Source organism: Spinacia oleracea, chromosome 4 (assembly GCF_020520425.1).
Source record: "Spinacia oleracea cultivar Varoflay chromosome 4, BTI_SOV_V1, whole genome shotgun sequence".
Taxonomy (NCBI): Eukaryota; Viridiplantae; Streptophyta; class Magnoliopsida; order Caryophyllales; family Amaranthaceae; genus Spinacia; species Spinacia oleracea.
The window spans coordinates 65,407,759-65,479,847 of NC_079490.1; the positions used below are offsets into that span (position 1 = coordinate 65,407,759).

The 72,089-nt window shown below is 39.8% G+C and overlaps 2 long non-coding RNA genes across 6 annotated transcripts; one reads left to right on the forward strand and one right to left on the reverse strand.

Annotated features, from left to right (window-relative positions):
- Positions 1–5,371: 5,371 nt before the first annotated feature.
- Positions 5,372–11,876, reverse strand: LOC110777565 (uncharacterized). Of its 5 annotated transcripts, none has more exons than XR_008918595.1 (9): positions 11,505–11,876; positions 10,882–10,937; positions 10,614–10,676; positions 10,432–10,510; positions 8,908–9,165; positions 8,317–8,546; positions 6,876–7,596; positions 6,057–6,171; positions 5,372–5,597 (listed from the first exon to the last, which is right to left on the reverse strand). It is a non-coding gene; the product is annotated as an uncharacterized lncRNA (long non-coding RNA). The 5 variants fall into 5 exon arrangements; XR_008918596.1 differs by having other exon boundaries at positions 8,913–9,197; XR_008918594.1 differs by having other exon boundaries at positions 8,908–9,197.
- An 11,516-nt stretch (positions 11,877–23,392) lies between these two features.
- On the forward strand, positions 23,393–27,203 carry LOC110777578 (uncharacterized). Its single transcript, XR_008918514.1, has 6 exons — positions 23,393–23,743; positions 23,899–23,970; positions 25,213–25,280; positions 26,284–26,348; positions 26,735–26,793; positions 26,876–27,203. It is a non-coding gene; the product is annotated as an uncharacterized lncRNA (long non-coding RNA).
- Positions 27,204–72,089: the final 44,886 nt, after the last annotated feature.

The following is a 72,089-nucleotide window of genomic DNA, read 5'->3' on the forward strand; positions in this document are numbered from 1 at the left end:
AAAATTTAGACTATCATTTAGGGAAATTGTTGATTATACAAACAAAAACTCATCTAATTAGTGGTTAATTTTAAGAAAATCAACGTAATATTAGCTTTACTAAAAATAAATTTATAACTTAAGCAAATTAAAAATATTTCTGAAATTTTAAATTTTACCGAAATAAAAAATATTACTGAAATTACGAGAAATCGAATTAGTATATCTAAAAATAAATGTTGAAATTTAAAAAATTAGGAAACCCAAAAAAATTTTGAGCAATCTTTATATTTATGACAAATAATTATGCAAAGATATTTTTAAATGGATTGTTGAGATTTCCCTTTTTTAGCCTCGTCATTTGAAGTGTATAATGAACATGAATGTTTGAGTATCACATGCCACAATACGTTATTACTATACTTATAATATGTTTTGTGGTTTATTAAATGGGTTTTTCTAATCTATGCACCTAATCATTGTGTAAGTTAAGCAATTAAATATATTTTCTATAGCTAATTAAGGCTAGATTTTCAACCTTCTTATTTTTACTAATTTGTTCGCTAATTATACTACTACTCCCTCTGTATTTATTTAAGGGATACACTTTCCTTTTTCGACCGTATTTATTTAGGAGATACACTTTCCATTTTTAGCTAGTAACTTATCAACCCCACCATCTAATTAAATAATCTATCTACCCCACCCCACACACCCTAAAATGACATGGTCTCCACTTATTTTACTTATTAAAACTAGTGTGTGGCTCGGGCGTTGCCCCGGGTGTTGACTTTTATTCGGCATAATTTGTTGTAAATATGTGTCCGTGTAGATGGTGCCGTCATAGAATTATGGGGTTACACACAAGATTAGCGCTCGATTAACAACTTTCTCAAGCTGAAACTCCATGTTCTATTACCCCGAGTGCATGTAATATGTTCTATAATTATTCAACCGGCCACTTACACGTTATATTACATTCTATTACCCAGAGTTTTTTTTTTAGGCCTAATCTAGAAAAGTAATAACTGTACATTTATAAATTAAGTAATCATTCCCTTTTTTTGCATTCACTACTATTCAATTTGTTATTTATTGTAAAAAGAACATAAATGTTGGAAGTAGCGCTGATTTGTGTGATTCTTGAAATTGTTCGGGTTTGGACCTTGAGGAGCCTCTAGGGCGTTGACCTCGTTGACCTTGTGGGTTGCTTTAGCTTTCTTACCCTTCCACTTTTCAGCTTGTGGAGCCGGGGCTATTGGTGCTTTCATCAGGTCATCCTCTATATCGACCCAATGTCATAGGTTCTCTTGAAACTTTCCAAGCCTAGGTACTTCATGTGAGTGTTGTATTTCGGAAGAAGTCCAGCAATAAAGATCTTGACCAATTCTCTCTCGGAGGGTCGGGTCACCATTCGGCATGCCATTTCTCTCCACCGGTTGAGGTAAATAGTGAAGCCTTCCTGAGGCCCTTGCCTGAGAACCTCTAGCTCCCTTAGAGTAGTTTTAAGTTGAATATTGGGCTGATACTGATCCATGAATGCTCGAGCGACCGCTTCCCATGTATTGGTTTGATGCTCTTTGAGCGCGTAATACCATTTCTGGCAGACAGGTTCTAGAGACATAGGGAATACCACAGGGTATAGCTCGAGTTCGACCCCCTTAAGGCCATTGTAGCTCTGAAGTTCTTGAGATGATACTTGGGATTGTCAGTCGACTTGAATTTTGGAATGTCATTGGCAGAGAATTTGTCTGGTAGGTTTGCCTTTCCCTTAAGGTTGTCCTCCATTGAGGTATCGAAGTAGTTCTCTTGATTGGTAACCTTGTTGACCAGGCCTTCGATCTTCTTGGTTAGGTCATGGGTGGGTGCGACCTAATCCACAACACCCAAGCGGTTGCTCACATTCTGCAGACTGGTGCTGAGGTTGGCTACGGCGGCCATGAGCTGAGTGATTTCATCGACATTGGCCATTTGAACTGATTCTTGAAAGGGACTGGGAGTTTGATTTGTAGAGGGCGAACTGACTGCTCGTTCGATGCCGCCTATGAGTGAGGCTAGGGCTGATGAAGTTCTTTTCAACCTTTCTCCTCTTTGGAGAACCCACGGGATCCTTGGACTCCTAGTTAGGACACACCACATGATTTAGAACATTAGAACTTGGACTTCCCGACACATGATATGATATGCATGCAATGAATGAGACCTAGACTTGACTCTAAGTGCCACTCCGAAGATTCGGGATTTTGGATTTTGTATTTTTATTCGGGATTTGCAACCCGTTGGAAGTGTTTGAGAAATGCCTTAATTCTTTTGTAGAACTTGTCTCCTTGTACTAGAACTTGGAATATCGAAAAAGAGGAATATTTCGACCTATTGGAACTTGAACTATTTTAGGGGAATGTCAACCCATTGAGAATTTGGAAATTGGACTTGTATTAGGAGATTGAATTTTGTATTATTTTAAGGGAGTTTCAACCCGATCGAAAGGGAATTTTTTCAACCCGTCAATATTTTAGGGGAATTTCAACCCATTGGATTTTGCAATATTTTAGGGGAATTGCAACCCATTGGATTTCGAAGTATTTTAGGGGAGTTTCAACCAATTGGAGAATTGGACTTGTACTATTCCAAGGGATTTTCAACCCATTGGAAATTTTTTGACTTTTGGGGTTTGTATTATTTTAGGGGAATTTCAACCCATTGGAAGTATTTGGAATTTTGTATTCGGAAGACAAGGATTTTTTGTAGCTTGAAGATGAAATTTGAAATTTTGAATTTGATTCAAAGTTTGAACTTTGAAATGGACAAGACACACTTTTGTATAGAATATGAGGCTTTGAATTTGGTAAATCCCGGCATTACGCCGCCATGGAATTGAGACATTTGACTTTGGAAATTTGAGAAGTCCGGCATCATGCCGCCGTGGACTTGGACCTTTGAATTGTTTGAAAATGAGATTGAATGAGGAAAATTCGGCATTACGCCATCATGGATTTGGAATTGGAAAGTTTTGAATATAGGACTTGAGATTTGAAGGATTGAATTTAGAACTTCGAACTTGAGGTTTGAAATATGAAATGGAAAATTCGGCATTACGACGGCATGAGTTTGGAACTTGGAACTTTGAGTATAGGACTTGAAGCTTGAAAGATTGAATGTAGGAATTTGAGGTTTGAAAGATTGAGTTAAAAATTTGGCATTACGCCGGCATGAGTTTTGACATTTGAACTTGACGTTTTGAAATTGGGATTGGCAACTTGAGTTTGAGATTTGAAGACTTGAATGTTTGAACTAGAAAATCCGGCATGACACCGTTGGATTTGAGTTTTGTACTTGGAATTTGAAGTTTTGATTAGAAATTCCGGCATTATGACGCCGTTGGATTTGAGTTTTGAACTTGAAAATCGAAGTTTGGGCTAGAAAATCCGGCATTATGACGCCGTTGGATTTGAGTTTTGAACTTGAAAATCGAAGTATGGACTAGAAAATCCGGCATTATGACGCCGTTGGATTTGAGTTTTGAACTTGAAAATTGAAGTTTGGACTAGAAAATCCGGCATTATGACGCCGTTGGATTTGAACTTTATTTTTAAACTCGAAATTTGGATTGGAAAATCAGGCATTATGACGCCGTTGGATTTGAATTTTGAATTTGGCATTTGTGTGTGAGGCGTGTTTAAAGGTTTGGAATCAAATGGAGTAGCACTCCTAAAAGACCTTAAATCGGCGATTTTAGATGCATGAGGTTTGAATGATGCTCCTAGGGGTTTGGTTTCCTAGTTGAAGGCTAATTGGTTTTGGCAAAGCTAGAACTCGAGGTTAGTCATTTACGCGTGCAAAGACGCCCACACAATGCACAAGTAGCACGTTGACCCTAATCATGGATATGAATGCGACATGCAAAGTTCTCAACCTAAGGTGGTCTAAGTTTTGTATGATGCAAGTGGTCGGCTTTGGGTGTCAAAAGGTACTTGACTAAGAGACGGATCCAGCGACAACTTGCACATCCGCCTAAAGGACGTGTGTGTCGGCAGACGACCTCCATACTTGACATCGGGAATGTCAAGTAAATGCCAAGTTTCGGTGGGCGCGGAAATGGTCACACACTTTGGTCGGGAACCGTATGGAGAGTCACCATTTCGTTGGCCCTGGGGCTAGCCCGAATGTAGAACACATCCGTTTGGGCAAGGTAGAAATTCATTTTGCACAAATATGGTTTTCGAAAAATGCATGAAATGCCTAGAAATTGAAAATTGAAATCGTAGTTGAATGTTGTATTTGAAAAGCTCGTTTTTCGACATTCGTCCTCGAGGTTTGGGAGCGTCCTTCAAGATTCAAAAATAGACTAACTCCCACATGAAAACTTGAGCAAAAGTGGGCAACAGGCCACTGTGAGCCACTGTCCTGGATACAGGCAGTGGCGTTTGACGTAGGTGGCTGCGCCTGGCGCCAGTGCTGGCATCCAGTACTTAAGCAGATCAGTGGCTTGCTGCTCGAAGTCTGCTCTTATTTTCGAAGTTGAAATTAGAAATTCCCCAGCAGAGTCGCCAGAATTGTAGGGGGTATTTTCGTATTTCTCTTTTCCGTACGGGGCGGTTTTTAGAAACCTTTGTATTTTTGGATCTTGAAGGAGTCGCTTACCAAACATTATTTAGGGTCCCATTTAGAAAGACCAAAAGTGACTCGATTAGCATAAGGCATTGAATCTTAGAAACGGATGGGTGAGATCCGGGCACGGGAACAAGATTCTTATTCCGCGAGCTCTAGAATAAATTCAAGTACGTGGCACAACATTTTTGAAAATACCCTAGTTTAGACTACGTGGGTTTAAATTTAGAACAAATAGAATTTCTACATTGTATTGTAGTCACTTTGCTTTAAAGTTAATTTAAGGGAACCTAAGATCGGTTTGTCCAATAGAGGAAAAAACCTCAAGTGCGGGCTCATTTTAAGGGGTTTTGTGCGGGCTTTTACATGTGCAGCACATGGCCTGCCCGCACTTGATGTTTCTCAAGTGCTGCCAAAATATTGGCAGGACTTGATGTTTCAAGTGCTGCCAATTTGGAAAATGAGCCCGCACTTGACATATTTTGTGCTGCCAATTTTAGAACATAAGCCCGCACTTGATATATTTGGTGCTGCCAATTTTGAAAATGAGCCCGCACTTAACATATTTGGTGCTGCCAATATTGAAAATGAGCCCGCACTTGATATATTTGGTGCTGCCAAATTTGAAAATGAGCCCGCACTTGACATAGAAATGGGCAGCACAAGCATAAAAATGAGCCGCACTTGGCCTATAAATGAGCCGCACTTGATATAGATTTGTTGTATAACCGATTTCCCTGCTACATATTACAATTGGACCACGCCACTGATTAACCTCCATACATCATATAAAAATTATCCAATTATATAGATAATTAAATTGAATAGTATATAATTGTAAATATAAAAGTCGATTACATTACAATCATATGAAAAACTAGCATCCATAATTTAAGATTCAGTACAAGAAAATATCAAAGACAATCACTGGTAATGAAGTTTGCCAACATTTCTCGAACTTCATCTATCTCCTCAAAGGTGAAATGTCGCTCCCTCGGATTATTGAATACCTTAAAAAGATCGACCATCAAAAAATATATATACACTTTAGTTATATTATAAACATTGAATCGTACAATAAATTAAGAGTTAACTTGTTCATCACAAAGAAATAATGAACCGTATAATAATAAAATTGGTTAATTTCGGTCCCAACTTTCATCTAATAAACTTAAATAAATATTTTAAAGCCTGCCATGTTTAATAAACTTAGTTTTATGTTTCAAAGACACATTCTCAACCATTTTGGTGAAGTTATGCACATTTAAGCCTCGTTAGTTCATTATCGGTCACATTTTGACTAAAATGGCTAATTTCGGTCCCAACTATCAACTAATGAACTTAAATGAGTATTTTAAAGTCTTTCCATGTTTAATACACTTAGTTTTATGTTTGGTCCCAACTATCAACTAATGAACTTAAATATATGTTGATTGCTCAAGCTTTACCAAAAGAGTGAATATACTTACTTGCAGAGATCGAGGCGTGGCCAAGTTATCTTAGAGCAGCTATCAGGCCACGACAATGTGCACAACACAGACAATCGCATATCAAGCAACCTTACTGTGCGAGAACTGCTGAGTCCTGTCATGAGAGAGGTTAGTGGAAGAATATCAGAGACATTGAAGACAAATGGTATGATATCTTATGCTTTTTTATTTTATTACCAAGAATCAAACTAATTATAAATTCATTATCCTTAGCTTTAGGATGTTGATAGTCCATGATACGTTATGGTCAAGATTACTCCCAGACAAATAATAACTTTTTTCAAATAGTGCTTGACATAATAATACAATAATTGGTCTATTATCAGCACTCTAAACACATGATCTTGTCAACTATGGCAGTCAATATAATATGGAAGTACTATGTTACAACCAGGTCCATTTACAGTATTTTGTTTACCCGAGTACCAATAGAACCCATAGATCCAACAATAGATATAGGTTACAATTAAACATTAAGGGGTTTTAATCTACCAAAAAATATAAAAAAATCAGCAAAGAAATTCATCCAAACCCCGAATAATCAAGAACTCATACAGAAAAAACCACCAAAATTATCAATTGAGAATTGTAGGAAGGAGGAGGATGAATAAAAAGGGGAGAAATCCAAGGAAAATGGATAGATTACAGTGGCAAAAAAAAAAAAAAAAAAAAAAATCAAAAACTAAGAGAAATTAACAATAATTACACAAAAAAGCACTAAAATCGAACTTTTTCAATGCAAAGCAACATATCAGAAACACGAATCGCAAAAAATAACCGATAAGTCGAAGAAAAAACCTGAATTAGTTCCATCTGGAAGAAGGTAGAGCTCAGCGGCGGTGGGGGAAGGAGGCCGGAGCGACAGGCTGGGTTTTTGTCAAGGATGCAGGCAGGGTGGTGGGGTTTACAGGCTGCTTATTTCTGGTACGCTTGCTACAATGTTGCCTCAGTTCATACATTGGAAGTTGCTGGTTCGTTTGGATTGGGGTTGCAGTTAGAACTCTTGGTTGGTTCCTGGTCAAACCAGGTCAACTTCATTTGGCGAAGTTGATTACTCCAGTCTCACTCAGGTCTGTCCCAGACTGATAGCGGTTTCCATGCAGTGGTGGTTCTGTTACAGCTATTTGGTTTAGCAGCTGTACAGATTGTTGGTGATTCTGCTGCCGGTTCTGAATGTTGCCTCAGTTCTGAATGCTGCCGATTCTGAATTTTGCTTATTTCTGGTACGCCTTGCTACAATGATACCTCAGTTCACACATTAGACGTTGCTGGTTCTGTTGGATTGGGGTTGCAGTTAGAACTCTGGGTTGGTTCCTGGTCAAACCGGGTTAACTTCATTTGGCGAAGTTGATTACTCCAGTCTCACTCAGGTCTGCCCCAGACCGATAGCGGTTTCCATACAGTGGTGGTTCTGTTACTGCTATTTGGTTTAGCAGCTGTACAAATTGCTGGTGATTCTGCAGCTGTCTCTCAAGTGATCGAATGCTCTCATAGTTTCCACACCGAAGCCTCCTGTGAACTGATCATACAAGGAGGAAAAAGTTCATTAAAACATCATTACGTAACTTTGTAACAGATTTAAGAGCTTTATTTTCTGTAAAAACAACCATAATAGCTAGTAAACCATAATGAGCTTTCTTTTCTGTAAAAACAACATTGCCAACCTACATGAAACTATAGTTACATTCATCATTTCAACCTTGTATGATTTCAAGACAAAACCAGAAACAATACTCCAGAAATTTCATCTCAGGACATAAGAGGTAAGGTTGTGTATAAGTCTCTAGTCCAATCATACAGCACGTTATAAATATTAAGGGCATAGAATGACATAGCATCAGGATATGAATTGAAGCAAGCAAAAGAGAGAACAGAAAAGTGAGAAAAATAACAATTGGATTTTTTTGGATGGTTTTCTACTTTGACCTCTCGATACATGAAGACTGTGTGATTTCAAAATGAAAAACCTAATTACCTTAACATGCTTAATATTTTTGTAGCCCCATTTTGAAGTAGTCGGTTCTCAAATTATTATCCCTACTTATTGATTTTGATGCATAAGTCAATTTTGAACTCTGTATAAACCTGGCTACATTTCTCATTAGTTTTGTATATAGCTAGATCATTCATGACGCTAATTATAACGTGAAAAAAAGAAATATTTTACTGAACAATTCCAAGCAAAGAGAGGATGAGAATTTGAAAAGAATATATGACATCACATAGAGCTAGTACTTACTACATCGGCAAGCATGTCCAAGAAACGCCTAAATGAGTGATAGGCAAAGTGTTCTCTACTTTTTGCTCCTCCCTTGTCATTCTCTATCACTCCCGATCCCTGCAGGATATCCTCCCACAAACTTTCAGGAAGCTTTTTGCTATGGTCCTGATACTCTTGGCATGCTTCTGTAGAAATGGAGATAAGCCTATACTGGCCATTACTGCAAGATTTGCTCCTATGCCCCCCAACTATGTAATACAGAAAAGAAATATCTCAGCACCAAAAATACGGTACACTCCTTAGTAAAATATTAATGATAAATTCCACTAGTGCTTTTATGAACTACTATAACATAAGCAAGCTAATATTTATGAATGCCAGCGCAAAAATCTTTTGAACAACAGAGTTTGCAGAAATATGCTTCTGAATCACACTGCGGGATATAAGATTGCAAGGATTTAAAGGGTAGGCACAGAAAACCCTAGAAGTAGAACAATAAATTGACTAGATGAACTCAGTAGAAAAGAAAATCTGTACAACACAGCAGTGAAGATCAGACACAACTAACAAACAACATATCGGAAAAAGTCAACCAGAGTCAACTCTTACCAAACCTGAACAATCAGCAGCGAAGCAGAAAGGTCACTGCAACGCATCACTGTCCTCTACGCTAACTCAATAAGTCTAACTCTTTTTTCCTCGTTCTCCATAATCTGCATTCTGATCTGCACTGTTGCTCCTGCGTAGTGCTATGCTTACTGATCTGCAACTTTATTGCTTGTTTAGCTTGGCACTGTGTTGGTTGTTTTACTTGTTTCTATTGTCGATCATTGTATTTGTTATTTTGACCTGCTACTGATCAGTTAACTAGAGGCTAGAGGCTGTTAGACTTGAGTTGGCTAGAGGACAGTGGTGCGTGACAACGAACACAGTACCAAACAAAACAAGCCACAAAGTTGTAGAGAAGTAAGCAGCAACAACAGTCTCGATCAAAAATGCAGATCAATTAAAGTGCACATTACGGATAATGAAGAAGAAAGGAAAATAATAAGTTGATTTATTTTAAGAATGAAAATAGCCATAATATTCGAATATAATACTTGTTAAAGAAACTCTTATACAAAATTATATACTAAAGTTAACATATAAGGTCTATTCCGAAAGACTTTGAACTACGTAACTGATCAAATACTCTGACCAAAGAATAATACCTAAGAGTTGCGGGGACCGGAGTGGAACTCTGTATCGTAAATTTGGGCTGAATGGCTGAACCTCGATTTCCTTCAAAGGAGAACCAGAGGTAATGAAGGGGGAAAAAGGAGATATATTTTACACAGATTGAACTGAACTCATGAAGGCTGAAGGCTGAAGGCTGAAGCCATAATCAAATACTAGATTTCTACCACCTTTACATAATAATCATAATTTTATAAAGATTGTCAGCTAGTCGAACATCTGTTATGATAGTATATAATAATGTTACACCATCTACATAACCACATCAAGTTCTCCGGTTAAATTAAGGATGCTTCAAGTTCTTGGTCAAGTTAGATTGATTCTTCTATTACATAGAGAACATGCTGTTCTATTCCTCATCAGAGTGTGTGCAGTAGAATGAATAGGAATCATGAGCTAGATTATGCAGGCGTTAAAGGAATACAAGATATCATAAGGTTTTCCAAGGACACGTTTACAAGAAATCATACCAAATATGCGGAGAATTTGAATACAAGATCCAAGACTTCCAAACCAGTTAAAAAAAACAGAAAGGGGGAAAAATGGGGGGAGGGGGGGTGGTCAGCACTCAGAAGAATTTTTAGGGGAACATCAAACTCTTCCTAATAGTGGAAAAAACAGCAAGATTATTCAATATAGCAATCCTGTGAAACGCATAAGGGCCACCATCGTATTACTAAGGACACATTTTTAAGTTCTCACCCTACATCGATTCATGATCAATATCCATTAATCTCAATCATGCATTTGCTATATTTATTGATCTTTAAATGCCATAGTGCAAGGAACTGACGGAGAACAAGTGGTGAGAGATAAATTCCCAAAGAGATCTCAGTTTGCACGGAAATGACATGTAAATGCACAGTAACATATTACAGGCAGAAGGATAATAGTTACCTGTTCCTGTGAGCGGAAATACATGAACGGGGTGTAATGAAGGAAATTTGAAACTCTAGATGTATAAATATCAGCATATCTGCATTTGTCAGTTAAAAATTAAAACAACGAACATGAAAGTTATTAGAAAATGATAACAGCAGACCCCTCTTTCCTCAACAAACACAGGGAAAGAAACTTACTTCTCAATTTGCCTCATCAAGTGGCTTTTATCCCACAGACCTGCGCGAGAAATAAAACCCCACCTGATTCAAGGGGTTAACAATAGTTAAATTCTTGTCAAAGTAGTCCCAAAAACTACGCATGCATTGCTATGGAATGGCATGAACTGCAATGCTTGTGCAGGCAGAACATCAACAGACAAAAATTTGAATGAAAACTCTAGTTAATAAATAGAGATTCCTCCAAATACACATTATAACATAATATCAGTATAAATTATCACAATACCTTAGCCATTTGTGAAACTGTGAGATATAAGTCTCCAATTTGATCTTGCCAAGCTACTGCGAAACCAGATTTTAACCACAAAACAGAAGTAATAAGACAACATACATCATCCACATTAGCACACATACTTGCTAGTGAATGGTGATTGTTATTTTGTAATCTCTCATAAATTATGCTCCAAGCTCAAACCTTACAAAAACCCGACAATTTTGGAGCCTAAAAACATCCAATCTATTGCAGAACAAATGCAAAATGCCCACAAGAAATCTACCAACTAACACCGCAAAGTAGCACAATGACATTCTTTTGGCTTTCTACTAAAAATCACCAACTTAACAAACCCTTTATTGCTCAATGTGTAATTTAGTAAACAACAGCCAGCACAGTGAGTATTACAAAGCAAAAAAAGCATGACCAAATCGTGGTATGCTAATCAAACAATTTGGAAAAACACCCAAACAAGCACAACAGGATATATTTAACAATTTGAAACCTATCCTATCAGAAAAATTGAAACATACCGTATAAAACGAATCTCGCAACACCAAAAACCCAGAATATATATATAACAATTTGGAAAATTGCAAATAAAATCAACAGAAAAATCGATTGTAGATAATTACCAAGAATTGCAGCACCAGAGAAGGGGAGGAGGTCGGCAGAGGCGGCGACTACTATGGATACAACTCCAATTACAAGAGACGTTGTGGTAACGGAACAACAGTGGCGGTAACAGCAGTGGTTACGCGGCAGGAAGAGGAAGAGATCGGTGGCGACGGAACAGTTGCAGCGGTGCGGCTTGTCGTGGTGGGTGATGTGAATTTTGAGTTCAGGCCTTGTTAGAAACCAGAGGAAAAGAGAACTAGAGAAGGGGAAGGAGGAGAAGCGGGAGAATGAAAAAAAGAGCTTAGGTTTAATGGCGGAGAACCAGAAAAGGGGAAGGAGGGGAAGAGAGAAAATTAAATTTTTTAGAAATATTTTGTGCGGCTCCTTTGTGAAATGAGCCCGCACTTGAGTTTGAAGCCCGCACTTGAACTCAAGTGCTGCTAATTTTTTTATTGAACCCGCACTTGAAATCAAGTGCTGCCAATTTTATTATTGAGCCCGCACTTGTGAAAATGTATTTTTTTTGTGCTCTCAAGTGCTGCCAATTTATTAAATGAGCCGCATTTGAAGAGAAGCACATGACGATTTCTTCTTTAGTGGTCCAAGAAATAATCTTTGTTAAGCGTGATGTAACCTTGTATTTTGTTGTATTTAGCATGTGAGGTGATGAAAGGAATAAACAAGTAAAGCAACATCACAATAGAAAATTAGTGCGGAATTATAAAAGTCCCCCTAAAAATGGAGTAGGGAGTAGAACCACATTGCCTAGAAGGACTAGGCAAGTAAAGTTGCATAATTGAAAGTGCGAAATTGAAATGCGTTATTGAAAGTGCGGAATTGAAATGCGTTATTGAAAGTGCAGAATTGAAAGTGCGTAATTGAAAGGTGCAAAATTGAAATTGCGGTATTGAAATTGCGGAATTGAAAGGTGCGGTATTGAAATTTGCAATATTAAAATTTGAACTTAGGCACATGAGATCCGAACGCCAAACAACTCCTTAAAATAAGTGCGTTCGACACGAATTCAAAGCCAAAAATCTCAACTTTAGGAGAAGTTGCTCATCCCAAAGTTGTAGGGGAATACAGTTAAACATAATAACATGTGCGGAAACAATCCCCAAAGCCAGGAAGCATGTATAAACCACAGATTAAGCATACTTAAGTTTGAAGCGTGTTTTCCACAAATTGTCAACGAACACGAACTTAGAACTCCACTTGTTGTTCCTCTACTTTGTTCACCGACATGATCAGATCCGTCTTGATTATCGTAGCTTAGACAATCGATCAAGATACTTTGCTTTTGGGAAGAACTCACGTTGGAGGAATATAGAAAATTAGGGTTCTCTGTGACTCTAGGGTTTTAGTATGACTGAATTGTGTGTGTTGGAAAAAGGGTTAGAAGGTTACTAACATAACCTTACTAACCGACCAATCCACAAGGGGCAAGGCCGACCAGCAAGCCCGCGAAAGACGAGCACAACCAACTGGGCCATGGGCCGCGCTATTGTTGCTGTGTCGCTGCTTCGGCCCACGCGCACACACGCACAGCTCGCTCGGCCATGGACCAGCGCTGCCGTGTTGTTGCGGCTTTGCTTGCATGGCCAGCGCCCCCATGGGCCTTGAGTGCCTCGTGCACTCAGCTCGTGGGCCGCTCTTCGTAATCGCGACTTAATATCGTTCCAGATATTATTTATCGTTTCGTATACGACGAATCACCGTCGTACGATACAATTTATTTGTTTCGCCTGGCTTACGAATATTCGAGATACGATATACGATTCCGATGCAAGGTCGTATCGTATAATACGTTTTCCCACTAATTCCCGAAAAGCTATTAAATGAATTTCCGATTCATTTAATCCGGTGATCTGTTACGTGTCATTGGTGTGACCTTGTAAGTTCAGTCAAGAGTAAGCTGTGAGTTTAATATTCATTAGAACTCACTGATCGGAAGCATTGCTCCAGCTAGCTGTTCCGATAACTTGATCTCACTGAATTAATTGTTCGCAATTAATCTGAACCTTGGTATTAGACTTAATGCACCTTGGGTGAAGGACATATTTCCTTCAGTTTCCCACTTGTCATTCAGACAAGTGTGCATTCACATTCCTTTGTCACTTAGTGTTACTTACTGAACATAAGGTAAGATCAAAGCCATCCTTATTAGGTCCAGAAGTGTTTCTCGGATTACAAAGCTCAACTGTTAAACTTTTGCAGAAGGTTAAGCCTTAACCATTCGGAGCACGACCACGCTTGTTGCAGTATCTAACTCTCCGACAGGCCTTGTTACACAACAACACCATATCCTTTCAAAGATAGGAGGACAATCCATTCTTGCAATCTATGAACACTCACTTTGATTCATAGTACGCCCAATAATTGCTTTTATAGCCTCCTTTTACGGTGCGACGTTTAGCGAGCATCAAAGCGAACTAATTCTCAAACGAGCAGACATAATCGCTCATGTTCTGAGGAACGGTATCTAATCACCATTAATGAGAACTACCTATGACATGACTTTAATCTCTTAAAGTGTTCTCATGGTCAATCCGATACAAGATCCAATAACTATCTATGCAAAAGATTCTAACATCCAGTCACTCTAGTTCAAGAAACAGAACTAAGTAATCTACTTGCAATCTAATCTTTATTAGTCATTGGTCGTCCACCTTTCAATGACCTGGATTAGGGATCCTTTGTGACTTCAATATTCAAGTTCACTTATGGGTGTTTCTTTGTCGAAGAATCCATCTTGACATCCCATTTGAATGATTTGAATCACATGGACTTATCATTTAATACTAAACCAAAATTAAATGAATATGAAATAATAAATTTCATAAATATGAAATGGTTAAACCAATTGTTTTAAACATAGATCTAACAGATGTTCTAAAAAAATACTTAGAAAATCAAAGCCATTCTCCAACATGCTTGATTCCCATGGTTTCTACATGTGCGTTGTGTTTCACTTGTGGCAACGGTTTAGTTAATGGATCCGCGACGTTGTCGTCAGTGACAACCTTGAAAATCTCGATTTCTTTTCTTTCAACGATCTCTCGAAGTATATGAAATCGCTGCAGTTCGTGCTTGGACTTCTGGTGGCTCCTAGGCTCCTTTGCCTGGGCAATGGCTCCGGTATTGTCGCAATACAAAGCCACTGGTCCTTTAATGGATGGGACAACCCCAAGGTCTTTAAAAGAGCCAGTGGGAGTAGTTCCTCAAAACGTTGTTGCCCCTCGTAAGTCAAGTAGAACTATTTTTCAGCCGGACAGAAGGACAAGCGTCCTCTTGACTGAAAACTTAGACGTTCTCTTATTGGATAGTGATGAACCTATGACTTACAAGCAAGCTATGACGAGCCCAAGCTCCACTAAATGGTTAGAGGCCATGCAATCTGAAATAGACTCCATGTCTGAAAATCAAGTCTGGGATTTGGTTGATTTGCCGGATGGGTTCACACTTACAGGATGTAAATGGGTCTTCAAGTTGAAGAAAGACAAAGATGGAATTGTATACATATACAAGGCTAGATTGGTAGCAAAAGGTTACTGAAGGAAATATGTCCTTCACCCAAGGTGCATTAAGTCTAATACCAAGGTTCAGATTAATTGCGAACAATTAATTCAGTGAGATCAAGTGATCGGAACAGCTAGCTGGAGCAATGCTTCCGATCAGTGAGTTCTAATGAATATTAAGCTCACAGCTTACTCTGGACTGAACCTACAAGGTCACACCAATGACACATAACAGATCACCGGATTAAATGAATCGGAAGTTCATTTAATAGCTTTTCGGGAATTAGTTGGAAAACGTATTATACGATACGACCTTGCATCGGAATCTTATATCGTATCGCGAATATTCGTAAGTTGGGCGACACGAATAAATCGTATCGTACGACGGTGATTCGTCTTATACGAAACGATAAATAATATCCGGAACGATATTAAGTCGCAACTACGAGGAGCAGCACACGAGCCGAGTGCGCGAAGCACTCAAGGCCCATGGGCGGTGGGCACGCAAGCAAGGCCGCAACAACACGGCAGCGCTGGCCCATGGCCGAGCGAGCTGCGCGTGTGTGCGCGCGGGCCGAAGCAGCGACATAGCAACAGCAGCGTGGCCCACGGCCCAGCGCGTTGTATGGGCGGGCTTGCTGGCCGGCCTTGCCCCTTGTGGCTTGGTCGGTTAGTAAAGTTATGTTAATAACCTTCTAACCCTTTTTCCAACTACACAATACTTCAGTCATACTCAAAACCCTAGAGACACAGAGAACCCTAATTCTCTCTGTGCCTCCAAAGTGAGTTCTTCCCAAAAGAAAAGTGTCTAGATCGATTGTCTAAGCTACGATAATCAAGACAGATCTGATCGTGTCGGTGAACCAAGTAGAGGAACGACATGTGGAGTTCTAAGTTCGTGTTCGTTGACAGATTTGTGGAAAACACGCTTCAAACGTATGTATGCTTAATCTGTGCTTTATACATTCTTCCTGGCTTTGGGGATTGTTTCCGCACATGTTATTATGTTTAACTGTATTCCCCTACAGTGGTATCATGAGCCTTATGTATTCAAAGCATGTTTTAGCATGATTTATTTGTTTTTGCATCTGTCGAAAATTTGGATTTTTTTGTAAATTTTTCGGATTTATTATGAATTTTTGGATGAATTGCGTAATAAGGTCTGATTTCAAAAAGATTCGCTTTTTCGATTTTTCAAACCCTAATCTGATTGAAAACGATTTTCTAAGATCAACGCATGAGAACAAAATCGCAAAAACAGGCCTCGAAGTGTCGTTTTTTGGGCGTTTTTGTTAATTTTTTAATAAAAATTAAAAGTGTCGGAAAGTAATTCAATTATAAGGCCGACCTAAACTACTCGGAATTGCTTGAAATTATGACACAATGTTGCTGGGTATATTCTTGATCTATGGTAAAAATGTTAGATTTTTTCGATAAGTATAAACCCTAATTTTGCTTTTCCCCAATTCGTAGAATTTAGAACCCTAATTGATTTTTTAAATAATTTAGGTCTAATAAGTCGGTTAATTGGGAAAGGGAATTGTGAGGGGGTCGAAAAAGCGCGAGGCTAATGCGTGACCTTGTCCCTCGTGGGTATGACGATTCTTTTTATTCAATCAAGTGTAATTGGATTTCCTGTGAGTATACACCCAATTGACTAGTAATATAGGAGTCGCCATTCAGTTTTTAACGACAATGAGAAAAACTGACAAAACCCAGTTATCGTGACATAAAGGGAGTGCAATTATGTTTGACCACGACGGCCGTGGGTTCCCTTGTGATCCCTGGTGTGGGGATCTCTCAATATACACCCGCAAAGTAGAGATTGAGGGTTCGGGGGACTGTAACTACCGAGAGGAGTAATTCGCTCGTCGATAACTCCAGAGGCAGGATATCCTTACTAGCTCATCTTAAATAATTGAAGGGACATGCGTTAACTATTAAACTAATCTGAATTGATTTTAGCAATATGCAACATATAATACTAATTCGATCGTGATTATCTGATTTAAATAGCATTAAGGGACCTAGAATGATAATCCGATTTCCCAAAAATATTATATTTGTTAGGCGTGATAGAACAATCATATTAGGTTAGTTTAACAGTTCATAAAAAGGGCGAGGAAAGCAGTTAAATCATCGAAAAGGGACACATTACGACGCACCCTTGAGAGGTGCGTCACGGTTCTCAAAAAACTAACCACTTTGACTTTGCTATTTCTCCTTTTTATTTAACGAATCTTAATTATGGGACAGGATACGTTCTGTTCGATTTATGGATCGATTGCGACAGAACGCGTGAACAGTTTCGCAGCGAGAGGCTTAGGCTAAGGGGTTTAGAGTCAATACTCAGAATATATTATGTGTTGTTGTGTGTCCTTTCACGTCGAAACTAGGGGCCTATTTATAGGGAAGAGTTCGTGGAAAGATACAATTGCAGAGTTCTAATCCGCAAAGAATTAGGAAAAGAAACGTACCCAGGTATTTTCAGCGCCCAGGCCTGGGCGCCGAAGATTTCGGCGCCCAGAGCCAGGCGTTGAAAATAGGGTCTGGGCAGTTTTGTTTAGTCAGGTTCGGATTCCTAAAATCCGTAGACTTTGAGATTAATTCGAGTCTTTTAGCGCGTATCAATTTTATGACGGAATGCGTCTGGGCCCGTTACGAACTCTAGGTTCGTTAGGATTTTAATTAATACGTAACTCCTATTTTAGAATCCTATTAGGAATAGGATTCTCGCGGTTTTCTATCTCATTTAGGATTTATGTTGGAATGCAACACCTAATTCTGACAGGTTTCTATCTTTGATGATTTGCCACTTTTAGACGCTACCTTTTACGGCATTTACTATTTTTAGCAGGTTTCCACAAATAGCAGGTTCCGGGTGAAATGAAATGGGGAATCGAGATTCGTTTATTTTATAGGAGATGCGTTGTCAAGTGGAGTTTTTATGCTTTCATCATCGAACCTTTCCCTTGCGGGAACGGGGACAAAAGTAGGTGTATACAGTTAGCCCCCACTTTTTTTTTTTTTTTTTTTTTTTTGGGATAGAAATATCAAGATAACGGATATCTTACACAAAATAGGGGAGTACGCGTGCCCGACAGCGAATATTCGCTGTCTAGGAAGCATTTTCAGCGCGCAGCAGTGGGCGCGAGAATTTCTAATGCCCAGAGCTGGGCGTTGAAAATGCGAAGGGGGGGCTGGTCTTTAAATTCGCGGACCGTCTTCTTCCTTTCCCATTTCCACCATTTTCGCTCAAACTTCTTCACTTCTCGCTACTGATTTTTGTTCGTTTTCTTCACCTTCCTCCACGAATTCTACTCCAAATTACTTCCCAATCTTCCCAATGTAAGTAATTTTCAATAATTTTGAGCTTTTTTGTCAATTTCAGTATTTTTGTCAAGTATTTTCGTGCATGAAATTGATTTGGGGGTTTTTGATTTTGTGCCCCTTTTCTTCAATTAGATAGTTGAAAATGTTCCACATAACATGTTAATTAGTTTGTGCATGTTAATTTTTGCAAGTATGTTGATTTTTGTTGAATTTGGGCATTTTCATGCTAGCCCCCAAGTATACCTACGAATCTAGTATTTTCTTATAATGTAGGTGTTCTTGGTATATTGCTTTCGTTCCTCAATTCATGAATGACAAATTATGGGAGAATTTTGATTTTGCTGGAGTTAATTTTTACTTAGGGAATTTTGCTAAGTATGAACTTAGTATCATGTTTTTAGGGAACAAAAATTGTATGACTCCATTTCATGAGTGAAATGCACTCTTTTTAGGGATCGGTATGAGTGCCGATTTTGTCAAAGGTATAATGCCTTGTTGTATTGTTGATCAGCATGTCTGACGAGTCGTTACCCCCTCCTGGTGGCCACGAGGTGCGTGGCATGACGCGTCAGTCGACTGGCCCGGGTCCCTTATGGGTGGGCCCTGAGCTTTACGATGGTCGTGATCTGCACTACGACCTAGAGCACCATGTGACTTCCCGCCTTCACGCGAGGAGAAAGACTACGGTTCGCGGCTATGGCGCCGCGACGAGTGAGGCCGTTTTTAGCTATCTGAGCTCGGACGCCCAGGCCTTGGTGAGGGCGAGCTCACTGTTTCCGGTGGTTGAGACTTTCTGGAGATACTGCGGCTTAACATCTCCCTGTCCTTTCTGCGGTCGTTCATGAGGTGGTGGTGGGATACCACCAACACCTTCCACTTTCCTTGGGGCGAGATGACGATCACTCCTGAGGACTACACAGCTTTGACGGGCTTGACCTTTACAGGGAACCCCGTTCGTCTGAGGTCAGATGGCCCATCGCCGACTGCTGTTGAGGGTATCAGGCTCCTGGGCTCGTGGATGGGTAGTAGATTACCTTTGTACCAGCCCCGTGGGATACCTTTCGCTGACCTGATGTGGGCTTTGGAGCATGGGGTAGAGGAGTCGCCTTTGAGACAGGCTCGGCTGTTCTACCTCCATTTTATTACTTCCACTTTTCTATCGGGTCCGACTGACACCTTTGACCCGAGGTGGATAGGCATGGTAGAGGACGTGTCTACACTGGGTGACCATTGCTGGGGCGATTTGGGCTATGCGACGCTTGTCGGCCAAATGAGTTTATCGGTGCGCGACTCGGACCCGAGTAGACGTCACTTTGTGATTACATTAGGGGGAGTGCCGCGCTTGATCGAGGTATGTGCCTAGACTTTCTTTTGTTTTCTCGCTTATACCGGGCCTCTTTTTTTTTAATGTTTTATTGTCTTTTTCTTTTTGTTGCAGTTGTGGGCCTTTGGAGTTCCCTGCCGGTCGCCGTTGGGGTTGGAAGAAGAAGCTGACAGTGCGTCCATCGCCCGATACCGTGTGGGATCTTATCCGAGACGGGAACCCTGAGCATGTACAGAATCTTATCCTCTATCTCGTGTTTCGTCATTTAATTTTTTATGTGCGAGATCTGACTGTGTTTGTACAAAAACAGGTGGTTTGGACCCCATGGCTCTCTTTTAGGGGTACCCATGCTTCGGTCAGGGATAGTTATGCCCTGAGCCAGATGCGGGTCTTGTTCGTTGGCCGCCGGGACCCTGTCTGGTACCTGGGAGAGCGGGTACGTATGCAGACGGTCGGGGTTTTTTCGGTGCCTAGGCCTCCGCCTGCGACCATGCTGTCTACTCGCTCGATAGGCGAGTCGTGGAGGGTCCACTCGAGGACTGGCGTGCCGGCAACAGAGTTGGTGATAGAGGGAGCTAGCTATTACCAGTTTATCCAGGATTCTCTTCGTCTCCCGGAGCCTGGCGTTGTAAGTTGCCTCCTCTCTTTGTATTGATTTTAGTGTTTTCATGTTCGTGCCCATGTGTTTATGGCTACTGTGTTTTGTGCAGGAGGGTCCTGACCCTTTGTTGGGGGGATGGGTGCTTCCCGATGCTCGGATCTCGTATACCGGAGAGAGTGGATCCGAGATTGTGGAGACTTTCCCGGAAGACCGGGTTTTCCATGCTCCGCTCCCTGAGGGAGTAGAGGCGGTATGCACCTTTTATTTGTGTACTCTTCTTTATATTTTTTCTTTCTTTTTTACTGACATTCTTGTTTTAGGTTCCGGCCCGTACGGCCAATGCGATGGTGGGGGTGATCAACCGGTTGAAGTCCGCGTTGGTTCGAGCTCGGTCTGCACTTTCTTGCAGGAGCCCCCACTCTACTCGGGTAATGTGCCCTCTCTTTTTTCTTTTGATCTGTACCTTTGGTTTGGCTTTCGGTTATTCACTCTCTTTTTTGTCTCTTTTTGCAGACGGCTACTGGCGTGCTGGGGCCGACGACGCGGGTCCCTCGGGCAGGGGACACGGTCGTCGCGAGAGAGAGAGAGCACGGCACTCGCCCCTACGGCATCGCCGTTCTGACGCGGGGGTGAGTTCTTCCGGGGAGAGGTCCGAGCCGGAGCGTAGGCGGCGTTCCGTGTCGGTGGCCCGAGAGCCTAGCCCCGAGTTGTAGTCGCAACCTCATTTTTGGGGTGACTCTGGCTGGGGTCCCTCATACCACGGGGAGTGGAGTGGATGGACCGGCGAGGCTTGGAGACATGGAGCCGATGACGAGTCTGAGGCTTACCTCCTGTTTTATACATTTTCATTCTTGTGTTCCGCATGTATATATATATATATATATATATATATATATATATATATATATATATATATATATATATATATATATATATATATATATTATATATATATATATATATATATATATATATATATATATATATATATATATATATATATATATATATATATATATATATATATATATATATATATATATATATATATATATATATATATATATATATATTTGCGATTTTTGGTGCAAGAATGTTTTGAGCCTTCCGTGGGCTTTGTTTTAACATATTATAGCAATATTAGCTTCCTAAACCAACGACGAATTTCGAAAAGGAAAAGACTTTCGTAAAAATAATGAGTTCATATAAGAGTGCACATATATTTTTAGACTAACCGACTACTTGGGGTATTACATATGCATGTTCACTATTTTTTGTTTTTTGCCGACTCGTGTCATACTCCTTTGTTGGGCTTGTTCCTGGAAACTCTTGTGGCCTTTTCATTTTATTTGGTCTTGCCCGTGCATGGGTTAGGGTAGAGTGCCCTTCGCAATATCTTTTCTTCTTGATGCGTTGCATGACTTTATTATTTTTTAATTTTTTATTGGACCGAATCCTTGAGAAGGATTGCCTACGTATCTTGTCAGAATCAGGTCGCGCGTAGTTCTAGGTTTTTTTTTTTGAAAGGGTGTTCATTACTCGTCTGCTTCCCCCCCAAGTGTTCGTGGTTCTTTTGAGGGTTAGAAAAAGGAGTACGAACACTTTGTACAAGCGGGAGGGTAGGTGGCAAGAGAGAACGACGCCCGATTTAGGGCGGAGGAAATATCGGCGCCCAGGCCTGGGCGTGAGAAATAACAGCGCCCAGTCCTGGGCGTTGAAGTTTTGTCCTTCGCTTTTTCTACTTTGTCGAGTTTTATGCCGTTTGTTTAGAGTAATGCGCAGAATGTTTGCTTATGAGTCTTAATGTGTTTTATTAGATGCCTTAACTCCGGACTGAATTTTATCAAATATAGTACTTTTTCAGTTGGTCTAAGTTCGTGAGGTTAGCAAATTCCGCTCCATCTATGTCGGCTAGTTGGACTGCTCCGCCAGGTAGGATGGTCTTTACAAAATATGGTCCTGTCCAGTTAGGCCGAAATTTTCCTCGAGGGTCCGTAGTAGGTGCGCGAACTTCTTTTAAAACAAAATCGCCTTCTTTGATGTTTCGAGGTTTGACTCTTTTGTTGAATTGCCTTGCGATGCGCTTTTGATACACTTGCACGTGATGTAGAGCTCTCAACCTCCGTTCGTCTAAAAGGACGAGTTCGTCGTACCTAGCTTGAACCCAATCAGCTTCGGGTAGCTTGCTTTCTAGGACGATCCGGAGGGAGGGAATCTCCAACTCGACCGGTTGGACTGCTTCCATTCCGTATACCAAGGAGTAGGGTGTTACTCCGATGGAGGTGCGGATTGAGGTTCGATAGCCCCATAATGCGAAGTGTAATTTATTGGGCCAATCCTTATAATTTTCGGCCATTTTTTCGATTATGACTTTAATATTTTTGGTGGCCGCCTCTACCGCGCCGTTCATTTGCGGCCTGTAGGGAGAGGATTTATGGTGTTTGACATGATATTTTTTGAGTAGGTCTTGGACTTCGGCCCTGAAGTGGGAATCTTGGTCACTTATGATTTCATGTGGAACCCCGTATCGACAGAATATGTTCTTTTCTAGAAATCGAGCGACATGTTTGGCTGTTAACTTTGCATAGGAGACTGCCTCTACCCATTTAGTGAAGTAATCAATTGCAACTAAAACGTACTCGTGTCCCCCTACGCCTGTTGGTGTTACCTTGCCGATTATATCTATATCCCAGGTGGAAAAGGGCCATGGAGAAGTGAAGGTGTATAGTTCTGAGGGAGGCAAATGGTTAAGGTTACTGAAGATTTGGCATTTTTTGCAAGTTTTTACAAAGTGATGGCAATCGGTTTCCATAGTGGTCCAATAGTACCCTGAGCGGGATATTTTTCGGGATAGCATTTTTCCGTTCATATGGGGCCCGCACACACCATTATGGTATTCTTCCATTAGTCACTACAACAAAAACATTAACTAACAGCACCTATTTAATAGCATTTATAAAAAAACGCTATTATTTGAATGAATTAACAACACTTTATTTTACACTGCTGTTGTTGAAAGCAATCTTAATTTCCACTAAATATAATACAGCGCTTTTCTGTAAATGATGCTAGCCTGTTATTAGTATTTATCAAAATTATTATGAAATCATGCATAAAAAAAATCATCGCTTTTCTTTAACTATACAGATTAGTATTTATCAAAAGCACTCCACCGCTAAAACCAAAACCCTTCCCACGTTCTACGACTTCTACCTCTTCCTTCCTTCTCCCACCACGATTTACACGGTTAAGGATCTGTTCCCAATCGAATTCAAGAGTTTAATCCCAATCCGAATTCAAAAGTTTAATCCCAATCCAACTCGACTCAAAGCGAAATTTCTCAAATCCAAATTTACAGATTTCACTTCAATCTAAATCCAGATATTTTCTTATTTATCTTCTTCTCCAGCGAATGTTTCTCGGCGGAGATTAATATCTTGCGAACATTTTTCCCGGCTTCTTGTGGTTGAATTATCAATTGTGAGTTTGAATTATCAATTGTATAAGGTTTCTTACTGTTCTTTGTTAGGGTTTGTGTTTTGCTGTTTTCCCCCAACTTTTATTTGTTCGATTTAGGGTTTGAACTAATTTGTAATTGATTAAATTCTCAAATTATGTTCATTCTTGTTGATTAGGGTTTCGCACCATTACCGATTTAGGAGTTTGTTTAGCATCTAACACCTTCTCAATCGAGTGTCCTGCACAAGGTAAGAATTACGTTTCAGAGCTTCCATTTTTATGCGACTACTGCATTCTTGTAAATGCTGATTAGATTTTTTTTTCCCTTTTTCTTTTGCCTGTGATGGTGAATTTAGGAAAGCATGTTAATTAATTCGTATTTTTCTTTGGTATTTCTTGAGTAAAAAAACAGTCTTGAACTACGATTCATGGAAGAAATTGGGGAAAACATTAAGACTACCTGAATGTTGAACATCAACATATTTATCTGTCTAGTTGGATGAAGGAAATGGTCAAGAAGGTCAGATTAGGGGTGAAGTTTGGGGCATGGGATTATCGCCTTTTGTGAAGATATCATTGTTTTTTCCTGATACAGTGTTTCTATAGTATTGAATCATTGATTGGTTTGAGGCAAGAGGTAAGCTACTCCCCCATTACTTCCCTAGATCCCTGGAACAGAAGACTGATATTGGAGACCTTGTATTTGTTATGATACTGCTTTCTAGTTTTGGTGCTTGGTTCAGTGTTAGTTAGTATACGTGGTTTAGATTTTGAATTTTGTCTTTAAAGTGGCAATGTGGGAAGGAGAGTATGAGGTATTATGAAGAATCAGTGGTATGCCTAATTGTCTAAAATAAATATCGATGGGAAGAACGAGAAAAATCCTTGTTGTGTATAGTTGCTGGACTAGTTGTTCATTGATGGCCATGAGATAGTACCTTCCTATATTAGACTACATAATGCCTAGTATATCCTGGAGAGTGGAGACTATCGGATGGAGAAAATTTTGCTATTATAGAAAGGACTGAATGGTCCTTGTGAAGTTCTCGAATTTCTCAAACTTCAGAAGGTTTAGACTTTTAGATGTAGTTAGAAATTTATAAGCTCAAAGAGTCAGAGATATGAGTTTCTCGCTTGATTAAAGGGATGGTAGAATGCAGTGAAAGTCATACCACCGAATCAAAGGAATACCCAGAAAAATATCTACAAAATCTTTGTATAGGAATCCACAATGAAACAATTCAATTGATCAAGATGTACACCAGTAGGCAAAGAGTTAATCTTATCCCATAGTACTGTTTTGTATCACAAGATTATGATTGTCGATTCATCGAATGATTACATAAATTGATTTTAAGTTGTTTGATGGTATTTTTATTTATCTTGTCTCACTAGCATATGTTATTCCATTTTTCATTCTTTAGTTTTCTGTTGTATACATTTGGGTTTTATATGCTAACTTGAATAGTGCTTATTATTTTGACTCATAGGTATTACGGCTTGCTCGGAAACTATGAGATTTTCTTCTTGTTGGAATCCATACTGTCCAGACTGTCAGGTTATTGTCTATGCCCTTCTCATATAATACTTTCAACATGGGGTTCACTTAGATATTAATTTAGTTGTTGGTATCTGTTGACTCATAGCACAAGTGTGTAATTGCCTCTATGTGTAGTGATAATCTCTCAAACTAGGCTTTATGCTGCTATATGTGATTGTTCATCTAAGCTAACTAGTAAATTCTTTGAGGTGATGCACCAAAACGTTCTAGGGATCCCTTAGTATCTATCAACAATGTGGCTTATGTAGCAAAAGAAACAAACCAAGTCACCTGGCTTTTGTCTCTCTTCTTCTTGGAAACTGAATGTCAAATTCTGTTTAACGGGAAATGGATTAGGTGTATTAGAAATCATCGCATGGTTTAATGTGTACCTAAGCTAAGCTTTCCTGATTCCTGTCCAGTCACAAGCTGGCAGCTGCTTGACTTATTTGGTAACTAATACTAGCAATTTTCAGTTTGACTAAATAGGCCATGGGAGAACAGAAAAATAATGTAGGCTTTATTTCAATAAGATAAAAGGTTACTTATGGGGCACCCGTTCTTTCTCGTACATACAACCAGCAAAAGTAAAGTCCTCTATTCAAAACTTTGTGAGGTTTATACGCTTTACAGTTTCTTCAGGAAGCAAATTTTGGTGAGACAAACACAGGAAATCAGATTGCAGAGCAGCCTCATACATTATACGAAGTACTAAACAAAGCACAAGCTTTTTGATTGGAAGGGATAGGTAGTAAAAGAACGGAATGATGCATGATGATATTTGTAATTTAAATGGTTCATATCATTAGTAATGTTTGCATACCAGTGTGTAGGCTAATTGCCGCACTCCTAATTTAAAAAGTTTTTTATCATTCATTTAATTAACTCTTCTGTTTATCATGCTAAAACAAATACACATGGCTGTCTATTTTACTTTGTGAGTCAAAGGTTTATTGTTCTCGACTCTGGGATTATGATTGAGGGACTGACTTAATTTTTACTTAACTTCCTGCACTTCTAGTTTTCAGAAAGACAGTTGCGTACTGGACTAAGGTCAACTGGAACAAAATCTTTGGAATTGCAAGGGTAAGATGCAGACCCGCTCACCATGGTCAAAGGGGGAACTTTGTTAGATGGGTAACTCATAGTTTTAGTCCTTAAAAAAATTATCCAGAGTAATGGAGTAGATGTTAACTCCAAGCATGGATGCAAAATTTGCAAATTTTAGTTGAAAAAGTTGAAGTAGTCTGTCTCTTATAAAACCATTAAACCAAACCAAAGAAAAGAGGAGATTGCTTCATGGTACTATCTTATCAAACCAAAGAACACAATAGTAAAATTCTTCCATTTTCTTTTTCTGTTATCTTCGTTCCTCTAGAAATTGAGGCTGAATCAAAAGTTCAACTCAAGCTAATCCCAGGTCTTGGGGCGTCAAGTATTCAAAACTAATTGATTGTATTTTGCCTATGTAGTGTCCTCGGCAAAAGAATGTCATGGATTTTGGATATTATGTCATGAGATACATGAAGATGTATGTACTTTTCTTTGTTCAATTAAGCCTAGACATTATTATATGCATTGTCACTAATTATGTTAATTTTCTCATTTTGTAGTACTTTCCTGATTGCAATGTTCCGAATTATGATCAAGGACAAATTGATGAAGCCAGAGCTCAATGGACGCGTCATGTTCTTCTCGTGTGAATATTGTGATGCATAATTATGTTTTTCGACTAGAATTTCTCTAGAACGTTTTAATTTTATTTTATTGGTTTGAAATTAAAAGAAGTACTATATGACAACGATACTTCTTTCTGTTTTCTAGTGTGTTTTTATTGTACTGTGTATTTAGGCATATATGATTTTAAGTTATGTACGAGACATCGAGACGTTTATTTGATATGATAGAAATGAAGTTGGATCTTATATATATTCAATTTGATTACTCTGTGTAGGTTCTAAAATGATTTTATATTTTATTACAGGTACTTAATAATTAAAAATTAAAATTTAAAAAGAGCCCGACAAAAATTAAAAAGTGCACTTAAACAACAGCGCTTTTTAGTTACACGCTATTAATTAATTTCAATTAAATTAATCACAAAATTTCCCGCCATATTGAAGCTTTAATAGCGCTTATATATTGAATGCTGCTAAATGAGGAAAAAATGACAGCACTTTTTAAAAGCGCTGTCATTCTTTTAACAGCGCTGCTAATTAACTGCGCTTTAAAAATGTTGTCTTTCATTGAAAAAAGCGCTATTAAAAGCTTATTTTGTTGTAGTGAGTCTTTGGGCTTGGTTTTGATGGACACAAAGTAACTTGGTTTTATTCGGCGTGTATTTGTACAGTTCTCCCAGAATTATGCTATATTGTGAAGCGAGGAGGCGTAGGGCCTTTTGTGCTCGCGGGGAAGTGTTTGGGGGGAATTCCCCACTTGTTTTGTAACGAAGGATGTCCATGTACCATGGTTCTTCTTCGGTGTTTTCAGGTTCGGAGTCTATGGCACAACAATAAGCCGGCTCTTTCCTTCGCTCGACCCGAAGGGTCATTCCGTCCCATTCATTCGGGATGTTGAGTATTGAAGCTAGCTTCGCTAGTGCATCCGCGAATTGGTTGTCGTCTCTTGGCAAGTACGTATACTCGATTTTTTCAAATTGCTCGACTATTTTGTCCAAGTGAGCTTGATATTTTGAGAGACTAGTGCTTCAGACCTTCCATCTTTTGGATATATGGTTGATTATTAGGGAAGAATCCCCGAAGACTTGTAGGTATTTGACTCCGAGGCTAACTGCAGCCTCTAGCCCGACTATGCAGGCCTCGTATTCGGTGGCATTGTTTGTGGCCTCGAAGTCAAGTTTGACGGAAATTGGTATATGGGCTCCTTCGGGACTAACTAGGAGAACTCCGACGCCGCATCCTTTTTGGTTGGACGCGCCATCGAAGTATAGTGTCCAATAGTCGTCTTGTATCATCAGAAGTTCCTCGTCGGGGAGGAGGTAAGCTTCCGGGGTTTCCTCATTCGTGGCATGCTCGGCCAGGAATTCGGCTACCGCTCTTCCTTTGATTGTTTTTTCCGGCATGAATTTTAGGTCGAATTCTGAGAGCATGACTAGCCACCTAGACAGGCGACCACTCAGGGCGGGCTTTTCGAACACGTATTTTAAGGGATCTAGTTGTGACACTATATGAACAGTGTGGGCCAATAGGTAATGTCTGAGTTTTTTGGATGCCCAGACGAGGGCGAGACAGGTTTTCTCAAGTTCTGTGTATCTCGTCTCGTACTATATGAACTTCTTGCTCAAGTAGTAAATGGCTCGCTCGGATCCATGTACACACTGTGAGAGCATAGCTCCTGCTGCAGTATCTGTGACGGTTAGGTATAGGCGTAAAGGGATTCCAGGCAAAGGTTGGGAGAGGACGGGTGGCTTGCTTAGGTATTCTTTGATTTTATCGAAGGCAGTTTGGCATTGTTCATCCCATTCGGCCTTTTCTTCTTTTCTTAATTTTTTGAATATTGGCTCACAAGTCATAGTAAGCTTGGAAATGAACCTACTAATGTATTGCAGCTTTCCTAGGAAGCCCCTTATCTGTTTTTCAGTTTTTGGTGGGGGCATTTCGGTGATGGCTTTGATCTTGGACGGGTCAATCTCCATTCCTCGCGTACTAACAACATATCCTAGCAATTTTCCCGAGGTTACCCCGAACACACATTTTTGTGGATTTAGCCTCATGTTATATATCAAGATTCGGGTGAAGAATTTTTTAAGTGCCGGGAGGTGACCGCGCCGGTCTTTAGATTTGACGATCATGTCGTCCACGTAGACCTCGATTTCTTTATGTATCATGTCATGGAGTAACGTGGTGGCTATTCTTTGATAGGTGGCCCCCGCGTTTTTCAAACCAAAAGGCATTACAGTGTAACAATATGTTCCCCAAGGGGTAATGAAAGTTTTTTTTTCCATGTCTTCTTCTGCCATTAGTATTTGGTTATATCCGGCGTACCCGTCCATAAAGGAGAGGAGCGCGTGTTCTGCGGTGTTGTCCACTAGTATGTCAATGTGAGGTAGGGGGAAGTCATCTTTAGGACTGGCTTTGTTGAGGTCTCGAAAGTCTACGCACATTCGCACTCGTCCATCTTTTTTAGCTAAGGGGACAATATTGGCCACCCATTCTGGGTAGTTGGAGACTTTTATAAAGCCGGCGTCTAATTGTTTAGTGACTTCTTCTTTTATTTTCAAGGCTATCTCTGGTTTGAGCCGCCGTAGCTTTTGTTTTACTGGCGTCATTTTGGGATCTAGCGGAATTTTATGCTCAACGATTTCTCGATCTATTCCTGGCATGTCTTTGTAGGACCAAGCAAAGACATCCTTGAATTCCCGCAAAGTGGAGATTAGATCGGTCTTTTCAGTGGGAGTTAAGGTGAGGCCAATTTTAATAATTTTAGGATTTTCTTCTGTTCCAATATTTATCGATTCTGTGTCCTCAATTATAGAAGTTTTGAGTTCTTGTTCACTTATAGCTTTTATTAGTTCGGTATATTCCTCTTCTGGCTCTTTTTCGTGCTCATTAGTGGCGAGACATTCTGCATTATTACTCTGATTTTTAAGCGGCACATACTCAAAAGTTTTGTTTATCTTATTAAAGTCATGAAGCATTACATCAAAAAGATCTCCCGGAGTAGAGATTTCCGGGTCTAAACTATTTCTGGGAGGGGTTACAATTTTGCTAGGTTCGGACTCGGATTCAGACTCTAATTCTTCGTACATCAGACCCTCTCCCGCAGATATCTTGAACTTCATCCCACGAGCATTAGTCCATTTGAAAGTCTTGCGCCACCCTCGTTGGATTTGGTCATCTTTCGAGGGTGATGGAGCGATCAATTTAGTAGGATCGAACACTTCATCTTGGAGAGCTAATGCCATAATTTCTGTTTCTTTCTTCGCTCTTTTCTCTTCTAACCCAAATAATAGCCCGAAAGCATGTGAGTTGGGGAGCGTTTTTGGCATAGCATGGTTCTTTGGGGCGAGTGTGTTAGGTTATGATACATATGACATTACATAGATCATGCGGAAACAACCATTAACCCAGGACAACATATTATTTACACATAATCATTTAGCATAGATTAGATGCATACTCTTTGTTGCGTGCCTTCCCTAGCTGCGCCCGAACCGAACAAGAACAAGTCTTTAGGACTCCAAGTGTCGTCCCTCCGTAGATAGTCCACAGCACGTCCGGATCCGCCTTAAGATTGACCAACTAGAATCGCCCTTAAGGTACTATTATTTTCGGCACTTTATAGGCAAATGTGTGACTGAATTTTTCTCTCAAAAACTCACTTTGAATACTTTGAAACTTGTGTTATAAATTGTGAGCCCTAGCCTCATATTTATAGCGGTATGGAAAGGGAATCGAAATCCTATTCAGATACAATTTAATTAAACCTAGAATCCTACAAGAACTCTAATTTAATTAATTTATCAAATAGAATTAGGAATTTAATCATTAACCGAACTCTGCATGTTTTAGGAAACGTGCACGAACACAAACACTTGCACACACACGCACGACAGCCACGATGGGACCCATGCGTGCGCGCGAGCAGCAGCCCACTCAGCGCCCGCGCGCGCTGCGCGCTGCGCGTGCTGTGCGCGCTGTGCGCGCTGCGCGCTGCGCGCAGCCTGCTGGGCCTGGCGCGGCTGTTTGTGCGGCGCGCTTGGCTTGCTGGGCGATGGCCTGGCTTCGTGCTGGGCCTCGTCCGGCAGGCCTCGTCCGATGCTTATTCGTACGATGCGCTTCCGATTAAATTTTCCGATTCCGGAATTCATTTCCGATACGAACAATATTTAATATTTCCGATTCCGGAATTAATTTCCGTTTCGAACAAATATTTAATATTTCCGTTTCCGGAATTATTTTCCGATTCCGGTAATATTTCCGATTCTGACAATATTTCCGTTTCCGGCAATATTTCCGATTCTGGCAATATTTCCATTTCCGATAATATTTTCCGACACGTACCATGTTTCCGTTTCCGGCAACATCTACGACTTGGATAATATTTATATTTCCGATACGATCCATATTTCCGTTTCCGGCAATATCATCGTTTCCGGAGTATTCATTCCTTGCCTGTGACGATCTTAGCTCCCACTGAAACCAAGATCCGTCGGTTCCGAATATTCATAGATGGAGTATTTAATGCTATTAAATACTTGATCCGTTTACGTACTATTTGTGTGACCCTACGGGTTCAGTCAAGAGTAAGCTGTGGATTAATATCATTAATTCCACTTGAACTGAAGCGGCCTCTAGCTAGGCATTCAGCTCACTTGATCTCACTGAATTATTAACTTGTTAATTAATACTGAACCGCATTTATTAGACTTAACATAGAATGCATACTTGGACCAAGGGCATTATTTCCTTCAGTCTCCCACTTGTCCTTAGGGACAAGTGTGCATTTCCTAATTCCTTTGTCGCTCGATGCTTGCTCTTGAACATAAGGTAAGAGTTGTCATCCTTATTATGTCCAGAGGTGTTCCTCGGTTTCAGAGTTCAACTGATCAAATAAACAGATAATCATAGCCTATGATTCATCCGAGCACGGCCATGCATTTCACAGTTTCTAGCTCTCCGAGTGGCCTTGTACAACTTTTAAGCATCTCATCCCGATTTATGGGAGGACAATCCCAATCTTGCGATCTTGAGTTTAGACTTCGTTTGATAGGTGATTACCTGAGCGTTGCCTTTATAGCCTCCTTTTACGGTGCGACGGTTGGTCAACGTCAAAGCAACCAGTTCTCAAACAAGTAATCTCAAATCACTCAGGTATTGAGGATTTAGTGTCTAATAATTTAATGAAATTTACTTATGACAGACTTTCATCTCTTACAGTAAAGTTTCATAGGTCTTGTCCGATACTAGTCTTCCCAAAGTAAGTATCTATGCAAATGATTATGACATTGCCATGTCCACATAGTTCAAGAAACAGAACTACTAGTCATCTTGCATTCTAGTCGTCTAACGTTTTCTATGCGTCCGATTTTATAGAAAACTCCGACTAGGGACCATTTTCAACCTTTGACATTCAAGTTCACTTGATAGACATTTCTTAGTCACAGGACTGGTCCTGACAGTCTATCTTGAATATATCGTCAAATTGAAGGGACTCATCATTTAATACTAAACCAAGATTAAATGGAATATGAAAATACATTTCATATATGATAAATGTTCAACCCCAATGTTTTACAACCATGGGCCTCAAACCCATCTTCTAAAACAGTTTATGGAATTTCAAAGCTATGCTTGATTTCCAGTGCTACAATGTAAGTGTTGCTTCTCACTTGTTGCATAGGTTTAGTTATCATGCTTTGCCAATCTTAATATCCTTTTCATCGAATGTTCTTCGAGATAGATGATAAGATCTTTTGAGTATGTTTATTTTGTGATCTAGTCTTTCTCGCTACAATGGTGGTTCTACGCATTTCTCAATGAAGAACCATCAAGTTAGCAGACCTTTTTCTTGCTTCAAGAGTGGTTCTACGCATTTTTCAATGAAGAACCATCAAGCCAGCAGATAGGTGATCTTCCCAAGTTCAGTGAAGAACTCTTTAAACAACCCTGTTTTATTGCTTCTTAGGCAATAATTACTTTTACTTCAACTGTATAGGTTGCTAGTGATGCTTTGTTTGGTTTTACCTATCCAAGCAGTTCATAGATATGTGGAAGACTCTCCAACTATATCTTAGAACATAGAAATTATTATTTTAATTTCCCACGCAACAACTCATGGTCTCCAATCCATGTTGCCATTTCAAAACACGATGCTCTATAGCTCGTCCTTATCAATGGTTAACTCCAAAGGGTCTTGCTTGATCCTTTGCCAGTGTTTATGCGTGTAGCATCAATATTTAGCATATCTTTATTTCCTTGAATTCAAGAACTATTCCTATGTACCTTTTCAAGTACCATAAGTATTCTTGATCTCAAACTAGTTGATCTTTACTTAGATCAATAGAGATTGGTATATGTTCGTCATGGCTAAAGTTATACAATACGTTTTTGGCGATCCTCATATTATATCATACATGATAAGTTCTTTTGCAGAATAATTCCCAATTGAATTCTATTCATGTAACTTTAGCTCATCTAGTTTCAGTAGATACTAAATCCAGCTAAATTCTTTGACATATAATATAGGTTTAAGAATCTTACTTAGATTCTTTGATGTTTAACTTAGTAAATGCTTATACATAGTTCAAACATCCTTTACTTAGATTTATTCATATGGGTCGAATATCTCCAATGGAGTCTTTCGTGTTTGATTTAGTAAATGCCATTACTTAATCCAAAACAATATCATAAGATCTTTGTAAATAGATCTTAATATCCAGTATGTACTAAGTTTCGCCATGGTCCATCATTGATGAATAATTTCAAATCTAAGTCATTAGCATTTGAATGTTGTTTCACAATAGAGAGATATGTGTGTGATACACATAGGACCAAATAAGTTTTTATGTACTCCCACTAAACTTCTTATATGTCTATAAGAATCATGTATATTTTATGAAACTAAAATACTTATTAGCTTCACTAAAATACATTTCTAATTCCCAATTGCTTGCTTTAAATCTGTACTTAGATTTTATAAACTAGCTTTCTCTTTCAAGCATTTATTTGGATCCACAAATCCTATGACATACCATGTACATAGTTTCTTCCAACATTTGATTGAGGAATACGTTTTGTCATCCAATTGCTATATGTACCAATATGCAATCATTGCTTGAATTATAGACTTGAGCATTACGATTATGCATGAGGTTTCAACACAATTCACACCATGAATTTGCTTGTAACCTTTAGCAACTAATCTAGCTTTGTGTGTGAACACAATTCCATGTTTGATGGTTTTTATCCTTAAAACAAACTTGCAACCAATAGGTGTGAACCTATTCTTGCAAATCAACAAAATTTCAATTTTGTCATCAAAACATTGAGTATGTTTTATGGCCTTTAACCAATTAAACATATAGTCTATATATGGCCTCTAACCATTTTAGGGAATCTGGGTTTCGTCATAGCTTTCTTACAAGTCACTTCTTTTAGTTTGACTGCAAGTTGTAGGTTTCTTTACTATTTAATAGAAGAATCTCATAGTTTCATTGACCTGATCTCTATGTTTCTTTACTATCTAATAGAAGAATCTCATAGTTTCAGTGACTTGAATTCTATGCCTACTTGGGTATAGAACATCAAACATTAGAATATCAATAGCCACTTGAAAGTCCTTTGAATATTCTGTTCTCTTTGAAGCACTTGTAAAGTCTTCTAAGAGATATCTATTCTTTAAAGCCACTTCTAAAGTCCTTAAAGAATAAGTTCGGATTTTCTGAAGCACTTCGAAAAGCCTCCGGAATGTCCGTTTATGTTTGTTGTTCGCCTCGAAAACTTTCGAGGTCTATTTTCTCCCACTTGTCATTTTGGAAACGAATCTCCAAAAGGACATTATTTCGAGCAAACAAATATTATGTTCTCAAAAATTCGTGGTAGAAACAATACCCTTGTGTCTCATTTGAATAAATCACAATGAAACATATATCTAGACTTGGGCCTTAGTTTGTTGAATAACAAACACTAAGCTCCCACTGAGTTTAGCAACTCTTTAGATATATAATTGAAAAGATATCCTGAAATTACTTTTCAATAGCTTTGACGAATTTGGTTTAGTTTGGTGGTAGTTGAGCATTTTGTTTTAGAAATTATAGGAAAAGTTTTTATGATCCATCATTGATCGAATCAAGTACTAATTGACTTCGATTATTCCAACTAAGATATGCCATATCTTATGGACCTAGATTGTGAAATTACAACACACAATCATTGATGATCATATTTGGTCTCAAGTAATCATCAACATGATCTAACCTAGATCTTTATGATTTCTTGCCAAGTGGATTTTATACTTCTGAATCTTTGAACTAGCCAAACAGATTCAACTTATATCACATTTGAGTAAATAAACCTACATTCACTCAAATCCATGCGAAATAATAAAGTCATAAAATCTTTCTTTAGCTTTGAACTCTATTGTCTAGGCGTTCTAACAATAGTTCACATCTTTTGTTACTTTCAACAAGTAAGACTAGCTTGTCTTAAGTTGATCTAGAAATCAACCAACTTTCAAAAGTCCATTAAAATAGAGTTTTTGAATGTTAACTTGTTGATATGGTCTAAGCAACAATGCCAAAGATTAGTGGAACTCAAATCAAGGGGTTGATTTGAACCTTAGTAAAGTTCTTTAAAGAGTTGTTTGTTTTAATCAAGCATATTGACTCAACCTGTAATTGACCATTTCATTCAAATAAACAAACAAACATTGTTTTTGTTCTTCTGAATGTGAGTCTTTCTGTGTTTGAAGCAGAAATTTAGGTATGCTGATTATGGAATAAAATAGCCATTTAGTTCCAGCCTTTGAAAGGACTTAAAACAAACTAGATGACCCTACAACTAATGTAGCATTTCCATGCTTCATTTCCCACTTGTAGGTCATTAGTGTATCCTAGCTTCATTTGTTTGAGTTATTACCGAAGTAAGAACCTCAAGCGGTATATGATACCAAGGAAGTTTGATTGCTAGGTCACTTCTCTTTAAACATAAACTTATAGGTAGAAACGGAATCGTAAATTCCTTTCATTTGTTCCTCGTTTTCCTATTTCTTGTACCCTTTTTTATAGTCTTAAGAATTGAATTCTTTAGTGTTGACTTTTATACTTTGTTAGACATGTCCAATGTCACCCCAACAAGGTTTTTACCATTTTAATTTATGTTGAATATTCTGTTTCAACTAGATGATCTTACAAGAAGCTTCTAAAGTTCTCTAAGCATCGATCTATTCGAATGTCTAGGGACTAGACTCATTCGAGAATTAAATGGACAAAGATATTAGGTTGTTAACCATTGGTAAAGCTGAGCGTATTAAACTCAATGCTTTATGATCTCAAAACTACAGTGTATTTTGAATTCACAAGCACCAATTGGTTTGCCATTCGACTTTGATGTTCGAAAACAACCATAAAAGTCGCTATAAGAAACGTACATTTTAAATCGCTCATTTTCTCTCATTTCCGTGAATCGTTCTTGGATTCACTACCAATCGAGGAAATTTACTGTTACCTTTCTAAAAGGATTTATTGCAGTGCAAGATATTTAATTATAAACAATAATTAAAACATACATTGAAGCATGCAAAGTCTAAACATTTATCATGAATAATAACTTGAAAATAAAAGCAATCATGCAATTTAAACAAGTCATTAGCATTTTATTCGAATTATGTGTTCCGGCAGGTGTGAATAAAATGATTCCAAGATCCTAAAATCATTGAAGAACTAAGCACAGTTTGTCGACTTAATCCTAGAACATCTTAGGTAAGCAAAAGCCTTTTGCTAATAGTCTAGAAACTATTCTTGGTTGATAGGTACGTCTAAGAACTTATTAGGTAAACCTATCGAATTTGCCACGACATAAAAGGACTCCTTACTTATATCGTTGAGTTTCACCAAAACTAACATGTACTCACAATTATTTGTGTACCTTGCCCCTTTAGGACCAATAAGTAACACCTCGCTGAGCGAAAACTATTACTAGATTGATGTAAAGGATATCCAAGCAAGTGTATATTTTGGCATGGCACCTTTTAACTCAATTTTTTTAAGTTTGGAACTTAAGGCTCTTACTATGTTGGTTAGATTTTAAGTGAACTAAAATCCTTAATCATGCAACATAATCAAGCTTTTGATCTCATGCATTTTAAGACATATTTAAAACAATAAATAACTTAAAACATGCATAAGATATTTGTGATCTAGTATGGCCCGACTTCATCTTGAAGCTTTGACTTCAAAGTCCGTCTTGAAAATCTCCGTGGGAGGCACCATTTTCTTCAAATAGGATAAGCTATAACTAATTACAACTATTTGATGGTTCGCAGACCATATTTGAATTGAAAAATAACTTTGGTACTTTAGACCAATTACATTCAAATTAATGGTACGCAGACCATATTTTCTATCCTATTTGGGCCATACTAGTCACTTCATAACCTGCAAAACAGTACATATACAATATATACCATTCACCCATTCATTATCATGAATGGCACACATAGCTGGTTAGTAAAACACATTATGCATCACGTAAACATTTGCAGCAATTAATCAAGGGCACCAATAATCTACCAATTATTCAGTCCTTATTAATTCTAATCAAGTTGTTTTAACCTTAAGGATTTGTAGACCTAATCAAGAGTTTATGACTAAAAAGCGCTCCCACTTAAACCAATAAATTCATATGCTTTACCAATTTTAAACATAAAAATGTATTTCTAGTCTAACCGGAAACATACAAATTTAATTAAAATTTAAAGCTCATATAAATTTATAATTGAATCCAAAAAGTTTAATTTAATTTCAGTCGCATTTAAATTAATTCATGATTTTAATTTTAGTAAAATAATTAGAATAAATAACATTTATTATAATTATAATATTCAAAATTAAAATCCAAGAAAATAATTTAAATTATTAATTTTAAAATTAATCAAAATTACGTGAACTGAAATTTTCAAATTAAACATTCAAAACAATCTAATCGTAACGCAAACACCCTACGCGTTGCACGCCCATGGGCCGCAAGCACACAGCCATCGCTGGCCATGCGCGCGCAGCCCATGCGCTCGTCGCATAGCTGCTGCATCCCTATCGCAAGCCTCCGCACGCATTGGTGCTCGCTGCGCGCGCCAGCGCTCATCGCACGCGGGCTATCGCTCGCAGTGCGCGCGCGACATCGCTCGCTGGGCGCGCGACATCGCTCGCTGGGCGCGCGACATCGCTCGCTGGGCGCGCGAGCCATCGCTCGCTGGGCGCGCGACATCGCTCGCTGGGCGCGCGACATCGCTCGCTGGGCGGGCGAAATCGCTCGCTGTGCGCGCGAGCAATGCTAGGCGCAGCGCTCGTGGCACGCGAGCTTGCGCTCGCTGCGCGCGAGGCTGCGCGCTCTTGTGCGAGGCAGCGCGCGTTGTGGCGCAGCTCGCTTGCTGCCCACACGCGACTGCCTTTGCTCGCCCTACGCCCATGCCCATTCGTCCATTGATCGTGGCACACGACACAAGGCAGGGCTGCTGCCTTGTGCTCGTGCACTACGCCCTTGCTCATTGCATTCGTGCCGCACGGGCGACGAGCTCCCTTGCTCGTCGTCGCATGCCCGCATTATACAACACCCCTTAAGGGTAACACGAAGCGTCCATTGCTTCGTGCGTGCAAGTTTTATGAACGAATCGCATAAAAATTTAAAATTTATATTTAAAATTAATGACAAATTAATAAATAATATTAATTTCATAATTTTAGGGCGAAAAATCGAAAATTTATTATCCAATTGATTTCCGATTGTTATGGATTCAAGTCTAGGTCATAAAAATTTAAAATTTATCGTAAATTTACAATTTTTATGGTGGTTTTTAATCATAGGTTTCTAATTAAATTACAATTAATTATGAAAATCAAATTAATTCTAAATTATTCTAATTTTCAACAAATTAATCATAATTAATAATTAGATTGCATAATTAACAAGACTAGGCATTCAAACTTGTTAAACATATGCAGTAGGTCAATCAAAAATTCAAGATTTATCAACAAGAATCGCAAATATTTAATTTAACATCTTAAATTTACGAAATTTTGCATTCGAAAAACTAAAACCTTCGAAAAGTCATAGTTAGGCTTCGAATTTGAGAATTCTGGGTTCGGCAGAAAAATACTATTTTTGTCAAAATTTTAGAATGCCTTTTACATGCGGAATTGACACAAAAATCACTCAATTCGGATGAGTAACGAAGAAACTGCCGAAAAACTGCGTACGTATAATTAAATAAACGCAATTTGCAATTAATTAACAATTACGAAAATTAATCACCCCTTTTAATTCTTGCAAATTTGTAATATTTAACCATGTTCACGCAATTTAGATTATGAAAATAATAAGGGGCTCGTGATACCACTGTTAGGTTATGATACATATGACATTACATAGATCATGCGGAAACAACCATTAACCCAGGACAACATATTATTTACACATAATCATTTAGCATAGATTAGATGCATACTCTTTGTTGCGTGCCTTCCCTAGCTGCGCCCGAACCGAACAAGAACAAGTCTTTAGGACTCCAAGTGTCGTCCCTCCGTAGATAGTCCACAGCACGTCCGGATCCGCCTTAAGATTGACCAACTAGAATCGCCCTTAAGGTACTATTATTTTCGGCACTTTATAGGCAAACGTGTGACTGAATTTTTCTCTCAAAAACTCACTTTGAATACTTTGAAACTTGTGTTATAAATTGTGAGCCCTAGCCTCATATTTATAGCGGTATGGAAAGGGAATCGAAATCCTATTCAGATACAATTTAATTAAACCTAGAATCCTACAAGAACTCTAATTTAATTAATTTATCAAATAGAATTAGGAATTTAATCATTAACCGAACTCTGCATGTTTTAGGAAACGTGCACGAACACAAACACTTGCACACACACGCACGACAGCCACGATGGGCCCCATGCGTGCGCGCGAGCAGCAGCCCACTCAGCGCCCGCGCGCGCTGCGCGCTGCGCGTGCTGTGCGCGCTGTGCGCGCTGCGCGCTGCGCGCAGCCTGCTGGGCCTGGCCTTGCGCTGGGCCTGGCGCGGCTGTTTGTGCGGCGCGCTTGGCTTGCTGGGCGATGGCCTGGCTTCGTGCTGGGCCTCGTCCGGCAGGCCTCGTCCGATGCTTATTCGTACGATGCGCTTCCGATTAAATTTTCCGATTCCGGAATTCATTTCCGATACGAACAATATTTAATATTTCCGATTCCGGAATTAATTTCCGTTTCGAACAAATATTTAATATTTCCGTTTCCGGAATTATTTTCCGATTCCTGTAATATTTCCGATTCTGACAATATTTCCGTTTCCGGCAATATTTCCGATTCTGGCAATATTTCCATTTCCGATAATATTTTCCGACACGTACCATGTTTCCGTTTCCGGCAACATCTACGACTTGGATAATATTTATATTTCCGATACGATCCATATTTCCGTTTCCGGCAATATCATCGTTTCCGGAGTATTCATTCCTTGCCTGTGACGATCTTAGCTCCCACTGAAACCAAGATCCGTCGGTTCCGAATATTCATAGATGGAGTATTTAATGCTATTAAATACTTGATCCGTTTACGTACTATTTGTGTGACCCTACGGGTTCAGTCAAGAGTAAGCTGTGGATTAATATCATTAATTCCACTTGAACTGAAGCGGCCTCTAGCTAGGCATTCAGCTCACTTGATCTCACTGAATTATTAACTTGTTAATTAATACTGAACCGCATTTATTAGACTTAACATAGAATGCATACTTGGACCAAGGGCATTATTTCCTTCAGAGTGGCCTTTGAGAACGTAAAGGGTCGTGTCCTAGAGCATGCATCTCTTGGGTTTGTGCGACCTCTAGGTACAGATGTTCGGGATATCCTTCTTCCATCGCGTTTCTTGATGGCTATCACGGGAAAGTACTCAGGGGCCCTGCATTATTGTTGTGGAGTAGGAGACACATTAATTTGTTTCGTGAGTCGGTTTTTTAGGCATTCTATGACTACCTTTAAGTCGGACTAGTATATTTGGACTGTTATGTGTGCACTTTGAACTCTTTATGTTTTTGAAAATCTCTGCCCGTGTGACATTCATGATTATTTGCATGGTCGACTTTTAGTGTCGAGCATTGCCGTCGTAGGAGGCCTAACAACGACGCAAAGAGTTATTAATTTTTCGCGAGTCGCTTTTGAAGAGTGCTTTTCTTATGCCCTCGTAGCAATTCTTTTTTATGAATATTTTTTGCTACGTATTTTCCTTTCGTGCGGGCACCGAAGCTGCTGCGCCTGACCAGAAGGCCAAGCAGCAACTTCAGCGCCCAGCGTAGGGCGTGAGAAATTCTGGCGCCCAGCCAGGGGCGTTGAAAATGCGTCCCTGGCTGGTTCTCGCTTTTCTGTCTTTTGTTTATGCGACTACGACTTGCGTGCTTGCCTAATAACGTCCTTTAAGCGCAACAGCATTGGTGGGATTCGTTACAGGCCATCCCGAGCGTCGCTTATTTTGTGGCGATCACTCGGGATTGCGGAACACGTGTTTCGGTATAACTCTTTGGCAAATTAGTCTATGAATGTTTGGGCAGTTTTTTAAGGTCGTTGGTTTTCTAGGATAGTTTGTCACACACAATCACATATTTCGCTACACATAACTACATTACAAACATGGATTTGAAAATTAAATATGCCATGTAGTTTATGATAGGCTTCTATGGGTAGCTTATCTGCGCCTGGCTTGGTACCGCTTCTATCGTAGAACCGACACATGCCCCGGTCGAGGTAGTGTCTTCAACAGACGAATTTCGCTCAAGAGGCCAACCCGCAAGTGCAAGCCAAGGGGGCATGCAGGCGAGAGGGACCTAATGGGCGAGCGATTGGGTTCGGGATAGGTGTACTACCTGCACAAGTACCGAGTGGGAAACATGCGCGGCGTATGCACCCCCCTATTGGCGAAAAAAGGTATCCTTAGTCCCAACTCCCGAGGGAGTCGAGATTCGTTATGATGTTCTGCCCGTTCACATTAATATGCTGATTTTCAGGTCGTCCCTACTTGATGGGGAAATAAACGCGGGGTAGGATCGTTTAACCCTTCGGCTATTTTGATTACCTACGAGCACGAGTATTTCCTTCACTATCCCCAGTGGAGTCGCCACTGTGAGGGGGTCGAAAAAGCGCGAGGCTAATGCGTGACCTTGTCCCTCGTGGGTGTGACGATTCTTTTTATTCAATCAAGTGTAATTGGATTTCCTGTGAGTATACACCCAATTGACTAGTAATATAGGAGTCGCCATTCAGTTTTTAACGACAATGAGAAAAACTGACAAAACCCGGTTATCGTGACATAAAGGGAGTGCAATTATGTTTGACCACGACGGCCGTAGGTTCCCTTGTGATCCCTGGTGTGGGGATCTCTCAATATACACCCGCAAGGTAGAGATTGAGGGTTCAGGGGACTGTAACTACCGAGAGGTGTAATTCGCTCGTCGATAACTCCAGAGGCAGGATATCCTTACTAGCTCAGCATAAATAGTTGAAGGGACATGCGTTAACTTTTAAACTAATCTGAATTGATTTTAGCAATATGCAACATATAATACTAATTCGATCGTGATTATCTGATTTAAATAGCATTAAGGGACCTAGCATGATAATCCGATTTCCCAAAAATATTATATTTGTTAGGCGTGATAGAACAATCATATTAGGTTAGTTTAACAGTTCATAAAAAGGGCGAGGAAAGCAGTTAAATCATCGAAAAGGGACATATTACGACGCACCCTTGAGAGGTGCGCCACGGTTCTCAGAAAACTAACCACTTTGACTTTGATATTTCTCCTTTTTATTTAACGAATCTCAATTATGGGACAGGATACGTTCTGTTCGATTTATGGATCGATTGCGACAGAACGCGTGAACAGTTTCGCAGCGAGAGGCTTAGGCTAAGGGGTTTAGAGTCAATACTCAGAATATATTATGTGTTGTTGTGTGTCCTTTCACGTCGAAACTAGGGGCCTATTTATAGGGAAGAGTTCGTAGAAAGATAGAATTGCAGAGTTCTAATCCGCAAAGAATTAGGAAAAGAAACGTACCCAGGTATTTTCAGCGCCCAGGCCTGGGCGCCGAAGATTTCGGCGCCCAGAGCCAGGCGTTGAAAATAGGGTCTGGGCAGTTTTGTTTAGTCAGATTCGGATTCCTAAAATCCGTAGACTTTGAGATTAATTCGAGTCTTTTAGCGCGTATCAATTTTATGACGGAATGCGTCTGGGCCCGTTACGAACTCTAGGTTCGTTAGGATTTTAATTAATACGTAACTCCTATTTCCGAATCCTATTAGGAATAGGATTCTCGCGGTTTTCTATCTCATTTAGGATTTATGTTGGAATGCAACACCTAATTCTGACAGGTTTCTATCTTTTATGATATGCCACTTTTAGACGCTACCTTTTACGGCAGTTACTATTTTTAGCAGGTTTCCACAAATAGCAGGTTCCGGGTGAAATGAAATGGGGAATCGAGATTCGTTTATTTTATAGGAGATGCGTTTTCAAGTGGAGTTTTTATGCTTTCATCATCGAACCTTTCCCTTGCGGGAACGGGGACAAAAGTAGGTGTCTACAGGAATATAATTTCATGGGTCAATGGCTAATTTTAAAAATTATTGGATTAAAATTTTGAATGGTTTCGTTAATTTTAATCGCACTTAAACTTAATTATTAAAATCTGAAATTTATATGTTAAAGAACGATTTAAAGTTTTGGATTTTATTATTTAAAAAGTTCAAAATTTTCAAGTTGATTCGTTCGTTCTTAAAAATTTTGAATAATGTTAGCCTTGATTTAATAATTATATGAAATTGGATTGTCGTTAAAGTTTATTAAATCGTTAAAAATCGTTGTTTTAAAAAATAAAAATCGTAACTTTTTTTTTGAAAATAACATTAATGCAAAGTTCGTGAAATTAAAATTTTTATATTTTTTAATTAAGTTGGTCCCTAGGCACGAACCAAAGGCACGAACACGATGTGTGGTGGGCGTGTGGCTCGATGAGCCATGCGAGCTACCATGCGCGAGGATGAGGGGCTTGTTCTGCGTGCAAATCAGGGCGCAGGGGCAGCACCAATGCTGCGGGTACATGTGCGATGGCTGCGGGCTATGCTCGTAGGCCATGCTGGCTGCTATGGCTGCTGGCTATGCTCGTGTGCCTCGTAGGCCACGCAATGCTACAATGGGCTGGGCGCAAGCCTAGCCCAAGTAAGCACATGACATTTTTTTAAAAAAATTTGTTGGGCTTGACTTATTTGCATTAATTTAGGCTAACGGGATATTTAATTTAATATTTAATTTGCTTGGGCTGGGCCGCGAGTTTTAATTTAATATTTCATAATTAATTATCCGGAATAATTATTGGTTTGAGTGTGAGCCACTAAATGAAATTAAAATGAAATAATTATTTTTAATTATTTTCGTAGGTCGCATTATTTTAATTAAATTCGATTTTAATTAGAATAAAGTCTAAGGATTAATAATTTGGAAATTGATTAATCTTTTAGGTCGCGTTTATGTGAACGTGAATTTTGATTAATTCAGGTAAATACTTGCATATTTATTTGGGCCATTTGTTTTAGCATACGAATGTGTGAATGCTTAGAATGTATATTTTATGTAATGCAGGTACTCCAAGTGACTAGTATGGCCATTTAGGATAGTTAAATACGGTATGCGAACCGTTCTATCTTTGAATGTAAAGTTTTAAATATGGTCTGCGTACCATGGTAATTTTGATGTAATTTTATGGATTTTTTGGTATTTACTACCTTAAAAATACACCACTTTTGTATTTACTACCTTATGAAAATTTTATTTTAAATTACTACCTTAAAGTTCCATTTTATTTGTAGTCACTACCATTTTACAGTTTTCTTATTTTAAAATTGAGATATCTCTTTCGTTTCTTAATCATTTTAAGTGATTCAAAGCTCATTCTTCTCATTTATATGTAAGGATTCCATAGGGATCTTACCTTTTAACATTTCGTAAAAGTTTAAACAAATTAAATATTATTTTTAAAATTTTAAAATAGTTATGAATTATCAAACGATTTTTTTTGAAATGACGTTCTCAATGAAATCCCTATAGAAAAAGGAAAATAATGAACTTCGAATCACTTTAAACGATTAAGAAACGAAGGAGATATCTTAATTTTAAAATGAGAAAACTGTAAAGTGGTAGTAAATAAAAAAAATCTGGAAGTTTAAGGTAGTAATTTAAAATAAAAATTTCATAAGGTAGTAAATACAAAAGTGGTGTATTTTAAAGGTAGTAAATACCAAAATTTCCTAATTTTATTATTTTCAAGTATTTCTAAGTTTAGAACTTTAAGTTAGCATTTGAACGAAGATTCAAGACGATGCCAAACTAACAAGGAGGTGATGAAGATTGGATGCTTCAAGACAAGATGTTTTGGGCCATACTAGATCACCATTTATTTATGCACTTTGATATATATATATATATATATATATATATATATATATATATATATATATATATATATATATATATATATATATATATATATATATATATATATATTATGCATGAATGTATGAATGTATGTATGCTTTGCATGAATAGGTTGTTTCATATGACTCGATTAGATTAAGTTCACTAAATTAATCAAACCAACATAGAAACAACTAGGTCCAAAGTAATATTGAGTTTAAAAATTGTCTTCCAAATCAAGCACTTACAAAAATCTAAGGATCTAAGGTAGTAGGTTACGCCAAAGCGAGGTGCTATTTTAGTTGACTTAGGTAGTAAGGCATCCCAAAGGAGCACGTTGATTGTGGTTTCAACTCAAACAACAATGGCATTATGTTGTGGCAATGGGATAGATAATGGTATTTATTTATTAACCAAGAGTAATTTGGAGATTACTAGCAATAGGTTTTCCTTATCTAGAATCTTAAACTACTTAAGACATGCCAAAGCTGCTTAAGGATTTAGGACTTTTGGGGTCTTGGAACCGTTTCATTCTTTTTGGACCATGTTTTTCTTTTTGCGTGAATGAAATGTTTAATAGCTTTGATTATTGCGTGGATGCTTTTATTTCAAGTTATTAAAGTATGATAAATGTTTTCTTTGCTAGTTCATTTTGTAGAATAGTAAATCTTCAACCTTATTGCGTTCGGACAATAGAACTGCGATATTTCCTCGATCGATTTGTAACTAACTTTGAGAGCGATTCTTAAAGAAAAGGAGAGTGAGAGCGTATCTTGAATGCTATTTTCTTATAGTGATCTTCATGGTTGTTTTCAAACTAAAATTTGAATGGTAGACCAATTGGACCTCATATATTTAGAATACTGGGTAGTTTTGGAAAAATGAAGTATTGAGTTAACGACTCATGTATAACCAATGGTTAACAACCAATTTTCATTTGATTCGTTAATGAATTAGACTCATTGGACGTTGTCATTCAAAATGAATAAAAGAAAGGGACTTTGTAGGCATAACAAAGTAAGAAGATCAAGAAAAGAATATAATCTTTAGGACTATAAGAAAACGTGCTAGAAAGGATAGGAAAGGGGCAGAACAAAAGAAATGAATTCAAGATTCAATTTCTACCTTGAAGTTTATGTTAAAGAGAAACGACTTAGAAAATAGACTCCTATGGTATTAGATTACCGCTTGAGGTTCTAACTCTTGTTAAGAACTCGAATTCCGGGAGCTAAGTCTGGTTATTGACCTACAAGTGGGAAATGAAGCAAAGTTGTGCTACATTAATTGTAGGGTCATCATGTTTGTTTTAAAGTCCTTCTAAAGCCTGGAACTTAATGGCATTATGTTCCATTAATCATCATAATCAATTTCTGTTTGGACAACGGAAATACTCACATTCAAAGTAAACAAAAACATTCGTTGAGTGTTTATTTGAATGAAATGGTCATTTAAGGGTTGAGTCATATGATTGATTAATAAACAAACGAATCTCTTCACACTCAAACTTCAGAAGGTTCAAATCAAACATTTTGATTGTGTTCCACATATCTTTGGCAATGTCATAGGACCATATCAACAAGTCAACATTCTAAGATTACATGGCATGGATTTCTGAAAGTTGGATAATTTAAGACACGTGGGTCTTGCTTGTTGAACATGACATAGAAATGGACTATTGTTGGAAGTTTCTAGACAATGAAGTTCATGGGCCAAAGATGGATTTTATGACTTACCTATTTCACAAGAATTTGAGAAAATATGGCTATATTTACTCAAAGTGAAATATGTGAAATGCTTCAATGCAATTCACAAAAGGATATAAAATCAACTTGGCAAGAATTTTGGAACATCTAGGCTTGGTCAAGGTGACGTTTGCATGAGCCAAGAAAGATTATCTAGATTGTTTATATGGCATTATAACAATCGAAGCTCCATAAGAATATGGTATGTCCAAATGGAGAAATCGGAATCTATTCGATTAACGATAATCACGACTATTTTCCTATACAATTTCTAAATGTTACTCTTAAGTGACTATCACACTAAACAAGGTTGTCAAAGCTAAGGATAAGATGTCATAAGGATTGAACTTCGGTTCAGTACATCTTTTCAGTAAATATGTATCTAGGGTTGTCAAACCCAGTGGGAGTTAGTGTTTACATCAAACAAACTCAAGTATAGATATATGTTTCTATAAGCGCGACTCATAGAAACAAAAGGTGTTGGTTCTACCACAAATCTGAGAACATATGGTTGTTTCTTAAGATAATGTCTTTTAGGAAACCATCATATTTCCAAAAAGGCAAGTGGGAGAAAAATGACCTCGAATAGACTTCGAATCAAGCAACAAACAAATGTAGGATACTTAGGAGTCTTTGGAAAAGCTCCTTACTTAGAAGCCTTTGGAAGAGCTTCAGGAAGACTTTGGAAGTGCTTCAAGAGAATCCTAAAACTCAAAGGACTTGATTAATGTCTTTATAGACACTAATGTTTGATGTTCAATACCTAGGTAAGTCGTATAAGGAATAGAATTCAACCAAGATAGATACATAGATATCTTGAGGAATGAAAACTATGAAGACTTTGGAAAGTGCTTCAAAAACATACGACTTACAGGTTAGCTACGACGAAATAAAAATTCCCAAGCATGGTTTGAGGCCATACAAAATGGTTTGAGGCCATTTCATCCAAAGTACCTTCATCTTAAAGAATCAAATATATGATTTGGTTCATTTGCGTAAAGGGTTCACTCCCATTAGTTGCAAACATGTTTTCTAAACATACAACTTGATTTGCATAAAGGGTTTACTCCCATTGGTTGCAAACATATTTTCAAAACATACAGAGATGATATTGTATACACATACAAAAGAGAAGCTAGATTGGTGGTTAAAGATTGTAAACAACTTCACGGCGTTGATAATGTTGAAATCTTTTTCACCAAGTCGGAATGCTTGAACTATTTTGGATAAATCTAGCAATCATTGCATATGGCAATATGGCAATTGAAAAACGAAACACCTTACTCAATTGGACTTGTAGAAAGGAATTGTGTACATCACACAATGTAAAAGTTTTGGATGCTAGATAAAAGAGCAAGCTTAAAAAATCTATTCGTAGATTAAAGCATGCAAGTGGGAATTGGACCATATTTGTCTAAAAGGCTATTGAGAAATCATAGCTTTATGAAAATATGGATCATCTTATAGATGAAGAGTTTAGTGGGAGCTAGGTCAAGTTTATTGGTTCTATATATGAGATACATATCTCTGTATTGAAAATGACATTCAAATTCTAAATGGTTAGATTTGAAAGTATTTGTCAATATTAGAACCATGGCGAAACTTAGAACATACTGGGTTAAAGATCTATTGGATAGGATCTAAAGCATTGTTTGGATTCTGTAAAAGTAATTAATAAATCAAACATCATGGAGAGACTCTCAACCCATATGAGTAAGTCTAAGTTGTGAATGCTTTAACTAAGTATAAAGCTAGGCTGTTATAACTAGAGTTAAGCATGAAGGACCTTGAAGAGGTGCCTTCACCTTATATCACATGGCAATGCCAAGATTTTAGCAAGATTCAGTGTCTCTTGAAATAGAATGAAGCTAAAAGTTACATATATGGATTTTAAAATTGCATATATAAATGGTGATCTAGTATGGCCCATAACTTCTTGTCTTGAAGCATCCAATCTTCATCACCTCCTTGTTAGCTTGGCATCGTCTTGAATCTTCGTTCAAATGCTAACTTAAAGTTCTAAACTTAGAAATACTTGAAAATAATAAATTACATCAAAATTTCCATGGTACGCAGACCATATTTAAAACTTTACATTCAAAGATAGAACGGTACGCAGACCGTATTTAACTATCCTAAATGGCCATACTAGTCACTTGGAGTACCTGCATTACATAAAATATATATTCTATGCATTCACCCATTCGTATGCTAAAACGAATGGCCCATGTAAATGTGCAAGTATTTACTTAAAATTCACGTTCACATAAACGCGTCCTAAAAGATTAATCAATTTCCAAATTATTAATCCTTCGACTTTATTCTAATTAAAATTGAATTTAATTAAAATAATGCGACCTACGAAAATAATTAAAAATAATGATTTCATTTTAGTTTCATTTAGTGGCTCCCACTCAAACCAATAATTATTCCGAATAATTAATTATGAAATATTAAATTAAAACCCATGGCCCGGCCCAAGAAAATAAAATATTAAATTAAATATCCCGTTACCCCAAATTAATGCAAATATGCGAAGCCCAAGTGCATAGTTGGGCAAGGCTTGGGCCCATCCCATTGCCCTTGCGTGTAGCCTACGAGGCGCACGAGCAAGCTCGCACACCACGTAGCCTTACGCATGCGTGCCCACAGCTCGTCGCTGCCCTGCGCGCTCGTCGTCGTGCCATCGTTGCGCTGGACGTCGCAGGCCTTGCGCCTTGCTTCGTCGCAGCACCCGCAAGAAATGCTTGCCCTTTCCTCGCCCAGTGCGCACGAGGCACGCAGCTCGCTTGGTGGTGCCCGTGTCGCTGCGGCTCGGCTCTCGTACAACAACCCCCATGGCTCGTCGAGCCATACGTCCACCACACACCATGTTCGTGCCTTTGGCTCGTGCCTACGGACCAACTCAATTAAAAATAAATTTAATTTCACGAACTTGCATTAATATTATTTTTCAAAAAGTTACGATTTTTATTTTCGAAAAACAACAACTTTAACGACAATCCAATTTCGTGTAATTATTAAATCAAGGCTAACATTTTTGAAATTTTTAAGAACGAACGAATCAACTTGAAAAATTTGAACTTTTAAATAGTAAAATCCAAAACTTTAAATCGTTCTTTAACATTTAAATTTCAGATTTTAATAATTAGGTTTAAGGGCGATTAAAATTAACGAAATCATTCAAGATTTTAATCCAATAATTTTTAAAATTTTCCATTGACCCATGAAATTATATTCCCTTTCCCAATTAACTGAATTATTAAACCAAAATTATTTAAAATTCAATTAGGGTTCTAAATATTACGAATTGGGGAAAGGCAAAATTAGGGTTTATACTTATCGGAAAAATATGAAATTTTTTACCATAGATCAAGAATATACCCAGAAACATTTTGTCACAATTTCAAGAAATTCCGAGTAGTTTAGGTCGACCTTTTAATTGAATTACTGTCAGGCACTTTTAATTTTTATTAAAAAATTAACAAAAACGCCCAAAAAAGGACACTTCGAGGCCTGTTTTTGCAATTCCGTTCTCATGATTTGATCTTAGAAAATCGTTTTCAATCAGATTAGGGTTTTAAAAATCGTAAAAATGAATCTTTTTAATTTCGGAACAACTTATTACGCAATTCATCCAATAATTCATAATAATTCCGAAAATTCAACAAAAAATCCCAAATTTTTGACAGATGCAAAAACAAATAAATCATGCTAAAATATGCTTTGAATACATAAGGCTCACGATACCACTGTAGGAGAATATAGTTAAACATAATAACATGTGCGGAAACAATCCCCAAAGCCAGGAAGCATGTATAAAGTACAGATTAAGCATACTTACGTTTGAAGCATGTTTTCCACAAATTGTCAACGAACACGAACTTAGAACTCCACTTTTCGTTCCTCTACTTGGTTCACCGACACGATCAGATCCGTTTTGATTATCGTAGCTTAGACAATCGATCAAGGTACTTTGCTTTTCGGAAGAACTCACTTTGGAGGCACAGAGAGAATTAGGGTTCTCTGTGACTCTAGGGTTTTAGTATGACTGAATTGTGTGTGTTGGAAAAAGGGTTAGAAGGTTATTAACATAACCTTACTAACCGACCAAGCCACAAGGGGCAAGGCCGGCCAGCAAGCCCGCGCAAGACAAGCACAGCCAGCTGGGCCATGGGTTCACCACACATCGTGTTCGTGCCTTTGGTTCGTGCCTAAGGACCAACTCAATTAAAAATAAATTTAATTTCACGAACTTGCATTAATATTATTTTTCAAAAAGTTACGATTTTTATTTTCGAAAAACAACGATTTTTAACGATTTAATAAACTTTAACGACAATCCAATTTCGTGTAATTATTAAATCAAGGCTAACATTATTGAAATTTTTAAGAACAAACGAATCAACTTGAAAAATTTGAACTTTTAAATAATAAAATCCAAAACTTTAAAGGAAAATTTGTAATTATTAATCCAAACTTTGCCCGATTTTCTTTAATTAAGCCTATACCTATGCGATATTTCTATATAATCCAACCTTTATGACCCAACTACTCTTATTAAGACTAACAAGTTACTAACTTGCTATAGGCGGTATTCACCGTTACGTGGCATATAACAATTATAATTTTCCCCCCTTATTTTCTGTAATTGCTACTCCCTCTGTATTTATTTAAGAGATACACTTGCCTTTTCTGGCCGTATTTATTTAAGAGATACGCTTGCCATATTTAGTAACTTAGCAACCCCACCATCTAATTAAATAATACATCTAATTTACCATATAACCCACCATCCTATTAAACAAATAATTTTTGAAACTCATCCCCACCTCCCACCCCACAAAATGACATGGTCCCCATTTATTTACTTATTAAAATATCTACCCAACCCCACTTGCTTTATAATTTTATTTCATACAATTCTTCTTCTTAATACCCGTGCCCGATCAAGTGTATCCCTTAAATAAATACGGAGGGAGTATTTTAATTTTCGTTCCTCTCTATCTCTTCTGCGATTTTCTGCTTCATCTCTGAACTCCTCTCCATTATTTCTCTTCTACCTCTTTTCCACCATTGTCGATCCCTCATACCTCTCCATTCGAAGTTCATCAAAAATAATCAGCAATTGCTATGGCTGGGGTAAAGCAATTGCCTGCTGGATCTGGATCTTCTTCAAATTCAAGGTTTATTTTCTTTCTAAATTTTCAACAAGACCACAATAACCAACATCCCACAACATAAAAAAAATTATATTATTGCCACAGCCTAGGTTTTTACGAACTGACCATCAAGGAAGGCCAAAATTCAAAATTTACCAAAACAGGAACAAAAACGCTAAGGTTCGTAAGTTCACCTTCAATTGTACGATTTTGGAGACGAAATTTGAATGCGCGTGGATGAAGTCACCTATTTCCACAAGAAAATCGCTGATGATGTCATGAACCAATACAATTGTGGTTGAAGCAGCAGTAATGGAGGAGAGAGGAATTGAAACAAGGTACAGAGAAGAGAAGGGTTAAGGGTTTTTTGAAAAAAAAAATGAAATCCTTGTTTAGGTGGCAAGTGATGATGACGTGTCAAATATTTTAGCAGAGAAACCAACTTTAGGTTGTCAACGTTTTTAACGTTAACTTTGTAGCAGGTAATCAGTCATCCAGGCTTAATAATAGTAGTTGGGGCAAAAAGGTTGGGTTATTTAGAAATATCGCATATGTAGGCTTAATTAAAGAAAATCGGGCAAATGTTGGATTAATAATTACAAATTTTCCTTGACTTTGTAGCAGGTAACCGGTCATTCAGGCTTAATAATAGTAGTTGGGTCATAAATGTTGGACTATTGAGAAATATCGCATAGGTAGGCATAATTATAGAAAATCGGGCAAAGGTTGGATTAATAATTACAATTTTTTCAACTTTAAATCGTTCTTTAACATTTAAATTTCAGATTTTAATAATTAGGTTTAAGTGCGATTAAAATTAACGAAATCATTCAAAATTTCAATCCAATAATTTTTAAAATTTTCCACTGACCCATGAAATTATATTCCCTTTCCCAATGAACCGAATTATTAAACCAAAATTATTTAAAATTCAATTAGGGTTCTAAATTTTACGAATTGGGTTAAGGCAAAATTAGGGTTTATACTTATCGGAAAAGTATGAAATTTTTACCAGAAATCAAGAATATACCCAGAAACATTTTGTCAAACTTTCAAGCAATTCCGAGTAGTTTAGGTTGACCTTTTCATTGAATTACTGTCCAACACTTTTATTTTTTATTAAAAAATTAACAAAAACGCCCAAAAAACGACACTCCGAGGCCTGTTTTTGCAATTCCGTTCTCATGAGTTGATCTTAGAAAATCCTTTTCAATCCGATTAGGGTTTTAAAAATCGAAAAAACGAATCTTTTTAATTTCGGAACAGCTTATTACGCCATTCATCCAATAATTCATAATAATTCCGAAAATTCAACAAAAAATCCCAAATTTTTGACAGATGCAAAAACAAATAAATCATGCTAAAATATGCTTTGAATACATAAGGCTCACGATACCACTGTAGGGGAATACAGTTAAACATAATAACATGTGCGGTAACAATCCCCAAAGGCAGGAAGCATGTATAAAGCACAGATTAAGGATACTTACGTTTGAAGCATGTTTTCCACAAATTGTCAACGAACACGAACTTAGAACTCCACTTGTCGTTCCTCTACTTGGTTCACCGACACGATCAGATCCGTCTTGATTATCGTAGCTTAGACAATCGATCAAGATACTTTGCTTTTGGGAAGTGTTCACTTTGGAGGCACAGAGAGAATTAGGGATCTCTGTGACTCTAGGTTTTTAGTATGACTGAATTGTGTGTGTTGGAAAAAGGTTTAGAAGGTTATTAACATAACCTTACTAACCGACCAAGCCACAAGGGGCAAGGCCGGCCAGCAAGCCCGCACAAGACGAGCACAACCAGCTGGGCCATGGGCCGCGCTGCTGTTGTTGTGTCGCTGCTTCGGCCCGCGCGCATACACGCACAGCTCGCTCGGCCATGGGCCAGTACTGCCGTGTTGTTGCGGCTTTGCTTGCATGCCAAGCGCGCCCATGGGCCTTGAGTGACTCCTGCAATCGGCTCGTGGGCCGCTCTTCGTAGTCGCGACTTAATATCGTTCCGGATATTATTTATCGTTTCATATACGACGAATCACCGTCGTACGATACGATTTATTCGTTTCGCCTAGCTTACGAATATTCGCGATACAATATACGATTCCGATGCAAGGTCGTATCGTATAATACGTTTTCCAACTAATTCCCGAAAAGCTATTAAATGAATTTCCGATTCATTTAATCTGGTGATCTGTTACGTGTCATTGGTGTGACCTTCTAGGTTAAGTTAAGAGTAAGCTGTGAGTTTAATATTCATTAGAACTCACTGATCGGAAGCATTGCTCCAGCTAGCTTTTCTGATCACTTGATCTCACTAAATTAATTGGTCGCAATTAATCTGAACCTTGGTATTAGACTTAATGCACCTTGGGTGAAGGACATATTTCCTTCAAAAGTATCCTAGATTTTGCATATAGAACTTGAACTTGAAAAGCTTGAATCTTGAAATATTTGAACTTGAACTTGAAATATTGAACTTGAACATGAAATATTGAACTTGAAACTTGAAATATTGAAATTAAGAGTCTTGAATCTCAAAAATCGGGCCTTTTAATGTTGAAAAGGTTAAATCTTTGATGTGCTCTTACTTTGAAAGGATCCTAGTTTAGGGAAGTAGTCATGAGCAACCCCAAACATTATTGGATCTTGAAATTTGAAAACTTGAATTTGTATGTTGAAAAATGGAGTCTTGAATCTCAAAGACTAAACCTTTAAATGTTAGAAAGGCATCATCTTTAATTACTCCATGTTTTGAGGGTGATTCTAGTTCAAAGAAGTGATTGCAAGCAACTTTGAACATCCTTTAATGTTGAAAGTTTGCATTTTTGTATCATGAAAAGTTTGGATTTTGAAGAAACGTATGATTGTTGTAAGTGACATTTTTAAGAGTAAAAATGCCAACTTACTAATCATTTTGAAATAGAAAATCAAAGCAACATTGGATAGATTAGGGTTGGGATTCGGAATTACCTAGTTTGGTTTAGGCAAGAATTCCTTTTAGAGCTCCCAATTGCTTAGAACTTGAAAATTGTATGAGATTTTGGAGGATTTTTGGATTTTGATTTGAGCGGCAATTTTTGTATTACGACGTTGTGTTTTGATTTTTCCCCCCCCATAATGCTCAGAATTAGGGGTTTAAATAGGAGAGTTTGCTGCTAAATGCCAGCCAACGCCAGCGCGGATCGCAGCTGCCAGCGCCCAGCGCTGCTGACGTGGCGCAGAAGCTGCCAACTGACTAATCATTTTGAAATAGAAAAGCAAAGAAACATTGGATAGATTAGGGTTGGGATTCGGAATTACCTAGTTAGGTTTAGGCAAGCTTTCCGATTAGAACTCCCAATTGCTTAAAACTTGAAAATTGTATAGTGTTTTTAGAGGATTTTTGTATTGATTTTTGTATTGAATTTTGAGGGGCAATTTTTGTATTACGATATTGTGTTTCGATTTTGCCTCCCTAAAATTCTCAGAATTAGGGGTATAAATAGGAGGATTTGCTGCTAAACGCCAGCTCACGCCAGCGCCAGGTGCTGCTGACGTGGCACAGAAGCTGCTAAAAAGGACAGAAAGATGTCGTCCTTGCTTTTGGATTGTATTGATGTACCTTTGTACGATTTGTACGAAATTGGCACATAGTGATTGCTTAGGGATTAAGGCTTAGTTTATGTCTAAAAACAAGCCGTTTCGGGTTTTTTAATTCGGTTTTACGGGACGAGGCCCGGCTTGCTCGATTTTGTGGGTCAGCGCCCGAATTTGACTTTCCTTATATGATTTTGAGTATAAAAGGCCTTGTAAAACCAATGGGATAGTCCATTGGGTGAGACTGTACTTGGATTTTAAAATTGATTTTTGGAAATTGTATTTTGTACCGAGTTCAGAAATGGGAACGGTCTCGGGGATTGGATTTTGGCTCTTGGATTTTTGACATTCTTTTAGCAATTGGAATTTCCGCACGAAGTTGCTGCAACCGCCTAATAAGGATAATGGTATCTCATCATCCCAATGGGGAGACACAAGTTAGGTGTCTACAGAAGCCCCCACTTTGATTGAGCGTTCGGTTAGGAAAGCGCAAGTCAAAGTTTTCGACTCGGGACGGAGAATGGTCAAGATGTTCTGAAATCAAGACCACTTTTTGTACGCCTACCTGCACAAAACAGGCGTTAGAAAAAAGGATAGAGTATACCTCCGTTCGGTTGTGACGACTCCGGTTTGTACTTGTACTGATCTTCCGTCTTTGGTTTAGAACGGAGCTTGGCATCAAAGATTTTGAATTTCGAACTTTTGAATCTTGAATTTTTAATTTTTGAATGCCCGGAATTAATCCGCTGGGGATGTGCTTCACTGGGGATACGAGATTTTTACTAGCCCTTGAGCTTTTGAGATTTCGGCTGCCTTTCCCGGAGCTTTGGTCCGTTGGGAGTCGAACGCCTAAATTATTATATTTTTTTGACTTTGTATTCTTGAAATGCTTATCTGTTTGTATTTGGAGATACAGGTATATACCCGTATTTTCGGAGGATTGAATGATTTGATGTTTGATGCCTGGTGCAGAAAACCGTAGCAGCAAAGGGCGTGCAATCAGCATGGAGGACCGTGCGCTGAAGATTCCTGCGCATGCAGCAGGCCAGCGTTGGGCGCTGAGCTCGGCGTTTGGCGCGATGTTGTGCTATTGAAGTACCCCTTGCCGTGCCATTTTTGAAGAGTAAATACTTGTTCTCTTGCTTTATTTTCTCTCAAAGGTCCAATTGTCTCCCCATGGTCTTGTTCTTGCCTTATCCATGTAAGTATTTCATGTTTTGCTTATGAAATAACCTCTAGGATTGCATGTAGCTTTGATTTTTTGTACTTTGCAACGCTTGTTGACATGATGCTTGTATGATAGTAGGCTTCTTGAATTTTGTAAAAAATTGTTTGATAGCAACTTGAATTTGATTTGTTGGAACTTGTAGATTTGAATTTTTTGAATTTTTGAAATTTATCTCGCACTTTGTTCCTGCTTTGGCATGGATAGCCTAGGCGTTGGTGTAGAACTTGTATACCTGCTTCGGCATGGATAGCCTAGGCGTTGGTGTAGAATTTGTATACTGCTTCGGCATGGATAGCTTAGGCGTTGGTGTAGAATTTATATACCTGCTTCGGCATGGATAGCCTAGGCGTTGGTGTAGAGGTCTCTGGCTGGGTCTGTACCGCCATGGGGAACTTTTTTTGAATTTTGACTTTTGTTCGGGCTAGTATAGGATAGCCCTCAGTTTAGAATCTTGATGTTTTGTATTTTTCATGATTTAGTATGCCTCGTCACACTCGGAGAAAGTTGGCTGAACGTTCGGTGGTTCGAGCTTCTATGGAGGACGCTTTGGATGATGAAGCAGCTGCCACAAACGTGCCGGAGGGGGGCATGATTCCTCGTAGACTACCCGCTTTTGCTGGCACTGTTTGGAGTCCTTCCGATCTAGTGTTCCGACCGGATTTTTCATTTGTCTCAATGGCCTCACGCTGGCTTGGTGAGTCTTGTACTGTGCTTTGAATTTGTGTCTTGAACTTGTATAGGTTTTGAACTGATCCGCTCATCCGTAGGCCGGTGGAGAGCTATTGCGCACCTTTTGGTCCTTGGCGGACCTTCACAGAGTTTTTCCAGCCATCCGTGCTGATGAGGAGGCTATGGAGTTCTGGTTGCAGACGGGCCTGGTCGACTTCTGGCGTGTCATGGGAGATACTCAGAGGAGAACGGGGATCAAACCCCAGCTACAAGCTTTGCTGGAGCGGTGGTGGGATACGACCAACACCTTTCATATGGCATGGGGGGAGATCACCATCACCCCCTTCGAGTTTGCTATGATAACGGGTCTTCCCTTTTCTGAGAGGAATGTGAATTTTGATTCTAGGCTGACGCATTTCTGACTAGCGCCAGGGCCTTGCTCGGCCCAGTTGTTGATTTGGCAGATGATGACACCGATGCTTCTCTGACGGTGATCATGGACGCGATCCGTAGTGTGGGCATATCTGCGGAGCAGAGGGTTCGACTTTTCCTCTTGGCTCTGGTTAGTAGAGTGATGGCCCCGAGCTGGAATAACCGGGTGCATATCAGCTTCCTAACGGCTTTGCAAGATTTGAGGGTTGTTTCGAGCCTCCACTGGGGTGGTATGGCATACAACCACCTTTTGTATGAGATGAAGTGGGCCTCCCGGACTTCGCCGGAGAGCGACCCGAGCATTGCTGCTTTGTGGAGTGTGCTGGAGGTATTTGAGACTCGTTGTACTTTGTATCTTGTACTTGCATGCTTGTATCTTGAATTTGATTGATGCTTTGTTCGCTTTTTGAAAGATTTGGTTGTACGAGCACTTCCCGACTTTGGCGCCGACTGGTACTGGAGATGCGGCTTACCCGTATGCTGCCTCTTCGATAGGAGCGGTGCGCAGGAGGGTTCCTCTGGCGATTTCCCGCAGAGCTTGACGGGTTTTACCCGTTGATGAGGTAAACTCTTGTACTGTTTTGTTCTTTTGTATTTGTACTTTGTATAGTTGCGTGAGTTGTCTTCTCTGTAGGTGGTTTGTCGTCCTTTCGCTGGTGCGCCCATACCTATTCCGGCTACTCATGCCCACTTCTTGTCTGGCGGCGGGTCTTTCTGCCGGGAGTGTATCGCCATATGTGGTACTTGGGGGAGCGCGTGTCCCTTCAGCATAGTGCAGGGGACAGACTTGTCCCTAAAGACCCACCGGAGTCCATGTTGGCGCCAGACGACGAACTCGCCCAGCTCTATTTGAATGCTAGGGGTGATGTTGTTTGTCTCCCTTAGGAGAACTTTGTAGATAGGAGGGGCCATTTTGAGGACCTTTTGAAGAGGCTTGCTCCGCCTGTACGCTTCGTACTGCCGGTGAGCTTTCGAATCTTGTATCTTGCATTCTTGTATTCTTGTATTCTTGTATGATTGTATGATTGTTTGATTGTTTGTAGGAGTAGGAGGTTGATCCTGAGGACATTCCCCATGCTAATAGGATAATCCTCTATGAGAACTCGGATGGGGAGCAAGTGGAGGTGACCATCCTATAGCTTCTCCTCCACATCGGAGATCGTACGATGTTGTACCCGAGCATTATGCAGCTGTAAGTACTGTTGTATTTGCTTGAAATTGATTGTAATCTTGTATCTGGAAATTGATCTTGAATTTTGTATGCAGGCGCCTAGGGTGAGAGTGCGTCGCTGGATGCTTTTGATTGATTGGCATTGTGCCAAGCTGACCCAGAAGCTTTCTGGCCGGGATAGAGAGGTGCTTTCCTTGACATTGAAATTTGTTTTCTAGAAACTCGAACTTGGATGTTGATTCTTGAAATGTGTACTTTGTATAGGAGCGTCATCGAGGTCGCAGAGGTTCCGTTGACAGGGAGCCCCAGGCGGAGACTTCGTTGAGGCAGGAAGGACCGAGCTTGGATCTGGGACAGGGGTCCCATGCTGGTACTTTTCAGAGGGATTCTGATGCTGATAGGGGAGCTTCCCCATTTGTATATCTTGATCCCAATTGGTTGTCATTTTCATGATGATGGCTTTGACATTCTTGTTGGCTGCTTCGACCGCCCCATTAGTTTGTGGGCGATAAGGCGAAGAACGATGATGTTGAATTTTGTACTCGGTGAATAGGTCTTCACACTCTCCTTGAAAATGGGTTCCCTAGTCACTGATGAACTCGTGAGGAACTCCGTATCTGCATATGATGTTTTCTTGTATGAACAGGGCCACTTGCTTGGAACCCTACACTTCGAAGGATCTGGCCTTGACCCATTTGGTGAAATAGTCGATAGCAACCAGTATGAACTCATGACCCCCGGTGCCTGTTGGAGTGATTTTGCCAATGACGTCGATACCCCAGGCTAAAAATGGCCACGACGATGATTGAGAATATAGCAATGATGGGGGAATGTGCTTTAGGTTCACACACTTTTGGCAGGTAGGACATTTCTTGACAAAGAAGTAGCAATCTCGTTCGAGGGTAGTCCAATAATATCGAGCCCTGATGATCTTGAGGGCCAACATCTTCCGATTCATGTGGGTGCCATAGATTCCGGCATGTACGGTGTCCATGACTCTTTGAGCTTCGTACTTGTCAAAACATCGGAGATTAGGGCCGCTAGGGGACCTCTTGTATAGAATGCCGCCTTCTATGACGAAATTGGCTGATTGTAGTGGTAAAGCCCTCTGACTCTTGCTCGAAAAGTGTGGGGGATACTCTGAATGTTGTAGATACCTTTGAATGTCTGTAAACCAAGGCTCATCTCTGTCTTGCTCGACGTCGTCAATAGCATGGACATATGCTGCTTCTTGACGCGTTTCAATTGTAAGTGGCATTTCAGCCATGCCATTTGGAATGTTGATCATTGAGGCCAGCTTTGCTAGTGCATCGGCGAATTGATTCTCCTCTCCCGGGAGGTATGGATAGCAAAGCTCTTCTACCTGCTCAAATAACTTCTCAAGATAGGACTGGTATGGAGCTAAGCTCTTGCTCCTCACTTTTCATTTGCCGGAAATTTTATTGATGATTAGGGAGGAATCCCCGTACACTCGAAGCTCCTGGACACCTAATGCTAAGGCGGCTTCCAGGCCCATAATGCATGCTTCATATTCTGCCGCATTGTTTGTGACGTTGAATTACAGTTTGCTGATATAGGAATGTGGGTGCCGTCTGGGGCTACTAGAATTACTCCAACACCACATCCGTTCTGATTTGAAGCTCCGTCAAAATGCATCGACCAGCTGTCGTCACTTGTCATTAAGATTTGCTTGTGGGTAAGTCGTAATCCTCCTCTTCTGCATCGATGGGACAGTCAGCTAGGAAGTCTGAGACTGCTGAACCCTTGATAGACTTTTGAGGAATGTATTTGAGATCGAATTCTGCTAGCATGACCAACCATCTGGACAACCGTCCGCTGAGAGTTGGTTTTTCAAATAGATACTTGAGAGGATCTGCTTTGCTGATTATATGCACTGTGTGGGAGAGCGTGTAGTGCCGTAGTTTCTTTGTGGCCCAAACCAAGGCGATGTTGAGTTTCTCGAGCTGAGTGTATCTGGTCTCGTACTCGATCAACTTTTTGCTTATGTAGTATACAACATTCTCCTTGCCTTCAATCTCTTGGGCGAGCATGGCCCCTACTGCTGAATCTGTTGTTGTGAGGTAAAGCATGAGGGGAATCCCTGGCATGGCTGGCTTTAGCACTGGTGGGTTGGAAAGGTAGTTCTTGATAGTGTCGAACGCATGCTGACAGTCCCACACTTTGGGCTTGCTTTTTCGGAGATTTCGAAATACCGATTCGCAGATCATAGTGAGTCTTAAAATGAACCTACTGATGTATTGCAGTATGCCGAGAATCCCCCAAATTTCCTTTTCATTCCTTGGTGGCTGCATCTTTAGAATTGCTTTGTTTTTCGAAGGATCAGCCTTGATGCCCCGAGAGCTGATGACATATCCGAGCAACTTGCCTGACGTTACCTCGAATGCACACTTTTGAGGATTGAGCCTCATATTGTATTGCCTGAGCCTGTTGAAAAACTTTCGAAGTCCTGAGGTATGCTCGTGTCGCTCTTTGGATTTGACAATCATGTCGTCGACATATACCTCAATTTCCCTGTGAATCATATCGCTCATGATGGATGTGGCTGTTCTTTGATAGGTAGCCCCTGCGTTCTCTAGTCCGAACGACATAACTGTGTAGCAATATGAACCCCACTGAGTGATGAAGGTTGTCTTCTCCATATCCTCCTCTGCCATGGGAATCTGATTGTAGCCTGCATACCCGTCCATAAAAGAGAATAAGGATTGCGGTATTGTCGACCAAGATGTCGATATGAGGGAATGGAAAACCGTCTTTAGGGCTGGCCCTGTTGAGATCTCTGTAGTTCACACACATTCGTACTTTGCCGTCTTTCTTTGGAACTGGGACGACATTTGCAATCCATTCCGGATACTTGGCTTCTCGAATAAACCCGGCCTCTAGCTGCTTAGAGACTTCTTCTTGAATTTTGAGGGAAACGTCCGGTTTCATGGGACGGAGTTTCTGCTTGATGGGCTTGGAACCTGAAATGAGGGGAATTGTATGCTGACCGATGCTTGGATCAACCCCTGGCATATCATGATAGGACCATGCGAAGACGTCTATGTACTCTGAAAGTAGCTTGATAAGGTCATCCCGCTCTGCTTGAGATAGAGTTAAACCAATCTGAACTGGTTTTGACTCACTGTTGTTAGAAAGGTTGATGTTTTTCTGTTTCCTCAATTATGGGCGTCCTGTTTTCATGATTTTTGTAGACACCTACTTTTGTCCCCATTCCCGAAAGGGAAGGTTCGATGATGAAAACATAAATCTCCACTTGACAACGCATCTCCTATAAAATAAACGAATCTCAATTCCCCTTTTCATTTCACCTGAAACCTGCTATTTATAGAAACCTTCTAAAAATAGTAACTACCGTAAAGGGTAGCTTCTAAAAGTGGCAAGTCATAAAAGATAGAAACCTGTCAGAATTAGGTGTTGCATTCCGACATAAATCCTAAATGAGATAGAAAACTGCGAGAATCCTATTCCTAATATGATTCAGAAATAAGAGTTACGTATTAATTAAAATCCTAACGAGCCCAGAGTTCGTAACGGGCCTAGACGCATTCCGTCATGAAATTGATACGCACTAAAAGACTCGATTAAGTCTCAAACACTACGGATTTCAGGAATCCGAATCTGACTAAGAAAACAGCGCAGACCCTATTTTCAACGCCTGGCTCTAGGCGCCGAAATCTTCGGCGCCCAGGCCTGGGCGCTGAAAATACCTGGGTACGTGTTTTTTCCTAATTCTTTGTGGATTAGAACTCTGCAATTCTATCTTTCCACGAACTCTTCCCTATAAATACAGCCCCAAATTCGACGTGAAAAGAACACACACAACACACAATTATATTCTGAGTATTGACTGCAACCCTTAGCCTAAGCCTCACGCTGCGAAATTGTTCACGCGTTCTGTCGCAATCGATCCATAAATCGAACAGAACGTATCCTGTCCTATAATTGAGATTCGTTAAATAAAAATGAGAAATAGCAAAGTCAAAGTGGTTAGTTTTCTGAGAACCGTGACGCACCTCTCAAGGGTGCGTCGTAATGTGCCCCTTCTCGATGATTTAATTGCTTTCCTCGCCCTTTTTATGGACTGTTAAACTAACTGAATCTGATTGTTCTATCACGCCTAACAAATATAATATTTTCGGGAAATTGGATTATCATGCTAGGTCCCTTAATACTATTTAAATCAGATAATCACGATCGATCTAGTATTATATGTTGCATATTGCTAAAATCAACTCAGATTAGTTTAATAGTTAACGCATGTCCCTTCAATTATATATGCTGAGCTAGTAAGGATATCCTGCCTCTGGAGTAATCGACGAGCGAAGTACTCCTCTCGGTAGTTACAGTCCCCCGAACCCTCAATCTCTACCTTGCGGGTGTATGTTGAGAGATCCCCACACCAGGGATCACAAGGGAACCTACGGCCGTCGTGGTCAAACATAATTGCACTCCCTTTATGTCACGATAACCGGGTTTTGTCAGTTTTTCTCATTGTCGTTAAAAACTGAATGGCGACTCCTATATTACTAGTCAATTGGGTGTAAACTCACAGGAAATCCAATTACATTTGATTGAATAAAAAGAATCGTCACACCCACGAGGGACGAGGTCACGCATTAGCCTCGTGCTTTTTCAACCCCCTCACAGTGGCGACTCCGCTGGGATAGCCGATGGGTGAAACGATCCTACCCCGCGTTTATTTCCCCATCAAGTTGGGAAGACCTGAAAATCAGCATATTAATGTGAACGGGCAGAACCGCATGACGAATCTCGGCTCCCTCGGGAGTTGGGACTAAGGATACCTTTTTCCGCCAATAGGGGGGTGCATACGCCGTGCATGTTGCCCACTCGGTACTTGTGCAGGTAGTACACCTATCCCGAACCCAATCGCTCGCTCATTAGGTCCCTCTCGCCTGCATTGCCCCTTGGCTTGCACTTGCGGGTTGGCCTCTTGAGCGAAATTCGTCTGTTGAAGACACTACCTAGAGCGGGGCATGTGTTGGATCTACGATAGAAGCGGTACCAAGCCAGGCGCAAATAACTACCCATAGAAGCTTATCATAAACTACATGACATGTTATTATCGCCTCATGATGAATGTTAGTTATGTGTAGCGAAATATGTGATTGTGTGTGACAAACTATCCTAGAAAATCAACGACCTCAAAAATTACCCAAACATTCATAGACTAATTTGCCAAAGAGTTATACCGAAATACGTGTTCCGCAAACCCGAATGATCGCCACAAAAATAAGCGACGCTCGGGATGGCCTGTAACGAATCCCACAAACGTTGCACAACGCGTAAAGGACGTTATTAGGCAAGCACGCAAATCGAAGACGCATAAACAAAAGTAGACGTAAACAGAAAACGAGAATCAGCCAGGGACGCATTTTCAACGCCCCTAGCTGGGCGCCAGAATTTCTCACGCCCCTCGCTGGGCGCTGAAGTTGCTGCTTGGCCTTCTGGTCAGGCGCAGCAGCCTCGGTGCCCGCGCAAAAGGAAAATACGTAGCACAAAAAATGTTCGTAAAAAGAATTGCTACGAGGGCGTAAGAAAAGCACTCGATTTCAAAAGCGACTCGTAAAAAATTAATAACTCTTTGCGTCGTTGTTAGGCCTCCTACGACGACAATGCTCGGCACTAAAAACCGAACATGCTAACAATTATGAATGTCACACGAGCAAGTGTTTCGAAAATCCAAAGAATGACCAAAAGAAAAAAGAACCAAAAAGTGTACCAACAAAAGAAAGAGTGAAAAACCAATATAGAGAGTCGAAGTCTAGACTAAGTAATGCTTGAAAGTTTGGGAACCTAAACTTTAGCTTATCTTATGCCTAGGAGTGGTCCTGCCACTTGGTGCCGATCAGGGAATCAACGGTTAGTGCGTCTCGAAGATACATCACCAACATCAGGTTTAGTGACTCAAAGCTCCGTCCGTCGTCCCTCATTTCAAGGATCTCCGCTTCCCCAACCTCGATTCGCACCTTCAAACATGTCCATCGAAGATTTGCGAGACCAGATGGTCCAAATGACCCAACTTATGGGCCAATTGAAAATGGAAAATGAAGCTTTAGCGGCTGCGCAAGCCAAAAATGACCTCGATAACAAGAAGAGGATTGAAAAAAATGGTCCTACAGCAAACCATGGGGAGCAAATACTTCTCCCTCGATCTTGAACCTTTTCCTGGCAAACTACCAGAAAAGTTCAGTTCATCTGACTTACCAAAGTTCAAGGCCACGGACAACCCCCGTGATCATCTACTGAGCTTTGTGAATGCCATGAACTTGAAAGCCGTGGATAAGTCCATGTACTTACCTGCCTTTCCTTTGTCCTTGGAACCTGTGCCGCTCAAATGGTACTATCACCAGGACCCTAAGCTCTTCCCCACTTGGGAAGACTTTGTCAATGTCTTCATCAAGCAATACTCGTCGAACATGGATTTCCAAGTCACCATGCGCGAGCTGGACGTTCTCTTCCAAAAGAAAAATGAGGGTTTCACGACCTACTTTGCTAGATGGAGGGACCAGGCGGCCCAGCTAATCAATAGGCCTCCCGGAACAGAATTGGTCCAAAAATTCATTGACAAACTGGACCCGGCTTACAGACAACACCTTAGGTACCTGGGAATTGACACTTTCAAAAGAGTTTATGATGTGGGAATAAAGATCGAGGACGACCTCGCCAAAACCATACAAAGAAAACCCACATATAAAAACAACACCTATAATCGGGGTAACACATCCCAATCCCAAGAAGTCCATGCTGTAGAAGAGACTCCCGCCCGAAGAAGCCCTGGAAGATGGGTCCGAGACCGAAAGTTTGCCCCACTCGGGTCGAATTTGGTACAAGCCTTCGAAAGACTAACCAATCAAGGAAAGCTGAGACCTATAGGCCCCACCCGTGACCCTCCTGTCAAAAGCAAATATTGGGTCGAAGGTACTTACTGCAAATTCCATCAAGGAAATGGGCATGACACTGAAAACTGCTGGAATCTAAAACATACGATCCAGGACATGATAGAGGATGAAGTGATACCTCTCCCTAACGTTGGCAAACCCAACAACAACAAGAGCCCACTCGGCTCTTGTCACATCTCTCTCGACCAACCAGAGAATTTCGACCCCACGGTGTACATCACGCCTCAAGGTGCACCACTCGCTGTGGTCCCTATGGATCGAATCCAGAGAGAAGTGTGCGGTGTGTGGAATGATGATGCTGAAGATATTTACCTATCTCAAGTATCGGGCCAGGACCTCTTCACCGAAACTTGGCCCGGGTATGCTCTCATTGACACCACCCCTCAGGAGCCCGAGGTCGACAACCTCACCCGATCCGGGAGAATATACCAACCGGATATTCACCCACCTCCTATGGACGACATCCCGGTTAGGTAAATTCCTGAGAATGGACGGCACGCCACCGTCGCAGAAGTCATTAAAAATCCTCTCCTGAAACAACTAAAAAGAACCAAGGCCGAGATTACCATCTGAGATCTCATGTGTACTTCAAAGGAACATCGCGAAAAGCTCATTCGCTCACTCGATCTCATCTCAGTACCTACAGATATCACACCTGACTCATTGGTTAGCCATGTCACGAGAGATGCCGGAGAAAAAGCCATAGTTTTCACTGACAAACACTTACCCAAAGAGGGGGGTGCTCACAATAAAGCCCTTTACCTAGTGGTTGGATGCAAAGGACAAAACATCCCCCTAGCACTCGTAGATAATGGTTCGGCAGTTAATGTCTGCCCATTGCGAACCGCCCATTCTTTGGGGCTAGGAAATGATGACTTCCAAACCTCCACGCAAGGGGTACGAGCTTATGATAACTCCCGAAGGTCTGTATTGGGAAAAATCAACCTTACCATACAAACCGGGCCTGTGGCACGCACCACGGAGTTTCAAATAATCGACATCAAGCCCACTTTCAATCTCCTCTTGGGGCGACCTAGGCTCCATGACTTAGGAGGTGTGGCTTCTACCTTGCACCAAATGGTTAAACTTAACCATAACGGGTAATACTAGAAATCCGCGCCCCTCCTCTCGACGTCAGTTGCACTATGGTTGGAACGGGCGAAACTGCAGACGACCTTTATGGGTTTCAAATGGAAGAAGCAATCCAGTTCATCGAAGATTATGATTCAGCATTCCTAAACCCGCATGCATCCCGAGTCATCCCTAGAATGATGTTAGCTCAAGGTTATTTCCCAGGAACCCCATTGGGCATAAGGAAGAAGGAATACACATTCCATCCTTTTCCCGACAAATCTACTCCCTTTGGCTTAGAACCAACGGAGGAAGATATTGCTGACCGCCTGTCTAGGCTACGCCTTAACAAAGCCAAACAAACCACCCTCCTTCCCCCGTATCAAAGGACCCTTAATGGGATGTTCGTTCGGGAAGGAGAAAAACACCCATGCTGTGATTTCCCTGAACCCTTCGTTCATGATGGCTTGCTAAAACCCGGATTTGAAATTTTCCATGACTGCCACACCTTGGATGAGGCACCCCACCTCACCAAGACTAAAACAGCTGAAATATTGGACAACCAGGCTCTATGGACATTGTTTAACGAATCGAGGCCTGTGGAGAACGAGACTGTGATGACTACCCTAGCTTTACAAGATGAAGATTTCGATCCAACCCGGTTAATCTCTCCTGCATCAACACTAGAAGAGGTCGAGAACGGATGGGTGAAGACATATCAGTGGGTCAATGCAAAAGGAATGGAATTCAAGATGAGTACCGGTGAAGGACCAAAGTTTTACGAGACTAAACCCCAGGCTTGAGCCACATAGAGCACCATTAGTAAAAAGCGCCTAGTAGTTCTTTAGATTGATAGAAAAAATAATAATAGAGACTTTAGATGGTCCTAAGGCCCCTTAGAATATGGGTCAGTCTTATTTCAGTATGTTTTCCTTACTTTCCGAATCAATAAAGGCGTAATATTTCTCCTAAAATTTTTATTCTAACACTAAATAAACACCAAATGTACTTGAAAAATACAAAAATAAAGAGGCGGCCCAATCCAGGCCCAACAAACAAAGCCCACTCGGTTTTGAAATAGTGCCATGGGAACCAATTCCCGAAACCCACAAAATAAACCACACTATCCCATTCATATCCCCAAAACCTAAAAAGCCAAACCAGTGTCATCATAAGAGTCAATCCATGCAACCCAGAATCAAAGGAAATCAAAATCCAAAACAATGCAAATGTTACCAAAAAAAACAGATTCATAAAACATAGATTCCATCATACCCTTCACTAACAACACGCACTTCAACCCACCTCAAAAGCCTACACAACGATCTTCATAACTTCCGCACCCGAACCCCATTTTCAAAACTGTTTCGAGTCACGAATAGAAAAAAATTAATCCGGAAAAAAACGCATTTCACGCTAACAGTCAAAAAAGCCTCCAAAGTAGCCTCAAAATTGGCTTTAAATACGAGCAAAATATCAAGGCACAAAAAGAAGAAATAAATGCAAGAACATGTGAAGCAAAGCGTCAAAAATTGACCGCCCAAGTCATTTTCAGAGCCCAGGGCTGGGCGCCGAAATTTCTGACGCCCCAGCCTGGGCGTTGAAACTCTCTGCCTGACAAAAAATTTTCTTTTCAGAAGTGCTCGTCATTTTATCCGCACACAACGGAAAAATAACGAACACTTGGGGGGTACAGTACGTATCCAAATAGGCTTACCAACCAAGAATATAGCCATACAAATTAGTCGAATTTCGAATTTCATATTTTACGCAACTTATGGCAAAAAAAAAACGGCAGATGAAAATAATGATAATACTTCACTCATTTGACCGATTAAGTAATATGTTTCCACCTCAGGGCATATCTACCGAAATCCGGCATACTAGAACTTATTCTAAAGCTAGAACTACGCGCGACCTGATTCTGACAAGATACGTAGGCAATCCTTACCAAGGATTCGGTCCAATAAAAAAAACGAACGAATATTCTTTGTGAAAAAAGTGTTAGACATATAAAAACATAAAAAAGAGGAGAAACAAAATAAATGAAAATGAAAAATAAAAATACGCCTTTATTAAAAAATAATAAGAAGGAAAACAAAGTGCTAAGAATAAAAACAAACACAACTGAAATAAATAGAGGGCACCTACACCCTAGCAAGAACTACACTACTCTAGTTCTTCCGGATCATCAAATAAAGTCTTGTAGAGGGCAATGTTCGCAGGATCCACCCCCACAGTCTTCTGCGCTGCCCCAATGTCAATCTCCATAAGAACCGGCTCCTGGACACTAACTTCCAAAGATGCCAAGGCTTCAGAAACATTCTCAGTTATAGCCTGCTCAGCCTCAAGGGCACAGACAATGTTGGGAGAAGGATTATTATCATCAACTAGACTAGCCACTGTTTCTACAGGCGTCTGAGCCTTCCTAACCCATACATTGTTCCGGCGACGATCTCCGCGAGAGCTTGCATTTCTTTTAACAACAGCAGGCCCCTTCATGTTAGGCATCTTTTTAGGCCTAAAACTGGAACGGGGAGGAACTTCCTTTCGCTTTCGATCAGGACGAGCATTCACAGTCTTAATACTATAGGTACGAGGTTTGGCAGAATCAGGACCCTCATACTTAACACGAATACGAGGTATCAAAAGCTCAGCCGGCTCCCCATTTCGAGCCTCGGTCCTCACATCTTTATCATCGGAGCTCATCCACAACTTGTAGTTTTCAGAAAGACCCACAAAGCCATTTGTAGCTACGGCCCAACGCGGGAGACCATCATAATACTTAGCCCACGCTAGGACCCGTGTTTGTGAAAAGGCCGCTACCTTAGGTGGTACCGTATCAGAAAAGGGGATAGTCTGCCTTAAACCATATTGACGCATGACTCAGTAAGGGAAAATATAAATGGGACGAGATAGCCCCAACAAAGAAACATAAATCGATACATCAGAACCCCCTGTCATAGTAGTCAAACCCCACCATGGTACCACCCACTTAATAGAACAAATGCCATAAGTAAAAAAGGAGGTCCATTCGGCCTCGTCCTGGCCTTGGTGCAAGTATTTTTGGTTACCCAAGGCTATAGGGCGATAATGTTTAGGATCGGCAGGAGCTTCCAAAAGTCTAAGCCGTTCCGCAAGCCAAATCTGCGAAAACAGGTACAATCGAATCAAAAGAATGAAAAAAAAAAGTCCCTGGGGCGTAGTTTCAACGCCCAGGACCAGGCGCCGAAAACTCCAGCGCCCAGCCCTGGGCGCTGAAACTCAGCCTCAGGCAAAAGAAATATATGCAAAAGTGGCGTATGCGTGCGCAAAGAAGAAAATTGATTACCTGCAGTAATAGGGGGCTTCCCTTAAAATGTTCGGATTTGGCATCCTTCTTCAGCTCATCCACACTCAGCAAAGTCTCGGCAACAACCAACGGCATGATAGAATAGCAACTTTCCATCTGGCTAATCAAGGGGATCAACCTTATGTCACCGAACTCACCATTGTTATTCGATAGCAAATAGTGATTCAACAAGCAAAATACAAGGGCTCGAATATTCAATTTATGTTCGGTCATATTCTTACTAGGCCTAAAGTGATGTTTTACAAGTTTTGCCAAGTTAACCTTATCATCTACAACAATTTCAGCAAACATGTTATCATCTAGTCCTAGGAAAGCCCTTATGGTTGTTTTACCCTCCTCAATAGTGCCAGGGGTAACAGGAGTAGCATTAGTAGGATAACCAAGGATCGCAGCAAATTCATCGAGCAAAGGACATATTTCGTTGCCCCGAAAGGCAAAAACATGATGATCGGAGTCCCAAAAGCTTAGGGCAACATGCAGTTATAATCAATATTAATTTGTTGTAAGCCTAAAAGTGCCTCTAAGTGGTATTCTTTTAACAAAGCCTCTTCTGTGGGAGTAAGGGCCCGTAGCCAACGCCTAACAGTCCGTTGGAGTGAGAAAGTAGGGATCGACATGGCAAAAGCAATGAGTAATTAAAACACAACAAAAAAGAGAGAAAGAATATGAGAGTGGTGGAAAATAGGGACGTATCTAGCCCCTATATATAGCTGGACGCACCCAGTGACATCCTGATCCCATTCGGAAACGTGTTAGGAAATCCGAAAGTCAAAAATCACCAGGAAAAGACTTTCAGCGCCCACGGCTGGGCGCCGAAATGTTTAACGCCTGGCCTTGGGCGCTGAAAATGCAGCCCAAGGCCCAGATTTCACAAAACACGGAACAGGAAAGAACTTAAGACCGTGTTGCTAAACACGAGGCCCTATTGCAAGTAGGATCAAGCCCAAAGCACCTTTAGCTCCCAAATAAGCAAATATAAACATTAAAACTTGGTCGAAACTTAGACTCGTCTCAGAAAATGCTTATGTACACTTTTCAAAAAAAAAAAAAAAAAAGTTAAATATCGTGGTCATTCTTCGAAACACCAAAAATGTGTATTGTTAAGTCGTTGGTTTTCCAAATAAAAAATGTTTGTCTGTCAAAGGATTAATCCGGGCCAAGCTAAAACCGGATGTCGCCTGAAAACTAAAGTCGCACTCCACGGCTTCGCTAAAGTAGCACACTACTATAAAAGGTCGCTCGCATATACGAGCATGACCCCAAACATGATTACAAGATGCGAAAA